At 38.3% G+C, this 69370-nt stretch overlaps 7 protein-coding genes and 6 non-coding genes across 17 annotated transcripts in view; 8 read left to right on the forward strand and 5 right to left on the reverse strand.

Annotated features, from left to right (window-relative positions):
* Window positions 1–7754: 7754 nt before the first annotated feature.
* trnal-uaa (transfer RNA leucine (anticodon UAA)) lies at window positions 7755–7837 on the reverse strand. The gene has a single exon. It is a non-coding gene; the product is annotated as a tRNA-Leu (tRNA).
* Window positions 7838–23262: 15425 nt separating this feature from the next.
* Window positions 23263–28108, reverse strand: trim2b (tripartite motif containing 2b). Its single transcript, XM_068308165.1, has 13 exons — window positions 28010–28108; window positions 27420–27568; window positions 27027–27207; window positions 26641–26900; window positions 26427–26565; window positions 26160–26345; window positions 24972–25167; window positions 24651–24754; window positions 24398–24565; window positions 24137–24305; window positions 23793–23863; window positions 23534–23674; window positions 23263–23449 (listed from the first exon to the last, which is right to left on the reverse strand). The coding sequence occupies exons 1-13, from the start codon at window positions 28106–28108 to the stop codon at window positions 23297–23299; spliced, it is 2016 nt and encodes a 671-aa protein (XP_068164266.1). The 3' UTR covers window positions 23263–23296.
* Window positions 28109–35557: 7449 nt separating this feature from the next.
* On the forward strand, window positions 35558–41134 carry LOC137590700 (piggyBac transposable element-derived protein 4-like). Of its 4 annotated transcripts, XM_068308424.1 has the most exons (11): window positions 35576–35599; window positions 36280–36393; window positions 36505–37765; window positions 37852–38485; window positions 38716–38802; window positions 39127–39191; window positions 39404–39458; window positions 39663–39744; window positions 39957–40011; window positions 40231–40310; window positions 40521–41134. In XM_068308424.1, the coding sequence occupies exons 3-4, from the start codon at window positions 36518–36520 to the stop codon at window positions 38299–38301; spliced, it is 1698 nt and encodes a 565-aa protein (XP_068164525.1). In that variant the 5' UTR covers window positions 35576–35599; window positions 36280–36393; window positions 36505–36517; the 3' UTR covers window positions 38302–38485; window positions 38716–38802; window positions 39127–39191; window positions 39404–39458; window positions 39663–39744; window positions 39957–40011; window positions 40231–40310; window positions 40521–41134. The 4 variants fall into 4 exon arrangements, with proteins under 4 accessions (XP_068164524.1, XP_068164522.1, XP_068164523.1 ...); XM_068308423.1 differs by having other exon boundaries at window positions 35558–35599; window positions 36280–37765; window positions 39634–39744; XM_068308421.1 differs by having other exon boundaries at window positions 35558–35599; window positions 36280–37765.
* LOC137591022 (small nucleolar RNA SNORD14) lies at window positions 38528–38620 on the forward strand. The gene has a single exon (XR_011034574.1). It is a non-coding gene; the product is annotated as a small nucleolar RNA SNORD14 (small nucleolar RNA).
* Window positions 38961–39053, forward strand: LOC137591021 (small nucleolar RNA SNORD14). Its single transcript, XR_011034573.1, has one exon. It is a non-coding gene; the product is annotated as a small nucleolar RNA SNORD14 (small nucleolar RNA).
* Window positions 39244–39336, forward strand: LOC137591035 (small nucleolar RNA SNORD14). The gene has a single exon (XR_011034588.1). It is a non-coding gene; the product is annotated as a small nucleolar RNA SNORD14 (small nucleolar RNA).
* On the forward strand, window positions 39795–39887 carry LOC137591036 (small nucleolar RNA SNORD14). The gene has a single exon (XR_011034589.1). It is a non-coding gene; the product is annotated as a small nucleolar RNA SNORD14 (small nucleolar RNA).
* Window positions 40361–40453, forward strand: LOC137591020 (small nucleolar RNA SNORD14). The gene has a single exon (XR_011034572.1). It is a non-coding gene; the product is annotated as a small nucleolar RNA SNORD14 (small nucleolar RNA).
* Window positions 41135–41486: 352 nt separating the features above from the next.
* Window positions 41487–46740, forward strand: rnf175 (ring finger protein 175). Its single transcript, XM_068308158.1, has 9 exons — window positions 41487–41582; window positions 41896–41933; window positions 42053–42194; window positions 42854–43008; window positions 43344–43451; window positions 44031–44151; window positions 44537–44670; window positions 44974–45075; window positions 45643–46740. The coding sequence occupies exons 1-9, from the start codon at window positions 41562–41564 to the stop codon at window positions 45761–45763; spliced, it is 942 nt and encodes a 313-aa protein (XP_068164259.1). The 5' UTR covers window positions 41487–41561; the 3' UTR covers window positions 45764–46740.
* A 4684-nt stretch (window positions 46741–51424) lies between these two features.
* fgb (fibrinogen beta chain) lies at window positions 51425–56217 on the forward strand. The gene is made up of 13 exons (XM_068308097.1): window positions 51425–51582; window positions 51717–51749; window positions 51848–51939; window positions 52143–52245; window positions 52462–52530; window positions 52654–52768; window positions 53096–53202; window positions 53321–53435; window positions 53770–53889; window positions 53998–54120; window positions 54225–54319; window positions 54741–54931; window positions 55601–56217. Exons 1-13 carry the CDS (start codon window positions 51502–51504, stop codon window positions 55830–55832), a joined length of 1476 nt encoding a protein of 491 aa, XP_068164198.1. The 5' UTR covers window positions 51425–51501; the 3' UTR covers window positions 55833–56217.
* An 822-nt stretch (window positions 56218–57039) lies between these two features.
* Window positions 57040–59426, reverse strand: LOC137590912 (fibrinogen alpha chain). The gene is made up of 4 exons (XM_068308762.1): window positions 59283–59426; window positions 58940–59123; window positions 57895–58040; window positions 57040–57443 (listed from the first exon to the last, which is right to left on the reverse strand). Exons 1-4 carry the CDS (start codon window positions 59334–59336, stop codon window positions 57138–57140), a joined length of 690 nt encoding a protein of 229 aa, XP_068164863.1. The 5' UTR covers window positions 59337–59426; the 3' UTR covers window positions 57040–57137.
* A 913-nt stretch (window positions 59427–60339) lies between these two features.
* Window positions 60340–66157, reverse strand: fga (fibrinogen alpha chain). The gene is made up of 8 exons (XM_068308871.1): window positions 66022–66157; window positions 64986–65090; window positions 64532–64715; window positions 63804–63949; window positions 63448–63546; window positions 62750–62899; window positions 61906–62491; window positions 60340–61323 (listed from the first exon to the last, which is right to left on the reverse strand). Exons 1-8 carry the CDS (start codon window positions 66079–66081, stop codon window positions 60626–60628), a joined length of 2028 nt encoding a protein of 675 aa, XP_068164972.1. The 5' UTR covers window positions 66082–66157; the 3' UTR covers window positions 60340–60625.
* A 2663-nt stretch (window positions 66158–68820) lies between these two features.
* The window catches only part of LOC137590728 (zinc finger protein ZFP2-like), a 4628-nt gene continuing 4078 nt past the window's right edge, over window positions 68821–69370 (reverse strand). For both annotated transcript variants that reach the window (XM_068308458.1, XM_068308457.1), the window contains one exon: window positions 68821–69370. This exon is cut by the window's right edge. In XM_068308458.1, coding sequence (XP_068164559.1) covers window positions 68996–69370 — 375 coding nt within the window. In that variant the 3' untranslated portion in view covers window positions 68821–68995.

The following is a 69370-nucleotide window of genomic DNA, read 5'->3' on the forward strand; positions in this document are numbered from 1 at the left end:
ACCACAGCCATGTAGCCATAAGTCATGTAAGACTCATATCAAAATATTGAATTGAATTAATTAGATGGATAATAAAATAACACAAATGTCAAGTTCAAACATATTTCCAAAGAAATATCAAAAATAAATTTATTGATCTCTGTAAATAATATGTCCTATCCTTTCAATTCTCCCAATCCCAATTTGGTGATCACTCTGACAACTCTTGTAGATGTTAGTCATTTTTCACTTTTTCACTCCCAGTTTGTTTTTCTATTCAAATGACATGTATTTGAATTCAAATTTAAATTAGACAGCATGTGAGTGACAAGAATGAGAGTATGTGTTCATGCCATATCCTGCACACACTTTACAGAACATATCTGAAACAGCTACCCAGGAACACACGGATCCAGCGAGAGGAATCAAAGGTGAAAATCAGAAAAAATATTGATAAGGTTTGTGGTTTTGTTATTTTTACATTCGTCATATCATAAAAATTAGTGATCACAATGTCAGAAAAGAAACAAGAAGAACATGTTGATGTACCAATGGCTTTTGAGCGTTTTGACCAATCCACAGAATATTGTGTTCTATGACTGTAAGCAGCATTACTACCAAAAGAATTACTGGACTCTTCTTTCATCAAGAAAGAGGTTGTTTCTACCTTCTTCGATTCTTTAGTTCTAGACAATGAAACACAAAGTTTGAAACATTTGAAAAGACTTTTTTTAGTATTGGGACAGCTTCACGGAAGACAGGGTTCAGGGTTGCAGTGAAGGTAATGTGAATCAAAGCTCCATCCATTCATCCTCTCCATGATCTCCTTCATCTTTTCTCACGATCGTGAAACTTTTTTTCCCTGAATTGCAACATATTCCCTGCAGTGTGTGAGCTTCTTCAAATTGATCTCATCTGTTATCCAAAAACATCACTGCTGCCAACTACAGTGGATCAGTTCCAGTTCATTAGTACACTACCGTAAAGTCTATAGATATCAATGTCAGTCAATAAGTTAAAGAAAACTTGACACGTAATGTCTACATTTTCATCATTTTTCTATGTATTCTCTTCCAGATATGTCACTAAACAATTCTTCAAACTCCTCCTATGACTCCCTTCTTCATCCTGACCTTTCCTCCAATAATGCCGAATTCATGATGGAGTGCTTATTCAGCCGGCCATTCTCCTCAATCTTTGTAGTCGTCAGTTTCATTTGCACTGTCCTCCTGCTCCCGCTCTGGATCTTTATCATCTACCTGGGTCTCCAGCGATGGCTTTCCAACTCTACTTCAGAAACGTTGAGCCATTCAGATGCTTTCACCTATCACATGGTTACCATGGAGCTGTCAACTGTCCTAGGCTCCATTATCAGTTGCTGTGGTATATACAAAGCTGATGCTGTTTTAACAGACCTTGGGAAATGTCTTACCTATTTCTGCTGGTATGGTGAGACGTGCTTTCATGTCCTGGCCTGTTTGGAGCCCTACTTGGCTGCCGTCCATCCCATCACCTATCGGAGCCTCAAAGGACAGAGGGGGATTGGAATCAGAAACATCATGAGTGGTTGTGTTTGGATTTATTGCTGTGTAGGAACAATTATCGCAAGATTTACACCTCTTGTTTTTTTTGGAATTCAATTATTCATTTTGAATTGCTTCTTGATTGTCATCTCCTTCTGCAGCCTTTCTGTGATCTGCCTCCTGATTCGTCCAGGGCCAGGGGAAAAAGGTGGAGACAGGGAAAGGGCTACTCAGTCAAAGAAAAGGGTCTCTTACACCATTGCAGTTATGATGGGAGTGTTGTGGTTGAGGTGTGTTTCCAATATTGTTTGGTTTCTTCTTTTTGTGACATCAGTAGATTTTATTTGTGAGGTAATGTTTAGTGGAATATTTATGAATCTCCCTGCCACTCTGATGTTACCTCTGATGTTTTTGCAGAGAGCAGCAGTATTCCCATGTTGTAACACCAAATGAATTAAACAGATTTTTGTCAATGAAATACATTCAGTGATTATTGAATCATTACTCAACTGTTGATCTCAAAAGGTCTTGATTCTCTGTTTTGCTCACCAATGACTTTGGACCTATTGTCAATAAAATTTGGTTCAGTCAATCTTTACCCTATTTATCTTCTGTTCATCTTCTACCTCTTATTATGGGCCTCGTCTGAGCAGGGATATCCATACTTCGCTCTCCCCAGACACCCTCATTAGCTATTATGTAAATGGGAATTCTGTGTCTTCCCCATTCCAGCTGAGAAACACAGTCTCTCCAGCATGTCATGGGCCTTCACCAAGGCCTCCCCCTGGTGGAACATGCCCAGAACATTACCCCAGTTGGAGACAGTTGGCATTAATTTGATTTGAGGAGACATTTATGAATGTAAACAGGTATAAAAGTAGTCGTTCATATTGTCAATATCTGGTGTGTTTGTTTTGATTTGTAAAAGTTGGAATGGTTCTTCTTCTTCTTCTTTTCCTTTCGGCTTTTCCCTTCAGGGGTCGCCAAAGCAAATCAATTGCCTCCATCTAACCCTGTCTTCTTCATCCTCTTCTCTCACACCAACTACCTTCATGTCCTCTTTCACTACATCCATAAACCTCCTCTTTGGTCTTCCTCTAGGCCTCCTGCCTGGCAGTTCAAAACTCAGCATCCGTCTACCAATATATTCACTATCTCTTGGAATGGTTAGTTTTACAATATATGTTTCAAACTTGTTGGAATATTATTAAGTGAATGACACTTAGCTGCCTCCAAAGAGTATTTACACTATGCGGTAATGACTTATGTATTCATACAGAAAGCATTTTGGTGGGAAATGTCCTTAATGATGTATCCAAATAAAGAGGAAACGTGGGACACAATTACAGTACTGGATTGTTTGTGTGTGTGTGTGTGTGTGTGTGTGCGTGCGTGCGTGCGTGCGTGCGTATGTGTGTGTGTGTGTGTGTGTGTGACTGTGTGTGTGTTTCGTCTTTGTAAAAAAAAATTCATAAAAAATTTCAGTTGTGACTACTTTTCCCTCTAAGCAATTGCGCACTGCTCGTACATTCTTAGTGCACAAGATAATTTATGCAGCGCACAAAATAAAATTGGATACAAATTTGATATTAGACCTAATCTAATTCATTAGATCATTACTATTGTTTTCTGTACCATTTTGCGTTGTAACTCAGCGAGTGACAGGTGTCCAGTAAATGAATGATACGATCAGGTCCACTGACGTTACCCAGCCAATCATAGCATTGACGGTGCTGCATGTGCACCCTGCTATACGCGCCGTGCAGGTTACCTAGTTAACAAATGGAAAAGAACGGGCAGCGACATACCCACTCACCAAGCCAAAGTAAAAAAGAAATGCGGTTCCTTTAAGATGGAATGGTTGTTGTATTTGCAAATACAACAACAAACATACAAATACAACAATACAACAACAAACGGTGAAACTGGGTGATCTTTTTTTCTTTTTGAGAAAGTTCAAAGCAAGAAGCAGACAGGACCATTTACCTGGACAAAGTACGACCACGTGAAAAAAAGGGTAACATTTAAGTAAGATTTGTGCATATGTGATTGACAGAGTATTTCCACCAGACTAGCTGGATCTGGTGATCCCCAATGCCCAGACAGGAATTTTATGGCTGGCTACATTCTGGGCAGCTGGGATACGTTCAAAACTCTGTATCTGGACCCACTGGATATGGAAGACGTTGAGGATGTGTACGTCTTCACCTTCATGACAATCGGAATCACAGCACTGGGGTTTGGAGTTTTCGTGCTGCGTCGCAAGCCGAGAAAAGTGGCAACACAACAGAACCAGAGTAAAAGAGGATTCGACCCAAGCTGTGGAAGCAATGGCCAGAATGCAAGACGCAAGCAAGGACACCATGGCTCTGATGACGAATGATGCCATGGCCAGGATGAGTGACAGGCAGGACGATGCCAATCTCAGTTGAAGGAAGACATCACTGAAAAGCTGGAGAGATTGGGAAAACATGGAGGCTGTGGCCAGGAACCGCAATTCTGACACCATTGACTAAAAGAGATGGCAGGCACAGAGTTCAACATCATCTCAGCCACACAAATCAAGTAATTAAATCGGCACCGACACCATAAACTTTTCCAGAAACATCATACGGAATGGACTAATGGCTTCTACTCGTCAACCCTTTATTTTATTTTCAGACTTTTTTGTCGATGTTTGAGAACTGATGAAAGTGGCATCTGCTGTAATGTATGGAAAGAAAAAAATAAACTGAATAAATAAAACTAAAAAATCATGGTTTAAACGCAGAAAAAACAGCTGAATATTATCAATGCGTAACTTAGTTTATTTACATTTATTATTTATTGTCCATCCAGAAGTGATCGTTATGATGTAAATGATACACTTTTTTGTGGTTAGGGGTCAGCTGAAGAAAATAAAACACATAAATGGGGAGACTTTACATGCAAAGAATGGATCTGATTATTTTGCTAACATATTTAGGGAAAAATCACATTCTTTCTTCAAGATTCTGACCTGCATTTACCATACGAATAACTATTTGTATTTACGCCATAAAACTCAAGTGTTTTGCAAGAAAGCTTTTATGCAAGGGTTAACCCATTTTAACCCAAGTGAACAATTTTTAGATTTTTGTAATGATTTTCATAATCATTGCATAAAATGGGAATACAAACATGTTGGAACTTCCAAAACTCCTTTATATCAAGTAAGAAAAGAAATACAGGCTGTCCTCAAATGAGGACACTGGGTTGATATGTATACATTCTGGCCAAATAAAAGAATATTTCCATTTTCAGAAAACAATAAATATAAATGGTTTCTACTTAATAAAAAATGACAAATGAACAAAAAACACTTCTTTACCATGTTCAGAAGCAGCTCATTCCTTAGAATGATATGGAAGAAACAGTCAACACCTAAGGTTACAGTACAATTTTTACAATATGTTCTTTGGTTGAGGACATTTCCTATTGACTTAAATTCTTGCCGCCAAAGCTATACATTCTTTATTGGTTGTACTTTGTCATGATTTGTACCAATTGTAACACATTCGTTGTCCACCCATTTCACAATGGGAATTTCTTCATTGTGATCAAACCTGTAATCATATGTTCCTCTCAGTTCTTTTTTCATTGCATTTAATTCCTTCAATGGACACTTGCTAATCCTGTTTTCCCTCATTGTTCCCGTGGCATTGAATCCCAAATTCTTCAAATGACTATATTTTCAAAGTATACATTATAAGAGAGGCGACACGGTGGCGCAATCAAATCAATATTTGATGGTTATGATTAGAGGTGACAATAGCTGACGTGAAAATGGAAAACAAGACGTTTTGGCACTTTTTGGAAGTGAAGTGGAAGAACGCTTATTAGCCTTTATGAAGTGACGCACAAACGTTTAAACAAGGTATTTTCTCTGCTCTGTGCAGGAACAGCAGTGGCAGAATGTAACTGCTGGGTAGACAGAACCAGATTCCCGACATCTGTACCACACAGCGGACACTGTAACTCAAAATGGGTGAAGAGACCAGAGCCATGCAAACCAGATTCCCGCCAAACCTCAGCAGCAGCACTGCCATTATGGCCGTGATGGTGATGAAGGCCCTGTGTTTTAAATTGTCGCCCCTCTTTGTGTTTCTGCCCTCATCGCCTGGTCCAGGAGCGACAAGGACACGAAGAACAGAAAGGCTGCAGAAGGAGATGATGATCAATGATGAAACCAAATTACAGAAAAACAAAATCACGGTGAAATTTCGTTCTGTCAGAATTCTTAAAGCAGCCAGTCCTGCACACAGAAACCAAACACACCCAATGCTGATATTTCTGATCATAACTCCACCGGTCTTGCTCATGTGTAGATATGTGATTGGGTGAACCACAGCCATGTAGCGCTCAACGCAGGTGAGAACGTGAAAGCTCATCTTGACACATGAGATAATGGCAAACATGTTACACCCCACTCGAATCATCTGGGGGTGATCCAGGAAGGCACCACCACAGCAGACAATGGACCCGCTGATGCCAAGCATTTCCATGGCGACCATGTGGTAAGTAAAGATGTCTATGGGATTCATTGCTTCACCATGCTGCTTTCTCCAGTGCTGCAAACCACAGAAGAGGATGAAGGTGGAAAGAGGGAGGAGGAGGAGGATGTTGGTGATGGTAAAGATGGAGAAGATAGAAGAACCAGGTGTGGAATTGAAGCAGCTGTCAAGGTAGGGGGTAGTGGAGGAGTTGGAGGGAGAGTGGGGTGGGGGGAGGGAAGGGAGTGAAACATTTGAGGAGGAAGATGTGTTGCTACACATTACACCAGGCCTGATGAGAGGTGGAACACAAGGGAAGGAGAGAAGGGTTGATGTCTTAATCATCAAAACTGGATAAACTGGAAGTTTAAAAATAGAAGGTAATTTTTGAACCATCTTTAAATTCTAATTAAAAGCAATATATCTGGTTGAAACACAATTTCCTTTGCTACAGCAGACCAAGTTGTAAATGTACTGCATTCACGTTCATTGTTAAAGTTTATTGTCATATCAAGTAATTCCCAACTGCTATTGAAAATTTTAAAAATAATTTTCTATAATGCTGCATTATGGCCACAATAAGTGTTACTAATTTATTAATACGAGTATCCATTAAAAAATGTATATTGTGATTTTGAATGTTCAATTAAGAACTACATAGTTCTCACATTTTTAGATGGTAGGAACTTAATTAAAGTATTTTTTAACAATAAAATCAATTCATGAAACAAGCCTTTGTCATTTGAAATTTACCATTTTACACCATGTATTATTCATATTGGCTTTATTATATAAATAACAAAAATTTACTTCAAAAATTAATGTAATATTTGTCAGATTTCAAGTCTATAAACACTGAAATACTAAAAATTAAAAAAAATAAACATTTATGCTCTTTACTCCTGATATTATTGGAGATGCTGACCTTGTTGGGAGCACTCGTCTCTCGTCTTCAGTATCCCTGATGACTGATCAGTGGTTGCAGACTTTTATCACAATGTGTGTGCAACCATTCTGTGATTTCTTTTTATAAGTCAGGTCAGTGCAGGACGTTGAGCTTTTTGCATGTTGACAAATTAATGCAATGTTTAATCTGTTTACATTTCGAAGGCAAATGTCCTCAGAGTTCAGGACATTTAGAACACTGGTAGTGATGCTGTATCTTAGTTGATGATTCCAGCAGGGATTGGCGCATGTATTTGTATATATTTGTAAATCCATGTTTAACCGCACCAAAATCAAATTAGGCAATGCAATTCCACAGACGGGATTAAATTAAACAATCAAATTAATGTAATTAACTACCCAAACCAGGCAGTGAATGCTGAAAAAAAAAGAAAGTGTGTTTCATTACAAAAAAATGACCATAAAATGAAAAAAATCATATAAAAAAATATAAATATATGAAATCGTATAATATAATCTTTAATAATATAATATAATTGCATCTTTAATTCAAATTTTTTAAGATATTATATCACAAATGTATTGATATAGCAAGGCCAGTAGTGATAAACAATAGGAGTTCATTTTAAATAAATAAAAATAAATAAGTCCTTTTCCACTCCAAAAATTGCATATACAGTATATATACAGTACATATATATAGCACAGTGCAGTGGTTAGGCAGTGAACTGACTACTACTACTGCCAGTTCACAGTCCAAATATTTTGGCCAACCCGGCTTTCGGCCCCTTGTCGAAGGCTTGTTGGACTGAGCTACTGCCTCACTAAAATTATCTACCAGGAGTGGGGTTCGAACCCACGCGGACAAACATCCATTGGATCTTAAGTCCAACGCCTTAACCACTCGGCCATCCTGGTACTTGTTAAACACACAAAGTCATTAACACCTGAACTCCTATGTGAGCACTACTGTTTTCACACCTGAACAATCTGAAACTCAGACATAAAAGTCAAAGAATCCTTTTATTAACACGTGACTGACTGCAGTTCGAGAAAGATTTGACTTTTGTTTTTAAAAATTCTTCTCTTGTGGTCATGAAGGCAAACCACACATCATCGCTGTAGCTGGAAGGACCAACACTCCATCTGGCCTTTGAAATTTCGTTGTACCGTCTGTGTATGTGTATAATGACAATATAGAAAGTTTGACTTGACTTTTGACTACTTTGTCAGGATTTAGTCTTGTGTTGTTGTTTTCTCTGTCTGTTTAAATACAGGAATGCAATGTATTATTTACACAACTTAAATATGGTTTACAGTAAATGTTGGTGGAACTTGTGGATAAACCTTTTTCACATCATGTTTTTGACATGTTTGTCATTGGCTCCTTTGTGTATGGATTGGGTTTTTTTTATTTTTTTTAATGTTGTTGCTGTTTTTTTAGGGGGTCAGGGGTGGATTATGTTGTCATTTCAGTTATGTATAGCACACATGAACTTTTGTATATATGATGTAATTTTTCATAAAGAGTAAAAGCAAAACAAAAAGAAACAAGTTACAAATCCCATTTTGAACATTTATTTGACATTAATCTGCAATCAAATATCAGTCTGATTCAAGAAACAATTCAATTTTCACAATCACAAACTTTGTTCCTTCAGACTAAAGGATCTTTTCCTACATTGCTCAAGTATATCTAACAGAAAACTCCTTTTGCGTCATTACTTGTAAAAAAAAAAAAAAAAGAAGAAGGGAGGAATTAGAAGAGGCGTGTATTGACATTACTATGGATGCAGGGCAGAGACAGAAAACTAAAAAGATGGAGAGAAAAACAAGAAATAAAAATGTTTAATGAATGTTCAAATTCGTGGACACAGTGGTGAGGTAGCTTTGGAGTGACACTGTGATTACCTTTATAACACACACTCAACTTTGAAGCCCAGGCATCAAATGTCAGTTCAGCCTCTGACTAAACTCCTCTCAGCACACTCATGAAGTAGATTATGGCGCATTAGCAGTCAACGAGAGCTCAGTCTTTGACCTTCTGAGTGAAAGCAAAGTTACAGTAAATCCACTTTTTCATGCCAGAACAAAACCCCAGTTATTCCTCCAGAGTGTTTCCCCGTTATACTGAAGTTTGCTAGGCCGGTTCTGTCACGCTTGCAGAGCCCCGTGATACACACACATTTGGACTAAAGTTCAGTATTTTCAATCCACAAGTTGACCCAAATAAACCAAATCCACTGCTGCGGACAACAAGTAGGCAGAAATGTTCCCTTTTCATCAACTTGCTTGTTTTGTCACTGAACTCGATGTGAGATTATTGTTAGCTGGGAGCAACATGCAGACAGGGCTGCGAAAATCTGGAAAACCATCTGTGACTTTAGTACATCCCCACAGTTTTGAACATTACAGTGTCAGGACAAAACTATGGTGGCTTTGGAAACAACTTAAAAAAACAAAATAGTCATGAAAAAAAAAAAATCACTGTGTAGTGTGATTGAAAACTAACATCCAAACCACAAATACTGATGCCATCTATCATAATAAAATCCTTCAAATAAACTCACCTTGTCTGCAGTCTACAATTTCTGATCTTTTTAATTTTCTGTCAGCTGTGTGTCTAGACTGTAAAAACTGAGCTGCTGACCATATACATATTAATTCATGTTTGTATACCGGCACAATTGCTGGTGACTTGTTTTGCATGTTGTATATCTAGTATACACAACTTCAAATCCATTTGCATTGTGTTTTCATTTATAGTTTTCTTTTGCGATGTGTCACTCATTCTACAAGATACACCTGAGGATATAAGTTCATGCACACGGATCAAAATATCCTTAAAAAGTCTCCAAATGAATCATATCAAAAAGTGTATTTTTTGAACAGTTTTTATCAAAACTAGCTTGTGAAATTTCCTGACTCCTTATCAAACTCCTGATTGGCATTGCATTGCCTCAACACGGCAGCCAGATGTGAAAATAATGTTGCTGAACCAGATGTATATTTTTTTTTATTTGCCATGGATCTTATTTAACCATGGCATAACTAACATCTTTTATTTTGGACATGACAACTGAAGAAGAGATACCACAGCAGGTGTGAACCCCAAGATACTCAACAACTTTGCAACAACTATGTGGTAGGCTAGGATGAAGTTGCAGGGAGGGAGGATGGAGATATTGGTGATAGTGAAGGCTGTGGTAGTGAAAGTGCAAGTTTTCATGTCAGTTTAAACTCACCATTTCTGTAGACCATTGACTGTGATCAGTCTTAGCCTCCATTGTGTGTCAGAACTGTGACATTTCTATATTTATTGACTCTTATGCTTTATGTGCGTGTGTGTGTGTGTGTGTGTGTGTGTGTGTGTGTGTGTGTGTGTGTGTGTGTGTGTGTGTGTGTGTGTGTGTGTGTGTCCGTGTGCGTGCATGTGTGTTGGTATAATTCTATGTTCTTTGCATACTGTTTATCTAGTAAAGATTACGTATTCACTTTACTTTGCATTGTGGTATTTGTCACTGACAGAGAATGGGATTCTCTCCATAAGCACAATGTAACCTGTCGTCGCAACTGTCTATATAAATACATCTGAGTCATCATACATAAGATTTATTTAATCATTTAAAGCTACACATAAACTATACTTGTTTTTGACTGATCGGTGTACAGTATTCATAAAAAGAATGAAGAACATTTTCATGATTACAATTTTGTATTACAGGTAGTCCTCAACATAGGAAACCTAATTGGTTCATAGAGGTTGTTGATTTCTCGGAAACAATGACTGAACATAACATATAACAAAATAATGAAATTATATACAGTGACAGGTCCTTTCAAGTTATGTCCTTCTTGATTCCATGTTTGTTTGTTTTTTTAAAATGCAAAAAAATTGAAATCAGGTTTGCGTCCTTTCACTCGACGTCTATCCGCCCCAAATATTGGAATTGTATAATCACTACAAAACCATTAAAAGCATAAAATATCATATTACTGTACAAAAATAAGAATAAAAACTTATAATATACTAAATAGGTCTAAGGTACATGGAAATTTCCCCTGCTCTAACTGTGGTCTACCACATTATGTTGCTCGTTTGTTTAATGTGTGAATTAAATAATCTTCAGCAGCAAAGATTAGGAGGGCATCACACAGTAACCATGGTGATAGATGATAAGTTAACAGGGAGACATTGACAACTTTGTCTTGAGGCTCAACATAACTAAATTTTAAGTCTTAGGTGGGACTCACATCTGAGAGATTTACCATCTGCTGCTCTTACAGCACACTAGCTTTCCAGCTCTCTGCAAAAAGAGTAAAGGTAACACCAAACTGCTGGGCAGACCCAACCAGATCGTAGACCACCACAAGCCACATTTTTCCCATTCATCCAGCTGTTGTAAGGAATACAGAGAAGTGCTGAGAATGCTACCCATGAACCTGAACATCAACACTCCTAGTATGGCCATGATGGTGTAGAAGACCCTTAAATTTATCTGACCCACTTGCTTTCTACCCCCACCTCCATCCCCTGGCCCCGGACGAATCAGAACACAGACAACAGAAAGGCTGCAGAAAGAGATTAAAAATATGGTGAGGGAACTGGAAAAAAAGACCAAGGTGACTATGAAAACACGGTCACTGATGCACAGTTGAGCTGTCCCAGCCAGGGATAACAGCCACGCACAGCCGATGGTGATGTTTCTGATTCGGATCCCTTTTTTCTCTCGCAGGCGCCGGTAGCTGATGGGGTGAACTACAGCCAGGTAGCGCTCCACACAGGTCAGTACATGAAATGTTTTCTGCCCGGTTAAGTTTACAGAGAGAAAGTAGACTCCAACTGCCACCATTTGTGGGATGCTGAGGTGGAGACCTAAGCAGATTATTAAGGAACCGAACACACTCATCAGTTCAATGATGACCATGTGGTAGGTGAAAAGGTCAGAGTGGCTAATTTTCACGTTGTTGCACTGTTGGCGCCATCTCTGGTGACCAACATGGAGAATGAAGATGTACAGAGGGAGTAAGAGGAGGAAGCTGCTTATGGTGAAGCTGGTGATCATGCAAGTACCCGTTGTGGTGCTGGAGCAGCTGTACATTATAGAATAGATGCTCACAGATGAAAGGAGAGGGAGGGAGGGAGGTACGGAGGTGTAGGGGGAAGATGAGTTGAATGACATATTTGTGGGTAGCCTGAGAAAAAAACATGGAAAGACAAACAAAATTATATAAAACTGAATTTGATTGGATTGTCATAAACTTACCTTGATGGAGCTTGCGGTCACTGCGTTATGTGCACCACAGAACCCTTAGTAATTATGTCACATTCTAGTTTGTAAAGTTTACACTATGATAATTCATTGCAAACTTGCCTGTGCCTGATGTGAGTGAGCAACTTTGGAGGCAGGATGCTGGTCACCCAGTCAGAAACCAAGAATGGCACTAATATATTTCATACTACTATTCCATTTAATGAAAAAAAAATTTTTTAATTCTTTTTTGTTGAGTGGTAAAGAAACAAATCTGGGTGGACTGAGTCCAACTCTCACACTAGCGACCAATGACCTTCAAGCTCTGGCCCTCAACCACTGACATCTTGTTGGAATTGAGGCCAGGGAAGTTCAGATGCCCTGCAAAATCAACTCATTTTGTGACCCATAAATTAAAGTAATATAAATATAAACTAATATAATATAAACTAGGTCAATGTCGAGTTAACACTTTTGTACCTTTTAGGGTGCAAAAAGGCAAAATTTTGAATTCAGGGGTGTCGCAGGATGTTGCAGTCTCTGACTGCCTTGATTTATCTGCAACGGCTGTGAAGATATTGGTGGACAGACACATAAACACTGACAAATACAACACATCACTGCTTCTCAGGATGTAATAATGCACAGGAAGAGTTTGTATGTCTATTAATTGATAAAAAATTTGTTTATGTCTTTTTTTCTCTCCAAAATTTAAGGGTTTGGGATTTTTTAATAGAGTGGAACATGTTAAAATCAATTTAAATTAGAAATATTAATTTGAAATACCAGCAGAACAAGTTAAATCTATAATAGTTCCAGTTTTCCTCCTGTCCTCTGTATCCTGATTTGACTCCCACTCAATCCACACATTCTTGTTACCTGTTTTGCTGCAGCCATCTGTTTTCCATCTCCAGTCAGGCTCCATCTACATAAACTCTGCTCAGACCTCAGTTATCTCCTAAATTGTCATTGATACGTTCTAATCTTCGACATTCTTGGTCTTTCTTTTGATTTTACTTTTTTGGCTGTGCCATTTTCGATCTTCTGATGACCTGTATAGGATTTTATTTGAATTAAATTATGAATGTGGACTTCTTCCCTGGTATACTGCATCATGGGGGTCCTACCCCACCTGTGACAAAGTCACAGAACATATTAAACTTGTATCTTAAGGTTGAAAAATGACATTGAAAAATGCATTTAAAAAGCAGAAATAATGTCTTTTAATACAGTACGACTGCTCTGACCCTGGACACCCTCTGAAAATTGAGCTGAGAATTATCAGACTGGTTTGGGAAAAAGTTGCTAAACTTGCAAAAGCTATATTTTTTATGAACTAAAACTAGAAAAATTAAAACTTTATTTTGTATAAAACACTGAAGTTATCTCACCTTGTCTGCAGTATTTTGACTGGAATCGATCTGATGGTCGGCTATTTGTGTGTTGGGACTGTGAACTGCTCCGTTCATAAATATATTCATCCATCTCTTTATGTCTCTGCGTCATTGTCTGATTAATTGTTTGTGGCTTTTTTGCATTCTGTATAGCTACCGAGAATCACTCATGTACTTTGCATTGCATATATTCAGTTTGCACCAGCAGCTGATGAAACACTAACTTTATAATTGTCAGTGTAATATTCTGTTATCAAACAAGCAAACATTTTACATGTATTTAAAGCATTAAGCTATTTATGGCATCTGTGTCACACAGCCATCCTGATTACTGTCAAAGTACATTTTTACATTTATATCAAGGAACTAAAATGTTCATGCCACAAAGTGAAATATTTTCCCACTAGAGGGTTTAGTAGTTAAAATTCTTTTTTCCTTTCTTGCTGGAAATGTTATCAGAAATAATAATAGTACTTTAAATGTTTACACAAATTCTGGCAAACCTCAATATGATTGATATTGCTCGATCAATGCATATTTAAACACTGGACTTTAAATTTAAAAACCATGCTTATTCATGCTTGTACCAATGAAAGAACGAACTAGAAACCATTTTGATTCTTCTTACATTTTAATAGTAGTGTTTGAAAAAAAATGTCCAGAAAACAAATTATGTGTTCCCCAAAGATTTATTGTCATTTTTAAACTTGGGAAGATTTGACATCACACTGAATGATGTCTTGATTCACTGCTGCTCTTATGACACACCAGTTTTCCAGCTCTGTGCAGAAAGAGCAGAGGTAACAACAGGCTGCTGGGCAGAGCCAACCAGACTGCAGACACCCAAAAATGACATCTCTGCATGTCGTCCAGCTATGGTGCCACATACACAGCAGTCATAGTTAGAAACCCCCCAAGCCTGAACAGGAGCACTCCCATTATGATCATGATGGTATAGAAAGCCTTCTGCTTTGTCTGATCCACCTGCTGCTTACCCCCAACCCTGTCTCCCGGCCCTGGACTAATCAGAACATAGAGAACGGAAAGGCCGCAGAAAGAGATGACAAGTACGACAAAGACAATGATGAAGTGGGTTGTGATGAAGATGAATGAATGATTGTCCACATATGTATAACCTGCCCCTACCAAGGTGAGAGGCCAACTGCAGCCAATGATGATGTTTCTGATTCTGATTCCCTTCCCCGTCTTCAGGTTCACATAGGTGATGGGGTGAATGACTGCCAGATAGCGCTCCAGACAGGTCAGAGTCTGAAAGACCAGCTGTCCAGCTACATGAATGATTGCAAAAAGGATACCCACCATCACCATCTGTTGGACATCAGTGTGGGTGCCACAACAGATCAGGCTGAGCCCCAAAACGTTAAACAGCTCTGAGATGAGTGTGGAGAAAGTGATCAGGTCGGAAAGGCTCGTTATCCGGTTGGGATGCCGCTGGCAGCTTCGCTGGAGGCCCAGGCAGAGGACGAGGATACAGAGAGGGAGGAGGATGATGATGTTGACAATGGAAAAGGAGATGACGTGAACAGAGCCAACTTTGGAGTACAAGCAGCTAAGCAGGATATAATATATGTTGATGGGGTTAGACTTTGATGGAGGAGGAAGAGAGACATTGGATGAGGAAGAGGAGATGACTAACATGACTATAGGAAAGTGGCAAGGATGGGGTAAAAAAGAAGGAAAGATGAAAAGAAAGAGAAATTATAATCACCAAATATGGAAAAGTGAAATGAAATGACACATTGAGAGGCTAAAATTTTATTTTATCTGAAAATAGTAAACATTTTCCTGCCAGAAAAATAAGAAACAATAAAGATTTGTCTTAGAATGTTCTCAATCTCACTGTTTGAACCAAACTGAACTTTTACGAGATGGAGTTAGACAGAAGTCAGACAGTGAAAAATAAAATCTGATAGTAGAACAGTTGAGTTTTTATTTGAATAAAAATTGAATTTGAAGTGATTTATGTGGTAACCAAACTTTTTTTCCTTTTATTATTGGATTACCCAAATATTAATTCTTGAATTATGTAAAATAAACTCACCTTGTTTGTAGCTTCAGATATTGAAGTCTCTGATCTTGTGTACCTTTGTGTCTGGACTATGTATAAGCGTGTTGTCTTTTATACTTAACAACCATAATGTGTGTATTATCTTTTGCATGTTGTTTCATCCTGCATTCATTTTGTGTTGAGCAACTACACATACAGATTCACAGAGACAAAATCAATTGTAGCTGTATTTATCAGTTCTGGAATGTGATAGAAATATTTTAAAAATAAAATTTTAATATTTTCAGTTGCATTTAAAAAAAATTGTTTTACCTTCAGGCTGTCAGAGCTGCCAATCAATACAATGAAAACTGTCTAGATAATATGCAAAACAGGCTATTTTTTCTTTTTACACACACACACACGCACACACACACGCACACGCACACGCACACTCACACACACACACACACACACACACACACACACACACACACACACATCAATATAAAATGTACTACTCACCATTCCGTAGTCCAGACGCACAGGCGATCAGACAAGGTGAGTTTACTTTCATGTAAGATTTTCTTTCATCTTTCCTGTCGATTTAAAGTGATTAAATGATGATTGGTCAAAAACAAGTCTATTTCATTTTTTTGTTTAAAAATTGATTAATAAATATATATTAATTATGAGACTTTACCATGGATTCAAGGTTTGCTTTTGAAAGAAAATTACAAACCAGCTCTCACATCTTATATTTTGTATTTAAAATTATTACCAGCCATCAATATAAATGTGGCAGGGTTTCCTTTTTTCTATACTTTATATTTTGATAGCATTATTCTTTCTAACAATGGAAATGAATTATACTAATGTGTGTAATGTCCTCCTTTTTGTCTCCAACATCATCATCTGTCTTCTTATTGCCCTTAGTTATGCCACTCTGTAATTTTTCCTCCCACAACGCCTCTTTTCCTTCTAACCTCCTTTATTCTGAGAGATATTTTTCTTTCATGTACGAATGCTTATCTTCTTCAGATATGTTATTGTCCCTCCTTATCTACATCTTGGTCAACATCTTCTTCTTCATCCCTTTATACATCTCTGTCCTCTTCCTGGGCCTCCAGCGATGGCGGCAGCAGCGCCGCAGCATGTCGATGAACCACTCTGACAACTTCACATACCACATGATCTTCATGGAGTTGTTCAGCATCTTAGCATTCATTATCATCTACTGTGCTGCCCTTATTTGTGACAAGAATATGGCGTATGTGGGCCTCTTTGTGGTCATCTTTAACTCAGGTGGACAGATTGCATTTCACATCCTCACCTGTGCGGAGCGCTATTTGGCAGTCGTTCACCCTATTGCTTTCATGAAAACTAAGAAGTCCAGAAGGGTCTGGATCACAAACATCAGTGTTGGCTGTGTTTGGCTGATGTGTATTTTAATAACATGTTCATTTTTTGCACATATTTCCATGGAAATTGTAGCATATTTTGTCATATCCTCAAACTTAATTGTCATTTCATTCTGCAGCCTAGCTGTTGTCAATGTTCTGGTTCGTCCGGGGCCAGGAGACAGGGATGGGCGTGAACACCAGGGTGACCAATCAAAGCTTAGGGCTTTCTACACCATTGTGGCCATACTGGGAGTGTTGGTGTTGCGTTTTGCAGGGTTGCTATTCAGTACTATAATATATGCCTTGGTAAATCTGCGTGAGACTGACAAATGCCTTGTATGGTTTACCACAAACTGGTTCAATCTGCCCAGTAGTCTGGTGTTGCCCCTGCTCTTCCTGCAGAGAGCAGGGAAACTACCCTGCTGTCAAAATAACAAGTCAGGGGACAGATCTCAGTAAAAGAACAAAATGTAATAAAAATTAAAACAGAAAACTATCCTGAAGGAGACCATAACTGGGTAGCATCTGAAAAAGGTAAACTCTGACTTGAATAAGATTCAAGTCAGACTTTGAGCAGTTCATTACCACAGGTGGAGGATAGAGTCGAGAAAAGGCCCCATTCAGACTGCATGCATATCAGATTTCATTCCATATCCGATTTTTAGGATGACTGTTCACACTTTTTTTTTTAGCAAATGTCCAAATGCGTTCTGGCTCTATTCCCTGCCACATTATCAGCCAATCTTACAGGTTGCTGGATGGGCTAAAAATTGGATATAGGCAAGTAGTCTGGACAACGCCAAAGGGCTACTAGGGTTTTCTCCATTAAAATTGTGACAAACACCTTTTATGTATCTTAAACCTGTTTTCATTTGAATGTGATTGCATTTTGTTGTAAGCATTTTCCATTTATGGTTTTATTGTACTCTAATATCTTTTTTCCTACTCTTACTATCTTATTCTGAAGATGTGTCAGTGCTTTGAATTACCTTCTGCTTTCTGCATTGAAACTTTTCTAAATTCTAAATAAAAAGCATCACTTGTCTTTCTCGCCCAGTCTATTATTTCTGCTATCACCTTGCCATATCTGCACAGGTGGTAGTTAAAATCTTCAACAGCACACCTTGCTGTTGACAGACAAATAACTTTGAAATTAGATATAAATGACTAGAAAAAAGAAAACTTGACTTCACAGTACTTAGAATCACCAACAAGAATGCAGCAGACCAACACACACTCTGGACTATGGAACAGTATGATGCCAACACATTATATTACTGTACATCACAATGCATATCCCATACATGTCAAATAATACTACTACCATAACATGAAAGCATTCTCTTGGATTTATTTTTAGTTACGTGGTGTACAATAGTTTTGTTCTGTCATTATTTTGACCAAAACATTAATGCTCTGTGACTGAAGGTTTCGATTTTGAAAATCTCAAATAACAGTGCACTGGCGTCGTGCCCGGAGTTTACCCCGCCTGACGGCCTCAGTCAGCTGTGTTGTCCGTTAGTCCACCAAATATCTTCACAGATAGAAAAATTAAACAAAACGCACATTACTTGGACAGCAAAGGGGATGAAAATGAGATGATGACCTTGACAAAACTAGGTCAAGGTCAAAGTTCAGCTTTTGTATACTCAGGAACTGGATAAGATAGAAACACAAAAAGGAAGACCAGAGTTAGTAAGACCATAGATCAAAGTTGGTGTTTTGATGTTACGAGATGTCGCAGTCTCTGACTGCCATGGTTCTAGTTTTGTCTGCAAATGAAGCTCCATTTGTGAATTGAAAGTACGTAAAAGGTTTTTTAGACAGAACATCAATTTTCCTAACATTTGCCTGTCACATTTCCAGAGATGTGTTAATTTAAAAGTCTCTTTATTTATAAAACTCCCATAAGAAAACAAAAAAAACAGGTCAAGGTCATTTCTCTGCTTCCTATTGGTCGTTGTGAATCACATAAAATCATATGACAGTAAGAGGAGAGTCAACATTCTATTCACATTTTTATAGTATTTTTTCATTAAGATAATGAACACATATCTGATGTAAGAAATATTGTATAAAACATAAAGTGATGAATTCATTATCTGAAGTTTAGTTAGTGTAGCCAGATGTAATCCTGCAAATCCAGAGTCTACCAGAGATTACACGACAGTTCTGGGCTGTGGGACAATTCGACATGTTTTGATTGCATGTTTGACAGGATTCAAATGGCCTGTAAACCAACTGCTCCTTATTCAAATTAGAACACCTGTGTTTCCTTATTTGGGCTTTGTATGCACGCTGTTGTTTTATAGAAAGCTTAATAGCATACATGATAATCTGTTGTTGTACAAAACTGACTAAGGAATCGCTTGTGTGATCACCCGCATTTGTTTGTTGTGAATAGTTTGGCAGTGGATTCATGAGCAGGATATTTACATTTAAGTCAGATCTGTGTACAGCTTCCTTTAAGTTTTCTTCTTTAGTCTAACAACTAATCACGTTCCACCACTTGGTGCATGTGTGTCCAGACAAAAGCATTTTTCCTGTCACTAAGAGTTGTGGGGTTTTCTTGTTATTCCATGCAGTAGTACAGTAGTACGGTAATACAGTAGTAGGCGCGGTGGATAGCCCTGTTGTCTCACAGCAAGATTCCAGGTTTGAGTCCTTTTCAGAGTTTGCAGAGTTTGTATGTTTTCCCCGTGTCTGCATGGGTTTTCCAGTTTTCTGAAAACATGTAATTTAGATTAATTGATTGGTTCCAATTTTTACATACGTGTCCTTGAGTTGTTGTTGGTCTATTGTGTGGTTCCACGATGCGCTGGCAACATGTCGAGTGTTTCCCCACTTCCTGCCGGTAAGTGTGCTGAGATAGGCTCCAGCAAACCCTCTGACCTGCAAAAGCGGAAGCAGTGGACAAGAAGATGAATGAATGAATGAATGAATGAATGAATGAATGAATGAATGAATGAATGAATGAATGAATGAATGATCGTAAAACCAAACTCCAACCAATGAGTGTCATTTTGGAATCAATGCTTTATTTTATTGTTGTGTGTGTGTGAATATTGAAGAAGACAGTCCGTACCAGTGAACAGACAGGACAATAAATGCACGGAGAGAAAGAACACGTACAATTGACAACTGATCTGTTTTATAAGACTGTGTCCCAAACTGCTGCACATCCCTTTGAGAAAATAATAATAATAATAATAACAATAATAATAATAATAATTATAGTAAAGACTCACACCTAAGCCACAAGTTATAGTTAAAAATGTTTTACTGTAGGATTTTTCTGCTATTGACCAACACATTTAACTTTTTCATTTATGGAAATTGAATTTCGAATCCCGTGGAACGGATGGTCTGTTTGAAACAGTGAGCTTCCATATTTTTTAAAACAGAAATTACAAGGCATTTCCATCATATTAACTTTGAAACAACATTCATTATACATTACTGACATTAAGGCTGAATCTACTGCAAACAAGGCCCAGTTTTTGGTGGAACAATCAGTGTCAAATCCAGCAGTATCCAGGTCGCCGTTTACAACTTAGAACTGTGACTGGCTGCTTAAATAAAACGTGTTCACTATGACAACATTTTGAATTTTGAACTAGAAATTCGTCAAAATCTTGGCAATGAAAACTACAGCCAAACGCAAAAAGTAACCAAAAATTATTAAGTGTGCACATAGTTGAACCAACTGTTACAAATGGTTATAACTAACACTTGAAATAGAGCTACATAAGTTTGAGGGGTTAACTTTAGTTGTCGTAAAATACTGTATTGTCAGACACAGCAAACAGATGAGTTTTCTGTTAAGAAAATAACACAAAAAACAGTAAATTAATTTTAAAAAATTGAATCTAAAAAAATTGATTTCAATTGTAAAGTTGGTGCTAACAATTTTTTATTCTAGCTGGCTAACTTGATTTTGACCACTTAGCAATGTTCATTTAACCAAAAATGATTAAAATAAAACTACAAATTCACTCATGACAGTATGAAATGTCTTAAATACAATCATATTTTCAGACAAAATGTACAAAATAAACCGACATAATGGGCACTTAAGAATTTCAATGCACATGGTTAAAAACAATTAAGTAACCATACAAAATCAAATAAATAAAAATAGATGCTCGTGTTGCAGTTTAATAGAATTGCTAGATCAGCTCTGATCATAATATATGGTTTGTTATTGGGCGTTTTTTCTTTCCTGCTTCAATAGACTCAGACAACATCATGCAATATTAAAATAATGGGACACAACTTGCGTCTCTTCAAGCATCTGTAATGGTGTGTTCAAACTGTACGCTAAGTAAATTTTTAACATGATACAAACACATACAAAGTCAATGCAAAGCTCTAAGTTTTAAAAACTTGTGCCAAGTGAAATGTCACAAATATGGGATAATTTGCAGTACTTGCATTTTCCTAGATGAGAATGTTCAACAAAGGTGTAATACCCAAAGCGGAAAATGGAAGTGTTGTGTATCACATACCAAAAAACCTACAGAAAAATGCTCCTTTCATATGAGTGAAAGGAGCGTTTATGTTCAATGTGAACACACCATTAACTGAGATTAATGGGGAATAAAACTTCATGTTTATGCTGGAATATTTATGCTATCATAATTGATGTAAATGTGTACGATTATTATTAGGCCCACACAGCATATTTCCAAAACTAATTTGTAAATTAGTTGCATTATCCCTTACTTTTTTCTTTGCAAATCTCAGGGCAGGGAAATTTTTGAAAATGGGAGCTTACTGTTGAAATCCATAGTGTTATCTTTGATGTCAGTAGTCACATATTACAGAGGCATGCTTCTAGAACACAGACATGTTGAGTAATGGATGATGACATGTAGATTTGTACAAGCAATGTTAAGTAAATAATTTAAAATTCAGAGATTTCCTCCCCCAGCCCCACCAGGCAGAGGTGTCCCATCCTATGCTGTGATTAGCTGGTATGACTTCACTGACTTGAACTTGTAAGATTACCAGAAAGACTGTCTGAAATGTCACTAACTGTGATTGGTCTGTTTCAATGAAATCTTCTCCAATCCAATGTTAAGGGCACATGATTACTAGCCAATCACAGCAGAGTAATACATACAGAAACAACTGTGTAAAAACATTACTGATTCCAAATCTGTTATTGATTTGAGCACTTTAAATAATATTAAACGTTTTCTCACAAATATATAGCATAGATTTGTACTCTTTTCTCCTTGCACCATGTTTCTCAGGAAAAATATATTTACAATCCAACACAAAATAGACAGACAATGCTGTTATCGAGGCAATCAATCAAATGAGTAAATCAATTCTGATTGAATAATCAGAATTAGAATCAAGTAATCATTTCAACTAATCACTCTTTTTCCTAAGACTTGTAAAGAATATTAGCATTGGGCAAGAACTGAAGAAACATTCCATATTCAGACAATCATAATGTACAAACAACAGAAAACAGACTAAAATTGGTCCGCATCTTTGTCTCATAATGTTTTTCATGCCCATTGCAGTAAATAGTCAACAGTATGGTCAATGGACATTTGTCCACTATATATCAGGTTTCTCTGTTGACTGCTCTACTTTTGGCATCTCATGTTAGAACTGATATTGTTGTACACATGTAAACTATGTTACAGAAGCCGTAGGGTACGTCTGTGGTACAGACCTGGAGCAACAGATAAGGATATAGACCTCTTGTAGCACGTTGGCCATTATTTTCTGAGTAAAATAAAACAAAAATAATATTTTTTATTTTTTCTAAAACATCTTTTATGAATTTATTTATACCATTAACACCTCCTGATCCTTCTATTCATGATTCATTCCACTCTTTATTCCCTTCAACAATATTTTTTTTTTCTTTCCCTTTTGGAAGCCCAAATTTATCCAATTTTTCTCGTATTGGTAATTCCAAACCTGAATAAAAGGGACTTGTAGAATTTGTCATGAATTAGTCATTGCATAAATGTTTTTCCAATTTTTTTTTCTTTCTTGGATCCATCATGTCACCGTTTGTCTTTTTTGTGGTGCTCATTCTTCATCCTTCTTGCATCTGATTATCTTATTTTCGTCAGATATGAGACCATAGTTCTATTGTTGAATAATATAATAATTGCTCATCTTTCTTTGCATCCTTCACTTCCTTTTCATTTTCCAGCTTTCATTCCTTCTTTACAGGCAGTGGGTCATCCAAAATTCCAATAGTTTGACACAGTTGTGTCACATCTCTCTAGTTTAACATGCGCTGTCCTCGTCTGTTCTGCCACTGCTTCATGTCTCTGTCCATGCCTCCATCACTGTAGGTAGCGGTAAACTTTGAAGCAGTGGTTGCCTGAGTCAGCCACAACCACATGTCCATCTGAGGTCAGAGCCAGACCTTGGGGTCCATATAGAGGGTCCGCTGATGTGTTGATGTAGGAGAGGAAGGAGCCGCTTCCATCAAACACCTGGAAATGTTTGAACAAAGATGTTCAATTCCAAAAACACTCTTTTCCACCCAATGCCTAGTTCTACACAACACAGCTAGATACCTGTATTCTGCTGTTGCCCCAATCTGCCACGATGATATTCCCATTGATGTCCACAGCAACACCAGTGGGAGCATTGAACTGCCCATTTCCCTCACCATTAGACCCAAATTTCAACACCAACTCTCCCTCAATGGTGAATACCTGACCATGACAGAGATTCACATTAATTATTGGTCCCTTGAAAGTCTACCAATGTCAGAGATTAGAGATCTCAATAGATCAAATTAATATATTACAGTGATGTTCAATGAAGCCTTACCTTAACAGAGTGATTGTGGAAGTCTGTTACAATAATCTCGTTGTTCTTGTTCACTGCTGCAAAGTGTGGACCTTCAGGACAGGACAACAGGGTTCAGTGTTGCTGATTTTGGCAATAGATTGCTGCAACTTACAGGCCCAGGTTGCAAGCAAAGTAATGTCTCTCAAACAATAAGTAATTCCTTTGAATTTTCCCCCATAATTCATTTTTAATGTCACTGCACAAGGGACAATTACGATGATAATATGTGTGTGTTTTAAATGGAGAGATTATATTATGACATGTCATTGTCAAATCAGTGCCATTCTTGTGACTTCTGTTTTTTCTTTTAATGAGCAAAGTACCTGCAAATTGCTTGTCACCATTGCCTCGACTACCAAACTTGCTGATGAGCTTGCCAGTCAGCTGGAAGATAAAGACAGTGCATGCCTTGTTGTCAACCACGATCACATGCCCATTCTGGTCCACGGAAACACCCTTGGGGCCCATAAGTCTGCCAGAGCCAAGCTTAGCCTGAAAAAAACAGCCAAGACTATGGATGTGCAAGTTAAACACACAACAAACCTTCATCCTTTTGATGCCAAAACCTACAGTGTTGCACATACCTTAAACTTGCCCTCACATGTGAAGATGCTGACCCACTTGTTATCATAGTCAGCAATGATGATATCCCCACTGGGGTGCACAGCCACACCTGTGGGGCGCTGCAGTTGCCCCGGAGACCGTCCACGCACCCCAAAACGATTCTTGAATTCTCCATCATTGGAGAAAACCTGGAGTTGGAAGGGACTTGTGAAGACCATTATAGTTACAGTGCATGCCTTTGCTTCTAGCTCTCTTCCTAAATGTGTGGTATACCTGGACACATTGATTGTTGCTGTCAGCAATTAGAATTCTGCCGCAGGACGAAGCCGCCACGCCTTGAAGGTTAGTGAACTCTCCTTTATTCCTGCCCTTGGTTCCTGAATAGACCGGGGCATTTTAAACATCTGCTCTCAGATTGTTAAATACATTACATCTTAGGTATACAGTAGTATAGGTTTAATCTGTAAAACTATCTCCAACTTTCGAATTACGTACAATCTGCCGATTATCAAACTATGTCAGTCTCTTGAAATCATTGTAGGATAACCTTATCAAGTAGGGCACCAACAATCTTGTTGTTGAAGTACAACTCACCAATCCTGAAGATGAGGTCATCTTCGATAGGATTCTGGTTTTTACGCCGTGGAGTGCCCAGGGCACTGCTGGCTCTCTTGGAGCCCTTTTTCTTTTGGCCGGGGGACTTCCCTCGTCTCTTTGCCCCCTCAGACGAGCCTGTGGATGTGGTGCCGTAGGCTGCTGAGTTGGTTGCTGTGGTGGTGGAAGGGGAAACCTGCACACAGTGATGGAAGGAAATAAATCTTCCTTTCACGTGTGAATGTCATTTGATACAACCTACACTGTGGGTTCGGCCACCATGTGGGGTGAACTCATTTACAGTATATCAAACTACGTAAAGGCTTGTTGAAATAGACCAAACCATACCTCTAACCTTATCTCTCTAATTCTCAAGCGTTTATTACCTTAATTATCTTGACTTTCATGAGTGCTAACCTTCAAAAGACTATGTTTTGATATAACACATGGCAGTTAGTGCATTAGTAAAGGAGATGAGTGTATCTGTGACATGGGGTAAGCTACCCTAGGTTACACTGATATGAAGCAAGAGGGGTTAGTAAGAGGTCTTCAACACAGTACCAGTCGATGTTAGAACTTTTCCCTTTTAAAAAAACGGTTTTGCCCACAAGAAAATCCTTCGGATCTGAAATCATTGTACAACAATTCCGTGTTGTGGAATGACAATCATGTTAACTAATTAAAAAGATAAGTATTCTGAAATAAAATACTTGATGCATCGATGAATAACTAGGGACGGCACAATGTGTGTTCCCTGTTGCCTCGCACAAGAGGGTGCCAGGTTCAATTTCTTTTGTGTGGATTTTGTATGTTCTCCCTGATTGCAGTTGTCTTGTCTACAATTTGAATGTCTATAAGATAGATGGATGAAAAACTTCTGGAAAATTCTCTCAAAACATCTTTCTGATGTTCAAGAGTTGGGGCTACTTAGTCCAGGTTTGTGTCTTGTGGCCTTTTTTTTTCCCACAAGATGACCTCTGTCTTAGATGTGATGTAACGTGGCAGTTGACCTCATCCTACTTGGTAGTGGACGATTTATTGGACCTCATATTGTTACCCAAATTGGAAGACATTGCCAGTCATTGTCCTTCTTCCCTTAATTAACTGTAAACTACTACTACCTGCATTAGTCTCCACCCTTGTCAAAATGTCACTCCCTTCTCTGGTTTACATGCAAGCTCCACCCACCTCAACTTCTGCCTCCGACACCCTGCTGACAGTCAGTCTGAAAGGGCTTCCTTTAATGTGTTGATCATATAGACGGAGAGCCAACGAGAAGTCCCCCTCCTTCGGCACTGTATACACAAACTCATAAGTCCCATTCTTGTGGTCCACAATTTCACCATCCACTATGCTACCATCTGGAGTGAACACCTGGATTAACAAAGATAAATAATGTTTAGAAATGTTTTGTTAGTGTGTCCATAGAATCATGAATTTTTGTGGGAAACAAACCTCAGCAGAAAGGATTGCATTTCCGCTCTTGCAGGCTCCCCCTGACTTGTCTCTTGTGACTATAGTAACTGATGCAGGATGTCCCACAATGCACTGCTCTAGACCCCTGCCCATTGCCTCACTCTGGCTGGCCACGGCACTGAAGAAGATGCAGACAATGTTAATGCATAAATGCTTCTCTAGTGTTTTCTTGGATATGTACTGTTAGCCTCACCTGGTCGTGACGATGGTTCCTAGGTTGTGTATTGACTTCCTCAGCCCATCTGTCTCCATCACCAGATCCAGCTGGTCATTCTCATCTGGCTGACATTGTAGGCCAAGGCTGGCTAAATCCCCAAGCCTCTCCTGCAGCTCCTGCTCCACCAGCAGACTTCCTACACATGACTCCCCAGCCAGAGCCTCCTCAGTCTGAGTACATGAAGCTGTGATGTCCCCTTCTCTCCGTATAAGGTTATCCACCTGAGCCTGGAGGACCTGGAGACATAACAGATATGTTTTTACATTTTATGAGATTTTTTTTCTCTTTTATAAAATTTCCCAGGAGCAGACCAGCCTGTATTTTCACATGAATAGTTATAAAGTGCTGAAAATAGAGTGCACCTTCTGCTTGAGTCCATACGTGACCTCCAGCTCCATCAGTAGAACACTCTTGCGAACATCCAGCTGCTTGTGAAGATCCTCAAAACTCGATTGGATGTCTTCTTCAATAGAAGCTCTCTGATTGGTCAACTGTTGGAGGATTTCCTTGACAAGGGACAGAGTGTCGGAAATCTGAGGCAATCTGAGGAGATGAAAATTGAGGGAAATTCACTGGTGACGCTTAAATGTTGAATGATTTTCTACAGTTGTCACTGTCGTGACTTTTAATGTATACCCCCCCCCTCGCCGTATGATTGTAAGACTGTTAAAGAGTTTAAAAAGAAACGGTAATAATGAGAAACATAACAATAAAGAAACATACAGTTAAGTGTGTGTTAATGTTATCGCTCCTACCTGTTCTGGACCTTCTCCAGCTTCTCCTGCAGCCTGCAGCGGTGATGCTCCAGACCCTGGATGAGGGGCACCTTAGGGTGGTCTTCATGGTCCGGCATGCAGTCCTCACACAGTGCACATTCACAGGCTGAACAGAAAAGGTCTGCCACCTGCAGGGGAAATGGTTGTCATGGAGACAGAAAAAGGGGGAAAAGGATCAAATTTGAATAAAGATTAGGAAAAAAACTTATGAGACTATTTTGATTTTATTAATATTTGAATTATCATTGATTTTTTTCTTTTTAAATAATCATGCAGCCACACTTCATTTACTTGTTTATGAAAACATTTCACTTAGATATTACTGTAGTTTTAAGGAAATCAATAATTTTCTTCAAAAATTAAAAACCAAATTTACCCTGTAAAGCCTGATTCATAAAATATTTGATAGCTATATAACTTTTAACTTATCATTCTCGCCACAGCCAACATTTTGTGCATGCAAACTGCTTAAAGCATGTGTATGTGATTGCATGCATCATTTTTTTTTAAAAGGGAGGGTCTCAAAAACTCAGATTGAATATTACTCATGAGTTTTGATCCATTCTCACCTTCCCTGCATGCTGTGGGCAGGTGTTTTTGCCAGGGGGAGCCTCTAGGACGGTGCACTCTTCACTACTGCTATCTGGGGAGTGTTGGTGGGCCTCCATCTGCGAGTAGCAGCCTGGTGGGGGGGAAACTCCAAACACACCCCTGATTCCACTCTGCAGCCAGGGAAAAGTGCTGGATGTCCAGGTACAGGTGTTCCTTCTGTCTGCTTGTCTTGTTCGCTTTGATCAACTCAAAATTTATTCCATTTTGTATTAAAGAGGAAGAGAAAATATTCAAATATTTGAGTAGTTGAAGTTTGAATATCTGCCTCTGCAACCCAGAAGAGGGATTTAACATTTAGGCTCCACCCTTTTTGGAGCCTGAAGTCACATCTGAGGGATTAAACATCCATTTCCTTCTGCACGACTTTTCCACACCCAGAGAAGAGAGCAGAGAGATCAGATGTGGGCTTTGTTTTTCTGTCAGTTCTCTGCACAATCACACAATTCCTTAATTTTTGTGAATGACACCAACATTTCACACATACCCTTGAACTGAGAATCATTCAGTGAAACTTTTCTCTTTTATTACATTCCTGTTGGGTAAAAAGAAGTCCAGATATACAAAGTTTTATCAGAAACCTTCTATTTCCATGTGTTTTTATTCCCAAATCAAAAACCAAAAACTTCAATCCTGTTTGAAATTGCTTTGGGTGAAAACAGCAGATCTTGGTGTTGACTTAATTCACAGAGGTTCAAACAGAGGACAGCATCCACTGTTTCCTGGGGAGAAAAGAGACATATTGATTTAGCGGAAAAGAATGGATGCAAAAGAAAAATTGTGTTTCTTTTTTCTGTCAAGTGTAAATCAGTTTATGATTAGGTCCCCCAAGACTGCAAAAACAATGACGTTTCATTAAACATACATAAGGTAATTTGTCTCAAATTATAACAGTTTGTCCATGTATACCAATGAAGAACGGGTGCCATAATCAATATGAAATGAAAACTAGAGAACATTCATGTAGTTCTCCCGTGAAGTTTAGGTCTTAATGTGTTTAATAATGTGTTTTATGACTCAGCACATTACCCTCCCTGTTGCACAACTTTTCAAAACAAATACAGTATATAATGGAGCGCTTCTCCACAGGAGCCTGGTCCTCTCTCTCTGCAGAAGATTTCATCGAAATACATTCATAGCTTTCTGAGTAAACCATCTAAAAGACAGAGAAATCAAATCTATGACAGAGACAATCAACCTTCTTAGCCAAGATTATTTTGTCCCCGCCAAAATTTAAATCCTAGGTCCACATCTGGGTCAGACTACATTACAGTATGTCTTCTCAGATAGGTGAATGCATAAATGTTATTACCCTAAATCCTCAGCTGACAAACACAACTGAGTGCATTGAACCGTGCACCCCCCATTGGTACACTCCATCAGGAATCCATATTGGAATGGATCCATATATGAATAAAGAGCATAAACCGGTAACATGCAGCAATGTAGGTCACAGAAATGTCTTCAAAGTGATGTGCCGTCTCCCTCTTCTTAGGCAGTGGTTTCCATGGTAACACAGCGCATGAAGATGGGTGAGGTAGACAAAAAGTGAGAGTCCCTTTAATCCTCAAATCCCAAATTTAACTGTCCCGTTTTGTCAGTGCAGACAGTTCATCAAACGAACAGATGTGATGATGTCAACCCACTAAGTCTGTTAATTCCGGAGGCCATGACAACTTAATAAACACTACACACTGACCTGACGTATTTTAATTACATTTGAATTTCTATTTATTGTATCTGTATTATATATTCAGCTATGAAACACACAGATACGTGTTCATCAAAGGTTCACAGCTCCCACAATGATGTTGCTTAAATATGTGTGTAAGATGAATAATAATAATAATAATAATGAATAATAGTGAATAATTCATGAAGGACTATGGATATGGGAAGCCTTTGATCTTGTGCAGAAACCACTTTTACAATATTCCGATTGGAACACACACCCTTTGTGCCATGAAAGCAGATGCACACACAGTGACACACACCTTACCGTACATCTCTAAAACACACATAAACAGTCTTTTATTGATTATATCTCATTTTATTTTATCCATTATGGCAGTCACATTTAATTTGACAGTTATATTCACCACAGACCTACAAATGCAATGGCTGCACCCCCATGCTTTCAGTCAAGGATTCTCTGCAGCACAAAGCTGCAAAGGATTATGGGGCGACAGTGAGGATCTATTTACAGAGTGTGTGTCTAGTCCTTGTGATACCGTGGTGACTGTCACTGACTTGCAGTGTGACAGACAATTGAACACTTTCTTTCTTTGTTAGACAAGAGGCCACAGAGGATGAAGGAGCACATTTTCTAAAGAGTTTCCCTCTTTGCTCCTTTCCTTTTGGTGTGTCTGCCAGGTTTGTTACCAGTGAATGCGACATGGCAAAATTTTATAAAATACAAAAACCAAACAATAACATCACTTGGTGAAAGGAGACTCAGAGAGCAGGTTCATTCATTTAAATACAAGTGTCACATCCTATGGAAACAACTATAAAATCCTTATAAAAAATATGTTTTATCTATTTAATGTTGTTGTGGCATCCTCAGAAATAGCTGCTAAGCTTTAACTGAGGGAGTTTCATGGTAATACATTATTTCACAAAGTTAAAGATACTCAGAATTCATTTCAGCAAAAAACATAACTGACAGAGTTTTTAAAAAAAAGTGACATCACACCAAAAAAAAATGATACAACTGATGTGTAAATTACAGAGGTAGTAGTAGTAATACTATTAATAGTAGTAGTACTAGTAGTTGCAGTATTATTATTATTATTATTATTATTATTATTATTATTATTATTAATATTATTATTATTATTATTATTAATAGTAGTACTAGTAATTGTTGTAGTAGTAGTAACATTTGTTGTTGTAGTACAAGTATTATTATTATGATTATTTATTATTATTAGTAGTAGTAGTAGTAATAGTTGTAGTAGCAGTAGTAGTAGTTGTAATTGTATTATTATTATTATTATTATTATTATTATTATTAAAGTTATTATTATTATCATTATTATTAGTAGTAGTAGTAGTAGTAGCAGTAGTAGCAGTAGTAGTGGTAGTAATAGTTGTAGTAGTAGTACAAGTATTACTCTTATTTTTATTTTTTTTCTTATTATTATTATTAGTAGTAATAGTTGTAGTTGTAATGTAGTAGTAGTAGTAATAGTAGTAGAATATATCTATGATAGATAGATAGATAGATAGATAGATAGATAGATAGATAGATAGATAGATAGATAGATAGATAGATAGATAGATAGATAGATAGATAGATAGATAGATAGATAGATAGATAGATAGATAGATAGATACATAAAAGAAGCATAAGAGAAAGTAAAGAAAAAGAACAGAGACGGCAACATCCCGCGACCCCCTGAACTACTCTTTTTTGGGAGTTAAAAGGTGCTAATTTGGTGAAAAAAAGTGATAGGTTTTAATTTTGAGATTATTCCCCATGCACAGTTGACATATTGTTTTTGCTTCCTTGACCTATGATTATTTTCAAAGTTTTCATTGTCTGTCTCCAGAATTTTGCACCCTAAAAGATACAAAAGTGTTAAATTGACATTGACCTAGTTTTCCAAAGGTCAAGGTCATCATCACTTTTTTGTGCCTCTGGCTTCCTGAAAAGGTTGCTTTTTGTTTTGTGATTATATCTCATCAGGTTTCAGAGATGTACTTAAAAAGGTGTAAAAGTGAAAATTTGACCTTGACCTAGTTTTTCAAGGTCAAGGTTATGATCTAATTTTCCATCCCCTTGTTTCACTGAATATAACGCCTTTTGTTTTGTCTTTCTATCTTATCCGGTTCCTGAGAAGTTGAAATTGAAATTTGACCTTGACCTAGTTTTCTCAAGTTTAAGGTTATCATCTCATTTTCTTCCCCTTTGCCGCCGAGTAATGTGCTTTTTCTTTCATCTTTCTATCTGCAATGGTTGTGAAGATATTTGGTGGATGAACGGACGGACAGATGGACGGACGAACACACAAACATTGACAATTACAATAGATTACGGCTTCGCGGGATGTAAAAAGTGGATCAACAGAACTATGGACTGACACCATGAGTTGAAGTAGTAGTAGTAATAGTTGTAGTAGTGGTAGCAGTAGTAGTAGTTGTTGTTGTAGTAGTAGAATTAGTAGCAGATGCAATAGCAGAGGCAGCAGTAGGAGTATCGTGCATACTGGTGGTGGAGAGAGTCCAGTACCAAGAATCATCAAATCAAAGGATTTTTTAACTTTCGACACCATTTTCCACGTGAACAAGATAACAAACATCAGTTGTAGTTGTTTGTGGACTTGCTGCATCATAGTTATTGATTTTCATTTTTGAATGTCTTCATGTCTGTGTTGAATGGAGTTATATGAAATCCTTAAGCTGCTCAGAATTTAAGAAGCCTCTTGGATGAGAGGTTTGTCCTACGGGTCGTTTGACTAAATTCAACACAGAGGTCCACCATGACTACCATGGCTGAGAATCCCCACAGACGTCGTACTTTGTGTCTCATTGTAGTTGATTTTAACTCTCACTATTTCTTTCTGTTCCTGTTTCTTTGTGTCTGTAGTCTTTTCATGTTCTTTTACATTTCTTTTTAGTCTTGGTTTTATCTGTCTGTTGTTCTTTCTGTCTGTGGACATTTAGCATCTTTGCAGGATAGTTTCTGGTAAATCTGTTATAGATTATTTACATTATTTACAAGTCTTGTAACCAGTTTTATCTCTATGTGGTGACTTGCCTAATTCCATAGTGGTTTTATGTATCTTTGTGGTCATTTTGTGCCTTTTTGGTCATTTTACATCTGCTCTTTTTTCCTGCCTCTCTCTGTGGCCATTCTTTTTGTCTTCAATAAATAAAGATGTTTTTGAAAGACACACCTAGCTCCAAAAATCAGAGTGAATGATTCCAGTTTCTATTCACACAAGTGACGTACCTGCTGTTACTGTTAGCACTCTGGTTGCTATTGTTGCAGTATCAGCAGGCCTGACAGCACACAGACACACACCCACACACACATGCATTTTGCTCTAAAGCTTAGACGCATCAGTACGTTCCCTACATTTATTTGTCCTCCACTCTTATTCTTCCTACGCTCTGTCCATTCTTATTTCCTCAATCCTTCAATGTCTGCACTCTTCCATCCCATCCTCGCTCATCCCATTCTCTCAGAAAATCACACCAAGCCACAGATGCTGCTGTCATCTCCATCCATTCCTCCACCCTTCCTGCCACCCATATCTCCATCCTTCTGTCCTCTCACCCCTCCACCCCTAAATCAAACATGCAGTACTCACCATGTTGTTCTAAGACGCAGGCAATGAGTGTGTCTGTTTTCCAGCCTGAAGCCATCGCGTCATGATAGTGTCTTGTTTTCTCCCACTCCTCTCTGCTGTGTGTGTTTGTGTGTGCGCATGTGTGTGTGTGTGTGTGTGGGAGGGAGGGGGGAGGATATCATCGTCACAGCAACACCAGCAGCTTGCATCAGCAGCAACACCAGACTGAGGAGGGGGAGAAGTGGACAACGATGGAGGAAGGAGGAGGGGGCATCCACCAATGGGATGCAAGAGCAGGCAGAAAGCAAGGGAGTTGATTGGTTCATCTGTCTATCAGTTAAATAATGGTGTGGGTGTATGAGTCTTTTTATATTTGTCTTTCTCTCCCCTCTGAGTTCATTATGTCAACTTGATGTAATTATCTTTTCAATGTGTTAATAAAAATATTTTGAAACAAGTCAGACATGACCTAAAAAGAAGATAATCTAATTTAAATATTTACAATAATTTGATAATAATTTGATTTCATATTTAATATAACTATTGCACCTTTTAACGTTCCATGTCTTTTTACATATTCTACATTTATTGCATTATCATTTATCCCTTATCCTATTAATCAACATGAGAAGTGTGATTTGATTACTAGACTACGAACCATTGGACTTAGAACAACTACCTCTTTCATAATGGAAATACGTAAATTTGCCACCCTGCAATATTTACACCCTAAATGTTTGAAAAAAAAAGTACTAAAGTTCTTTTATCACATTTCACAAGAAAGAAAAGCAGAGTGCAAAAAGCCAAAAAAACAAACACACTTAATAAACAGAAAGCCAGCACTTACACCAAAATATACAATAAACAGATTTGTACAATATAAAAAGTTATATGCAATGGTGTAATAAATAAGATATCAAAACCCCTTCAGCATTATGTGTGTTAGTATGAAAGGCGTAAAAGTGCAATCATACAGTGTAAGCATAAATAGTGTAAACATAAACAATAAACATAAATAATAATTAAATACTAATATAAATACACTGTTTATGTTGAATAATAACTCTAAACCTAGTTAGTTCAAAACCTAATTAATTAAAACATAGTTAGTGAGTGAGTGAGTGAGTGAGTGAGTGAGTGAGTGAGTGAGTGAGTGAGTGAGTGAGTGAGTGAGTGAGTTAGATAGTTAGTTAGTTAGTTAGTTAGTTAGTTAGTTAGTTAGTTAGTTAGTTAGTTAGTTAGTTAGTTAGTTAGTTTGAAAGCAAGTTACTTTAAAACTTAGTTCAAAACCTAGTGAGCTAGTTTAAAACTTAGAACTTAGTTTGTTCAAAACCTGGTGGATTAGTTAGGTAGTTCAAAAGCTAGTTAGTTTAAAAACCTAGTTACTTCAAAACCCATTTAATTTAAAACCTAGTTAGTTAGTTTAAAACCTAGTTAGTTCAAAACCGAGTTAACATAATAATTATTTAACATGAACAGTGTAAGCATAAACAGTATGAATATGATATAAATAATGATTAAATAATAACATAAATAGGTATTATTATTATTATGTTTAAGTATAATGTCACAATAATGATGAGACATTGTCTTAAATATGTGAAACGTTGCATGACGTCACTATTGTAACGATTATGTCACAACCGTAACGTCACAACCGTACTTAGTATCTTCTTTCTCTTCTTACAAACGCACTTTCCACTTCTCCTTCTTCGATAAACATTAGTCCAATTTCCACCGGCACCCTGTAGGTGAACAGCACCGATGGGGTCGTTGTTAACCCGGACCTCGACCGATCTGGTATGGAAGTCATAGATTTGATTAGCATGTTTGATTTAGCAAAAGTTTTATGTTGTATGCCCTTCCTGATACAACCCTTTGTATTAATCCGGGTTTGGGACCAGCACAATAAAACGCTGGCTTGTGCCCTCTTGCGGCTACATTAACTAGATCACAACATAATCTTTGTATATATTGAAAGTCTGAATTCTTAATTGTTTCGTTAAGTACTTTTTTTATTGTGGGATAGCAATTTGCACGAATTTTGTAGAATGACCCATATCTGTACGAAACGTTATGGGGGATTAGTTCTTCTTGAATGCACGGCGGAGTGTTCGTTAGTTCACCCTCCAGTCCACTAGGTGGCAGTAAGTCTATATCATCACCGTCACCGTCCGCCATGACGGCATAAATAGAAGCAGCGATTCTTCTCGACTCATTTGATCCTGCGGAAAGGTCCAGAGCAGAAGCATGGTAAGACGTCTGCGTAGTTTTAAGAAAAACTGGTTTAAATCACATTTAAAGCTCGAAATGGAAAACTATTTGAGTCAGTAAAGACATGTAGTAACACAACTTGACGAAAGTCAGCGAGGAAATGTGGTTTGTTCAGTGGATGGCTTTAGATTGGAGGCAAAGGAAATCCTCGTGTTCCGAGTTAATGTTGTGTAATAGTTTTCACTATAGTTGTGCAGCTAGTGTGCGTTACTTTATTTTTTTTTGTTAATCATTGATTAAAAATGTGTGAGCACATGTGGGTAATTAATTACATGTTACGTTTGAACGCAGCCAGTAGGTAAACGTGCTCAGTAGAACCCTTTCTAACATACGCATGTTTCGTTACATGGAAAGTAATATTATTGAAATCATATGAAAAATGTTATTTGATCAAATGATTCACGTTGACTAATTACCTTGATGAGTCTTCAGTATTGGAACTCTGCTTTTCAGCAACTTTATCTGTACAATGGTGGACATGGAATAGATGGCCACATGTGTCATAATTCTATTATCATTATATAGTTAAGAGTAATTTAAATTTTTTTAATCCAATTTATTCCCTCAGGTGTTTTTGTGTGACCGATATAGGTGCAAATAAACAGAAATAATGCATGGTTATCTTGTCTAAATGCTTGTATTCTCTTTTCTCCTTCCAGGTTTTCCTTCCTGTGGTGTTAGGGTCAAATATGAACAATTTACAACTTAAAACACTGATAAATGTTGTTTTACCTCCGATTACTTCAAGGCCTTATATCGTCCAAACTATAAATGTGAGTATAAAAGTGATGATCACCGCTTTTTTGTTGAATTTTGGGTGTTTTAATCAACCTTACACCTAATGATGATCCTGGTCAAAACTGACCGCCATTGGAAATGAATAGATATCCAGATTATATGCGTCCTGCCGAAGAGCTTCTGGTCCAGGATTTTGGACATGATGAAGAGGGCACTGAAATTGAACCAGAGATTGAGGAGGATGTCTCGGAAGTAGAAGACGACATAGATTTTCATGCATGTTTTGAGGAGACTGATCAGTCAACAGATGGAGAGGAAGAAGCACATGAGGAGACATTCTGGTCCAAAACTGGCCACTTGCTCTGGTCTTCATCCCCACAAAACGGTTTAAGTAGAGCGAAAATGAAAAGCATAAAGATGACGCCAGGGCCAACGCATTATGCAATATCGCGTGTGGATGACATCAAGTCCAGCTTCTTACTCTTTTTACCAGATACCATTGAGGGCATTATACTGGAGATGACAAACCTGGAAGGGAAGCGCGTGTTTGGGGACACCTGGAAAGAAATCGACCAGGTAGAACTCCAGGCCTACGTAGGTCTGTTGATTTTAGCAGGAGTGTATTGCGCAAAGAATGAATCTCCAAACAGTCTGTGGGATGCAGAGTCTGGCAGGCCTATATTCCGTGCAACTATGTCCTACCAACAATTTTGTGTCCTCTCAAGTGTTATTCGATTTGATAAGAAAGATACACGACCCGGCCGCTCGCGGAGTGACAAGCTGGCTCCCATCAGGAGCATTTGGGACAAGTGGGTGGAGCTTCTACCGTTAATGTACAATCCAGGCCCTGAGGTGACCGTTGATGAGCACCTGGTTCCTTTCAGAGGTCGCTGTCCCTTCAAGGTTTTCACGGCAAACAAACCATGTAAATATGGGATAAAGATGTGGGCAGTGTGCGACGCACGGAGCAGCTATGCCTGGAATCTGCAGATATACACGGGGAAATCCACTTATAGAAGATCTGAAGAAAACCAGGATATGTATGCAGTGTTGGACATGACGGCCGGTCTGAAAGGACATAATATCACATGTAACGGCTTCTTTGCATCGTATGCTCTCAGTCAGGAGCTCCTGAAAAGAAAGCTCACCATGGTGGGGGCGGTGAGGAAGAAGGAGCCTGAACTTCCCCCTGCGCTGTTATCGCTCAAAGGAAGAGGGATACATTCGTCAAAATTTGCTTTCACTGACACACACACGGTTGTGTCGTATGTTCCCCAGAAGAGCACAAATGTCATCCTGATGAGCACGCTACACACAAATGCCGCTGTCAGCACTGCAGAGGGGGGGAAGCCCGTAGTGATGCAGGACTACGACATGAACAAGGGAGGCGTCGCCTGCCTTGATAAGGTAATGTCAAGTTTCATCCATCTTTTATTTTTATTTGTGAATCATAACGTGTATAACGGATTCTTTTAATGTCTCTATTACTGCAGCTTATTGATTCGTACACCTGCAGGCGAATAACTGCCCGCTGGCCAATGGTACTCTTCTACAACATCCTTGATGTGTCTGCTTTCAATGCATATGTGGTGTGGACAGTCATCGACCCAACCTGGAACCGAGGGAAGAGTTTCAAGAGGAGACTTTTCTTAGCAGAGCTGGGGAAAGCTTTGGTGACTCCTCTTATTCAACAGCGCCGGCATATTCCCCGCACACCGGCTTCTGCCAGTCTGGTTCGGAGTATGCAAGCCCCAGCGTCTGAAATGGCTGCTGTCTCTGAACAAGGACAGAAGAGGAAGCGCTGTGGGTTCTGTGCCCCTAAGGACAACAAAACACGACTGAGATGCTGCGAATGTGAGGCCTATGTTTGCAGAACCCATTCTGACCTGAGGGTCACATGCCTTCCGTGCATGAATTCACATACAGACACATCTACATGTTGACTTGGGGCTTCTGGTTTTTTTGCTTTTTTTACATTACATGATCATTTTGTAATACATCTTCAGTGCCTGTTGGTGTTAAACACTACTTTGAGGCATTGTTCTCAGCGGAGGAGGGTTTTGAATGTCGCTTCGTGTTCCACTCACGTCTGCTGAGGATGCCGGCGTCTCCTGTCCTGTCACGAAGGTTTGTTGATAATGTTTCTCCTGCTTTCTATCACATCTGTCTGTGCTGTGATGACATGATTTCCTGCCATTCGTAGTTTCCACCAGAGGTCTTCGGACCAAAGATGGCTCAAACCTTCCTTGGATGTCTGAGCGCAATATTACGCCACCCACTCCCAAAGGGGGACTTGTTGTTGGCATATCACTTTTATCTTTTTATTGTATTTTCTAATGATGATGTCCTTACATAAGGCACAAAAGATGAGGATCTTCAGGGACACCGTGTAGAAGTCATTGCTCCATTATGATGTGAATTGGCGCTGCGCTCCCTCTGGACAGGTGAGCTGGTTGGTTTGAGTTTAATTTAAACCAATTGTTTAAAAAATACAGTATCATTCATGTGTGAGAAATACTTGAGTATTCGGTATCAAAATTTCCGTGTCAAATTCAGGAATGTACTGTATTTTATCTAAATGGTCCAACCTGTTGACACGGTCTCGCTGTGATGACATGATTTCCTGCCATTCGTAGTTTCCACCAGAGGTCTACGGACCGAAGACGGTTCAAACCTTCCTTGGATGTCTGAGCGAAAAAGTTTTATTTATTTATTCTATGTCATCATGCCTTCACCTTCAGATCTTACAGCATATGTCTGACTTTCAGGGTGATCATCTCCATGGAGACCGTTGCCCATCATCACTGCCGCTGATGAATGACTTCTGTAGCCCGTATGTATCGTTTGTTTGTTCTAATGGCTGTTGTTCATCTGCTAGCTTTGGGTCGCTGTGATGACATGATTTCCTGCCATTCGTAGTTTCCACCGGAGGTCTGCAGACCGAAGACGGTTTAAACCTTCCTTGGATGTCTGAGCGACCAATGAATAGTGACTGTTGTTGTATTAAGAACTTGATATGACTAACGACGTCTGTCCTGCTTTCAGGGAGATGTGAAGTGCCTCTTCGGTGTTCTGATTGCTGTTGTCTGGAGTCCAGAAGGTGTGTAACTATTACTGTCTTTTATTTTATTTGAAATTTCAGTTTGAAACAAATTTTGGAATTTTTTTTTTTTAATGATCACCTGAATTCCTAAATTTAGACTGAAATAACAGCTGACAGTTGTTACATTTATTGAATGAACAGAAACCTGTTGACATTTTATGACTTTCCGTAGCTTCTCGTGAACCGATGAATGTTTTACAGGTCTAGAAGTCTCCACTGGTGTTGTCAATCATAACTTGGTCCAATCAACAGAAGGGCCATGGCATTGCATCAGGTTCTTTCGGTACGTCATTATTGCATCTGATTCAAAAATACAGACTGACCACCTACAGTTCGCTGTGATGATGATTTTTCCTGCCATTCGTAGTTTCCACCTGAGGTCTGTTGACCAAAGACGGCTCAAACCTTCCTTGGATGTCTGAGCGAGCCATGAGAGCAGTAACTGTTGATGTGTTAATAACTATATGTGACTAACTACGTCTGTCTTGCTTTCAGGGAGATGTAAAGTGCCTCTTCGGTGTTCTGATTGCCGTTGTCTGGAATCCATAAGGTGTGTAAATATTACGGTATTAACTTTATTAGAATATAAATTTCAGTTTGAAACAGAAAATGTCAATTTTTTTCAGAATTTTTTAAAATGATCACATGAGTTCCTACATTTAGACTGAAGTAAAAGCTGACAATCGGTACATTTATTGAATGAACAGAAACCTGTTGACATCATATATTTTTCTGTAGCTTCTCATGAACCGATGAATGTCTCTTCCAGGTCTAGAAGTGTTCGCTGGTGTTGCCATCATAACTTGGTAAATCAACAGAAGGGCCATGGCATTGCATCAGGTTCTTTCGGTACGTCCTTATTACATCCGGTTCAAAAATACAGACTGACCACCTACAGTTCGCTGTGATGATGATTTTTCCTGCCATTCGTAGTTTCCACCTGAGGTCTGTTGACCAAAGACGGCTCAAACCTTCCTTGGATGTCTGAGCGAAATTTATTACAGATGTGAGGATGAGATCGAGTGTTTTCTGTTGGCTAATGTTTCTGTTCTCTCGCAGGTCAACTATGCGAATGGAGCCACAAGGATATTCAGAGGGATGAGTCCTTAAATAAAAAGCATTGACTGAAAAGACAGTTGGTGTCTGTTTGTTTACATATGATATGCAATTTATTTTTGATTATTAATAGATGATGAAAGTCAGTGAATTTTTTCAATGCTGCCGTTTTCTTATTTATTTTTTAAAAAGTATTAGTGTAATGCTCTACAGTGATGTTGTGAATTGCTGAGGGAGTGGAGGTTCAGAAGGAGGAAATAAGGCTACATTCACATCCTTGACCTACAGCTGGAACCATGGCCAACTTGAGCTGAAAGTTCTTCCTTGTCTGGAATGGATGGTAGCATCAAATAATTCATGTGATGCACCCCAAGGCTGTGAAATTTCACTCATCACCACTTGAGTCTGGTTGTGTAGAGGCAGATTTTCAAATTTTCGGTTCTAATCGTGATCAGCTGAGAGTCATCCAGGAGTACAAATGAGGACATTGATGAAAACCTGCAGAATGCAGGTAATGAATTATTCTGTGGTTTTGATTTGACCATTTTCACCCTCTAAATGATGTTGGAAAGTCATTCTGTAAGCTGTTTACTTTCAATAAAATGCATGAAAATGTTCCTCTAAGAATTTTAAATTTTGTTGTTTCATATTAATTGTTATCAAGCATTTCAGTAGCAATATCAATTACATTTGGATGCATAAAGTTAGATTTCTCTGGAGGTAAAATAAAGTTGCTGCACGGTTCATGTAAAAATATCCAAATCAAACATCCTTGGTCTGTCTAGATTTTTAAATCTTACTTTTTCATGGAAATACTTCGGTTGAAGATTCATCATCGCCATATATACAATATGTCGTACACGGGTGATGCCTTCAAGTGGTCAACAGACAATTATTTTAATAGGAATTTCCCTTCGTCCCGAATCACCTGAACGCACCATTACTAGTCTTCCGGGTGACGTCACACAGAAGCTTCTGTCAGAGCAAACCTAAGCTAGACTAGCCGCAGTTTGCCGGCTAGCTCGGCAGGCTGGAGAGTAAACAATGGCGGGCGTTCATGCTCAGGTACGTAATCTCGCGTTGATGGCAGCCAACTATTAACTCGCTATTAATAAATAGATTCTTACTACGCTTATGACGTGGGATCGGTTATCGGGGACTAATGTCTGTCACCTCCGAGCTGTCAGTTATTCATCTGATGGTGAGACGTGGCAATCAGAGAAGTCATTTAATATCATCCGTACCGTTATATGTACTGAGTTTGTGACATATGGAACGATATTCTACGTGTTATTACGCGCAGTGAGTTGTGTTAACCTACATTAAACTGACCCTTGAGACCCCACAGATGCTATTTATGTCCTCACCTCTATTCTAGGACGACCTGCTGAAAATGACACACAGAGAAAACTGGAAGTGAGTAGATGCAGCTTTACACCAGCGACAGACACCGTGTCGTTCCGAATACTGGGATATTCTAACATTTGTCCATCCTTTTTTTTTTTTTTTTTTTTTATTGGTGTGTGTTCTGTCAGGGTGCAGCATGAGCGTCTGCATGTGAAACACAGAGGTCACGAAGCCATGCATGCAGAGATGGTTCTGATCCTCATCGCCACACTCGTGGTGGCCCAGATCGTGCTGGTGCAGTGGAAGCAGCGGCATCACCGCTCCTACAATGTGAGTGGGAAGAGCGGACACGTGGATACGGCGGCCGCGTACTTCCATGTGTCCTCAATGTTGGCACTGATGCGTCCATAGGAGGGCAGTAAAGAGTCAACAACATCTAAGTACCGTATTTTCCGCACTAGAAGGCGCACCTAAAATTTTCTCATAAACTCGTAGTGCGCCTTATAATCCGGTGTGTCTTATATATGGATTAATATTCATTTTAATATTGGTTAAAAACATGATCTCTGAAAAAAAGCTGGCAGTCTGGCCGCCAGTCATGCCGCACTCCGCCACCAGAGGAGCCCCCTCACAAGGCACTTGGGCCCACGCCCCCTAACAATGGTAGTCAAGGGTCACCGAAGTCCCAGCTCTAACACCTTATATATGAAATAAATTATAAAACAAACAATTTATTGAGGGTGCACCTTATTGTCCAGTGCGCTTTATAGTGCGGAAAATACTGTACCCGTAGTGTATTGTAGAGGAGGTTGTGATAATGCACTCAGTAAATTTACAGCAGGTCCATGAATGCATCGCTAAATGTTAAATGACAGAAACAACACTGCCCCCAGTGGTTTCCAGTGGTACTGTTGTACTTTCCATCAGCTGACAGAAAATGTGTCCAACCGATAGACACGAAAAACATTAAAACTGTCTCATCTCCTCAGTTGGTGACTCTGGTCCAGATGTGGGTGGTTCCTCTTTATTTTACCATTAAACTCTATTGGTGGAGATTCCTGTCCATGTGGGGCATGTTCTCCGTCATCACCAGCTACGTCATCTTCAGAGCCACCCGCAAGCCGCTCTCCTGCAGAACGCCCAGGTGAGATGAACATGCAAGTCCTGATGCTCATGCCATGTCAGATTAACTGATGTTGAAAGGAGTTGCTGGACGGAGCCCTAGTTCTTCTGGATTATAGAAAAGAGCTGTGTTGATAATCAATGAAATACTGCTTTGACAAATGATTACAGTATTTTCCGCACTATAAGGCGCACCTAAAAGTCTTTAATTGCACCAAAAATCAACATTGCGCCTTATAATGCAGTGCGTTTTATATATGAAAAAAGCTTTAAAATAGGCCATTCATTGAAGGTGCGCTTTATTGTCCAGTGCGCCTAACATTGTGGAAAATACTGTTATCTGTCTGTGCTCTTCAGGATGGTTTACAAGTGGTTCCTGTTGATCTACAAGCTGAGCTACGCAGTGGGTGTGCTGGGCTACCTGGCCATCATGTTCACCATGTTCGGCTTCAACATCTTCTTCAGGTCAGTGACTGCCAAACAGTTACTCAAACCCCAAACTGAACTCTCCTCACTGTGTAATAACAGGACACGTCTACCTTTAGGGGAGCCTCGCAGATTTTTGTATGCAGCTGTTTTGAAGGAATTTGGTCAAAATTTCCTCTGCTGAGAGAAAGTCAGGTGATGGTCTAGTCCAAAAAAACTTTCATTTCTGTTGAAGGCTTGTGGGAATAACTTGTGTTCAAACATTTTTGACAATATCACCTCCAACTGTCGTGGCGTAGAAAATAAGTGAAAAAGAAACAGTCGATCAAATACTTGGTTTGACCACTAGAATTGTCTGTTGAACAAATCAGAGAAACACTACAAGCCTTTAGCAGAGTCACTGAAATAAAAACAATTCAAATGTGAATTGTAATGATTTTTTCATTGCACCAGTTAAATGAATGTCTGCCTTCCTGAGCATTAGATGTGTATAACTAATAGACTGGAATGTCTGGATGCCAGGCCTTGCAGAGATTGGAAACTCAGTGAAAGTCGATTTGAATGTCTCTCAGTCCAGTTGTAAAGACACATCCTTTTATGAGGTGTCTGTTGGTGCAGGATCAAGGCGGAGGACTCCATGGACGTTGGTGTCATCATGCTGTTTTATGGACTGTACTATGGCGTCATGGGCAGAGACTTTGCTGAAATCTGTTCCGACTACATGGCTTCTACTATTGGGGTAGGACATAATTTTTGTTGCTGATCTTTCAGTGATGGTGTAGATGACTATAATACGAGTTTTAAATGTAGAGCATGGGCTGTGGTTTGAGCTGTTTTGACAGTGTACTGAAGCATCATGGGTAATGAGTATTCCAAGTCTGGAGCACTAATGTTAGCTACATGGCTAACAATACAAGTGTCTATATCACCAATCAGAGGACATTTTTTTTTCATTCGTCCATTTCCCTGATGCCCATCATGAATAAAGATCAAGAAATCTCTAGAGCAATCGTGTAACAGTAAGACGACGCATTTTTAATTTTGCTCAGTATCAGAGCCTGTGCTAGTTTCTTGTGCGTACACTGGTGCATTGCTGCTGCTAACATCTCATTGCTGACATTCAGTACTACAACAAGGGAGGCATTCCCAGCAGGAGCCTGAACAACGACATCTGTGCCGTGTGTGGTCAGAGGATCCTGGTGGAAGTGGAGGAGGAAGGATTCATAGAAGACACTTACCAGCTGTCCTGTGGACACATGTATCCTAAAAGGCATCAGCTTCCTGGGTTCATTCATGTCTTTAAATTAGTCCTTTAAATTAGCGATTAAGAAAATTAATCTAATAGTTCAATATCAGTATGGGGAGGGTCATAAACATTTCAATTACCGTAAATAATAAGATAAATAGTTTGTTGCTGTATCGCATTAACCGCAAGGAACGAGGGCACGCTGTATTCTGCCCATAAATTTCACAGATAACGTAACAAGACTGGTCTTTTCCACTGCATAAACACATGTAATCTGATGTAGCATGACTGCCTTAACTCAGCCAACCCCTCCAGATTCCACGAGTTCTGCATCCGCGGCTGGTGCATTGTGGGTAAGAAGCAGACGTGTCCATACTGCAACGAGAAGGTTGACTTGAAGAGGATGATGAGTAACCCGTATCCTTTGTTGCTGCGTTTTTGGCTCAGTCATGGCAGCTCACTCCTCACCCACGTAGGGAAAGTTTTTGTGTTAAACATTTATTTGATTTATTTTTTTAAAAGATAAATTTTTTCAGATATGCAGTTAACAAAATTTGCAATCCCCAGCAATAAAAAATGAGGGGTGTGCCTCCTGTTTAACTTTGCTGATGTACTTGGTGTTTCATAACTTGTCAACCCTTTTATAGGAAAGTTATTGAAATACTTTGAAATTCATAAATTCAGACTTACAGTGTTATTAGAGGTTATAATGTCTTATAGAAACCCAAAATACAAATGATCACTTGCCCAATAAAATTTATATATGAATAAAACTACAGATATTCCATGTGTATGAAATGGAACACACAGAATGGAACACATGTACAGATATGTACATAAGTGTGTTTCACTTGGAGGTCATGTTAAAGACATTGACTGATTTTTCTCCATTCTGCTTTGTAACTAGATTTTGCCCAGTTGATCATGTTGTGGTCGTGTCTCAATCGTCTTGATACTCTCCTTGATTCCTTCATCTTCTACCAGCTGGGAGAAGACACACGTCCTGTATGGGCAGCTGCTTGATTGGCTCAGATACCTAGTTGCCTGGCAACCCATCATCATCGGTATTGTCCATGGGATAAACTTCTCCCTGGGACTGGAGTAGATCCCTGTGGAACACCTCTGTGAATGCTTCCAGGAGTTGTGCAAAAGTGTCACTGCTTTAAAAAACTGGTTGCGCCTGCTTTTTGAAGTTTCTGTTTCAGTGCGTTTGATTGAACTCTTGCACGGTGGAGCGCTCACTGGCGGGTGGCGTCTCTTTGCGCTCAGGACAAGGACACCAAAACTGCTGCCGACCCCGGCAAAAGTGCAGATGGAGTTTGACTCAGTGTATGACATGAAATCAACTTTAATGATCCCCGTAGGGAAATTATTTGTCCACTCTAGTTATGATCTGTTACATGTGTATGTGTACAGGCCTGTACCACACACACACACACACACAAGGGGTCTGTAAGCATGCAGATGTAAGCATGGGGGTGGCACCACAACTCGGGAGCTTCTTTGTGGTGCCGCCCCCACTGAGCAAATTATAAAGGGGACGGTGCCTTGCTCAAGGGCACCTTGACAGTGATCAGGAGGTGAACTGGAACCTCTACACTGCCAGTTCACACTCGGAAGTTTTTTGTGCCACCCTCCGGTACCGGTTCAAGACCTAGTGGACTGAACTACTGCCGACCTAAAAATGTTGCAGTCATGCTGTATTGTAATTGTGATCAATTTATCGTTTACTTTCTGAACAGTTTTAAAGTTGATTTGCACACTCCTCATTTACGCAAATGTCCTTTTAAAAGAGTAAAAGGACTGTTCTATCCATAATCCGTTGACTTTTAATGTAACTTCATTCATTTAAGACAATTTATTGTGTTTTAATTTGCGCAAAGCTAAAGCTGACGGTTATTCGCTCACATATCCCATTCTTCCCACACGGCTGTGACAGAAGTCTGGGTTTGCCAAATCCTAGAGGATTTTTTCTTCCTCTGCACAAGTGCTGTTAAGAAAATAAACCTTTCTTCCAGTCCATCTGTTACTACTTTGTTAAAACCACTGCTAATATGATCTTTTTATTTATTAAATATTTACAAAACCTGATCTCAGTGTCAGGATGTGTTTTCATTTAACTGACATTGTCACACACACTAGGAGTTTATATCTCTAATGATTCAGTACAATTCTAAATAGTAAATAGCAAGAGGAAAGTAGGAAACTTTCTGTCGTGCCCCTCCTCCAGACAATCAGAGAATACTTGGACAACAACTAAATAAACCGCTTGCTGCTTTCCCTCAAATTTTAACCCTGAAGCATTTGCCTGGTGATGTTTCCCTCCCCGCAGACGCGGCCTAAAGATGTCTAATCCTACACATTTACAAAGAACTTTTAAGACAAGACTCACAGCTTTACTTGATTGTTAAAGACTACGTGCAAAAGTAAACCTCAACTTGTTCCATCTACAGCAAAAGCGCACGTACCACTGCAGTATATATCCTAAATACTTGTGTAAACCGGATAGATGATACACATTTTTGTAGCTGAGCTCCAACCTCCCCATAGTTTTGGAGGATTTGCTTCTGTTTAATGTTTCTAACTATCAAACTTGGGGTAGAATGGTGGTGCATTTGGTGGCACTGCTGCATCACAGTCAGAAGGTCCTGGGTTCCTGCCTCCCCTTTTAGCGCTCAAGCTTTGTCTTCAAAACCTTCTGTCTCAAAATTCCTCTTCTTCTCTTAGTGAGGCCGAACAAATAGAAACAACTGAAAAGGTCTAAATTAAGTCCATGTTGTAGTATTTTGTTCTGAATTTCTAGTACCGTTATTATACTTGAGCCACAGATAAAACGATTGTTTCAGTAGAGCTGATAATAATATATGGACAGAATATAATATATGGGATGCATGCAGAGCAATAGCCAGCGTCACACACGTTATTCCATATAGCTGTTTGATTGTAAAATTGGCTTTGAAAAGTTTCAAATATTCCGGTACTGTACATTGACAATATTACATTAATTCCCACCTCTTTCAGGTTCATCTATGAAGACAAAAAAAAAGAATAAGAGTATTTCTGTGTCACCCCCCCACCCCCACCCCAGTTGTCTCTCTAAGAGGCAGAACTGATTGATTCCCAATCAGATGGAGGTCATCTAGAATTTTGGATCTAGAGACAGGCTCTAGATGAAAAAATGAAAAAGCTCAAACATTCTGAGAAGAAACATATGGTCTAAATCTGCTTTGATATCATCCACTGGTTCGTTAGCAACTGCTATGAAACCAGATTTGATACGTACCAGCATCAATGGAATGGTCATTAGAAAGAATTTGGGAGGAAAAAGATAAGATAAATGTTGATCTGTGAAGGGAGGAAATTCTCTGCTACAGCAGCTCCAGAGACAGTGAGGAAGTACACAGAAGCAGTAGTATCAGCAGAAATAGAATCTCAATAGAAGTACAGTATAAATAAAAATTTTAAAATGGAAGCATGAAAAAACAAAGCCCATGTACAGAAACCTCAGTCCCCTCATGATTGTGGTGGGCTTGATTCCCATTAATGTCCCTTTGCCCCTACTCTCTCTCTGTATTTTCTTTCAAATTTCTTTCAGGCATTTTTGCCTATTTAGGCAAAAATGCTAAAATCATTTATTTTTAAGTAAAAATGAAGGAAACATACACATCTTATTCAGTCAATGGTTAAGTATGTGTAATTTATTCTATGAAATGTAAGTGATCAATACCACCAGAAACCACAAATAATCTATTAGACATGAAGTAGCTACAACGTCAATGCCATGTTGTGCCATATGTCACTGTTACACTTGATACCACCACTAGAGGGCACTACAGACTTCAAACCTGAGCCACCTTTTTCACACAGACCTCTTCAGGTTGCTGGTTGTTGAGCAAATTGAGCTCCTGTAGGGCTCCTAGCTTGCTGAACCACTTGGGGTTGAGTATAGTCAGCAGATTGTCTGACAGGTTGAACTTTTCCAGATTCCAGAATGAGTCAAAGGCTGATGACTGGATCAGTTATTCTGTTCTCCTAGAGGACAACAACGTGCATGCAGTGCTGTGAAAAAATATTTGTTCCTGTTACAGAGTTCTTATGTTTTTGCTTGTTTCTTACAATTAAAATATCAAATCACTTTTCATTTAGGAAAAGACAATGTGTGAACATAAAATGCAGCTCTCTCAGAAAATAAAAAAATCCTAACTCCACCGTTTTAAACAGATCAAGACTCACATTCAGTGGGTTTTATGGTGACTACATTCCCAACAAGATAATCTGAGCAGTTTTTACATAACCGCTGTGATAAACTAAAGCACAAGTGCCTGCAGGTGGAGATAATGAAGATCATTCATTATAATCATAGCATAGAAGCTACCGCTCACCTGAAATCAGAGGGATGACAGGGATGAGGAGGAAGATGAGGATGAGGTATATATTTGATGGTCATCCCATAGTTCAGGGAAATCCAGAAAAATCTGTAAAAGGAAAAAGTGTGACCAAAAGAGAGACACAGACACAAATATGAACATAACCTAGGGAGGGAGCTGTTAACTTTTTTTCATCCAAAATAAAATATAGTTGCCTGTGAAAAAGAACTCTTGATAGTGTAAAGTTACGCTTAAAAAAACAAACATAAAAGTAATCACATAAAAATCTAGACGTCTGTGGAGGTTGTATAAAATACCTGTCTAAAAATAAATTCTTTATTTGTTTTTATTTGTTCTTTATTCTTTATGTTTAGTCGAAAAACTTTGGGTCAACCTAAACACACTGACGATGTGAGGAAGCCAGGCGGTTAATGCATTGTAGCATCAGTTGATCTTGGTTACCTTACCTGACTTGATGTAGAGCGGAAACTTGACAAAAAAGCCGTGATGCTAATGATTCAAACTGAGACAGAATAATGTGTTTCTGAAGAGGTTCTGCAAATATTCTTGCAGAGGAAGTAAAAACTCTGACAGCTCAAACCAGTCTTGAAAAGAAGCAGTATGCATGAAAATTCACTTTCAGGACAAAACCTGTTGAGGAGTGAAAAAAAATGACAGTTTAAGTAGATTCAGTAGATCGCTAAAATACTTTGAAACTCTACAGTATTTCAAGGAAAACTCACTGCAAAAAGTGTCCAAGTAAGTAAAGTATTAGTGCAGTAAGATAATCAGACACGTGACTTCTTAAGGAAAATGTGAGATGTGAAAAGTGAGAGATGTTTAAAACAAGAGACAAACTACTAACTTCAATTACATTTCATGCCACATAAATTCAGAATATGCTCGTGATATATTTCACTACTACTATTATCTTCCTAATTTTAACCTAGAGCCAGAGATAAAGGGGATTATATCGATGCTGGGGTCAAATCCAAATTAAAACTGATGCATCAGCTGTCGCCTTAAAATACAACTACACCATGGAATCATTTAAATACAATCTAATTTTACACAATTGAACTGAGCTCATAATAATAACTGATGTTCATTATGGATTATATAAATATGCGATAGCACTAGAAAGTAGATAGTTAATTGAAGAGAAAGAATTGAATCTCAGGCAATGAAATGGAAATTTCAAGACACTTGTTATAAACAAATGAACACAGAATATTTGTCAGAATGCTCTAAAATGTGACTAATTCTACATTAAAGAAGTGCCAACAGTTAGTGTATTAAGGAGAATACAAAAATCAATTGTTTTCTTTGATATTTCGTCTTGTATTTACTTTAAATTAATGGATCGTTGCAAGAGAAACACCATTCTTGGCTAAAATGCTGTTAATTTATTTAAGATCATGGAGGGTTGACATGGTGCTGAAATAACACTGTGTACATATTATATTTTCTTGTTTGTGATTTTATCGAACGTGTTGGACACAGACACGTCTGTGCTCTCACTGACTTCCTGACTCTGAGCATCACTTCATTGTGAGGCAAACAAAAGCCCCAAACAGGAACAGGAACTAAATAGCAAAGCTTTTGGTAGGAGTGGGCGTACGAGTTTGTTCAAAAGTCTGTCATTTCATAACATAGCACAACATACCCTTTTGGACTCAAACAAACTACAGTTGCTCAAACATTCAAATATCTTTCACAAGTAAATTGTGAATTGAGAATTTATTCTGTAGGTTTAGTATATTGGAACTGAAAATATTTCAAACACCATTTAAAGTCTCTCCATTTTCTGCCACTTTTTCCACAAAATAAATCCAGAACTCATTAACACTAATCATGCATGTACAGATGAACTGTAGGATGAATTGCATGGAGGTTAAGACAAATTCAAATCAACAAAATGTTTTAAGCAAAAACTGGATTTGTGAAACCATACCCTGACAAATATCTTAACCTTTTCTTTTCAGAACATTTTGGAGATGTCAGGTGACAAAAAAAACTATACTTTATCATTCGTATAAAAAATTTTCAAGTCTGTAATGAAAAAAGAAAACTTTGGATTTTGACACAAACTCCAATTGTGTGACATAAAAACACAATCTCAATCTTCGAGGATTGAGAGGTCACAGGGGGAAGAACAGCAGGCAAAGATTTTTTTAGTTCAGTGAAATGACGAATGAAAACATCTTCATGATGTTCAGAAAATTATGAGTCATCAGTAAACTCAGTCCTTTTGGCCTTTTGTTCCTTTGTAAACTCCAGACTGAGCGGTGACTCGGTTCGGGTAAACTGTCCCAGCAGTTACTGACCGATTTTACAAGATCAATAAAAGAGTGGGAGGATGTTGACACACAGACAACAGATAAATACGAGGTCAAAGTAGATTTCAGGGACAGAAAGGGGAGTCAGGGCAGGAGGACAGAGAATTTGACAAGAACTAGTTCACTGAGAGGCGAAGATGAAGGCGCTGCTGCTTCTGTATCTGTGTGCGTACGCGGCCTGGGCCGAAGATTATGAGGACTATGACGAATACGACACGGTGAGAGTCTGAGGGCCTCGATCAGTTTGTTTATATCTGTGAAGTCAGATAGAAGACACAAATGAACAGTTTTTACTTTACACTGTTTAACATATTGCTAAAATTTAACTTTATTCAATTTCTGTCCCCCACAGGACACACAGGTCACCTCAGAAAAGAACAGCACTGTATGTAGAAACGATTCCATTTATTTCAAAGATTTTCCATATTTTGACATTTGCTCAATATGTCTTTTATTACTACTTGTGTTTTTTTCCCCTAACAGACCTTAGGCGTTCGTGGTCACCGTCCAACAACTGGCAGGGACCGATACAACCCAAGCCGATATGTTCCACCCCCTACTAGTGGCAGGGGCAGGTATGATTGAATAGAGCAAACGGAAATACCGACCCCATCCCAACAAGTTGAACTTGTTACTTTAAAAACATAATATTAAAGGAACACAATTAGAACCTCAAGTAAACTTTATTTTTCAACTGATCTTAAACATGCATGTTATTCCTAACTTTCCAAATGATCCAATCACTACCATAAGGATACATTTCTTGCTTGTCATTCAGATATCGCGGTCGCCCCGGTACAACATCACCTGAAAAGCCACAGGTGGTGGAGAAGGAGGAACAACCAGAGTCTGGAGGATGCACTCATGGCGCAGAGGAGATGGTAGGAGGACACCAACTATACTGATCGCTAAAGGGACAAGCCTCTGATTAACAAATACAAGCAGAAGTTAGAAGGTTAAATTTCAAATCTACAGTATCCTACCTAACAGAAGCTGTATTGGGATGTATTCAGGAAAAAAAAAAGTTCTGCTTGAACAATTAAAGGAAAGGACAGAAAATATGCATTTTGGCTGAAGCATGGTTTTCCATCCATCAGGGTGTTTTGTGTCCTAACGGCTGTGAGCTGAAGACGGCTCTGCTGAAGCAAGAGACAAATGTCAAGACGGTAAAAAAAATTAAAAAATCATCATTTTTGATGAAAACAAAATAAATGCATCAAATTAATTGGTCACATTGCTTTTATTTAGATCATGATTTGATTTTCTCTTGTGTTTCATTGCCTGTATAGAGTATTAATGAACTCAAGCCTCAGGTGGATGAACTGTCCAGATCCTCCAATAACGTCTATAGCTACATCACCAGTGTTTCTACCTCTCTGAGGGAGAGACAGCGAGTCATCAATGGTGAGAACAAAACCTCTTTAACTGTTTTTATGCATTGCGCACATCAGGAAGGAAAGAAGGTAGGAAGGAAGGAAGAAAAGAAAGAAAGAAAGAAAGAAAAGTTTTCTTAGCAAATGCATAAGTTACGTCATGTTGGGCCCAATGACCAACAAGTAAGGGGAGGAAACCTTTCTTTTACTTCTACAGAAATGCCCTCTTTTTTTTTTGTAAACACATTTCTGCTGCCACAGATCTGCAAAATAAAATAAAATAACCATGTTTTGCTTTACTTTTTTTACTTGAACCTCCCCCCCCCCAATAATTTCTCTTTTGTCTTTCTTCTTTCAGACAACAGCAGGGTGGTTGGCCAGTTTACAGATCTGGTAGAGGATCAACATGCCTACATCAAGCAGACGGTGGACACGGTTTTCCCCTCCAACATCAGACTGCTGCAGGTAACAGGGAGTCATCAATCAATCAATGAAAAGTAAATGTCACTTCCTGGAAGGGAAGGATTCTGTTAAACCTTAAAAGTTATAAATGTGTCTAATGTAAAGCGTGATGTACCTGCAGGGGGTCCTGGAGAGGATCAGGCAGAAGATCCAGAAGCTGGAAAAGGCCATCGAGAGTCAGACTGAGGAATGCAAGGAACCATGCAAGACCAGTTGTCCCATCCCAGTAGTGTCTGGTAAGTGTTACGCCTTCTAGAGGACGTGATACACATTACAATATGAATAAGTTATAAGAAACCAACAACAAACTGATGATTTATTTAAGTGTCATTGACTGAGCATGCTCAGAAATATGTGTGATAGATGCAATATGCTGACCTGAGGTAGAGCTAACGGCTCCCTCCCCGCTGCATAGTAATACACATTAGCCAACGCCACTGACTAACTCAGATATTCTGGGTTTTACGGCTTTGATTTAAATCCTTATTGGTCTGTCCTTGATAAAACAATGTGTTTGTGCATGTGCTTCTGCAGTATTGCTATGATTGATTGCTCTCATGTCTGATTTAGGTAAGGAGTGTGAGGACATCTTCCGTCGTGGAGGAGTAGACTCCCAAATGTACCTGATCCAGCCCGATGCCTTTTACCCTCCATACAAGGTCTACTGTGATCAGACTGTCCAGAAAGGAGGTCAGAATATAACTGTTTGAGCACCAATAGTTAATCTAAATGATGTTTTTTGTAGTTAATTTGATGTTTTGGTCTTTGTTAGAAGTGTCTCTGATGTTTTGTCCCCAGGCTGGCTTCTCGTCCAGAACAGACTCGATGGCAGTGTGGACTTCGGCCGGCGCTGGGATGAATATCGTCGTGGTTTCGGCAACATTGCCTTTGATACTGGCAAGGGTCACTGTCAGACCCCTGGTAAGACTTTCAAAATATGAAACCGGAGCTCTAACTCATGCTCATGACCAAAAACCATTTTGTGAAAGCATTTGACCTGTGTACCTCTCTTCATCGTGTGATAGGTGAATACTGGCTGGGTATTGATCGCATTAGTCAGATGACCAAGATGGGCCCAACCGAGGTTCTCATTGAGATGGAAGACTGGTCAGGGGCAAAGGTTGGTTGACTAACTGATAACATGTCCATGATTTTTTTTCTTCATCAAACAAACCATCTAGCCCACTTTGGAGTCAGTCAAAAAAAAAAAAGTAAGCTAGGTGCCATTTCATTGGTTTGTTTTTCTGTCTGTTTTTTAATGAGAATAGCTAAAGACATAATTAAAGTAATACATGATCACAGACTTTTAAACCAATTTGCATTTTATTGTCATTTCAATGTTAACCTGGGGTTGTGGTGCCAGTCTCTGTGACACTAGTGGTTAGCACGTTCAGCTGTTAACTGAAAGGTTGGTGGTTTGAGCCCACACAGGGATGAGTCTTTATGGGGATTTTCTGGTTTGGGATCATTAAAGTACATCTATCTATATGTCTATGTTAAGAACCTTCTCAATTTAACAGTCACGTCTGGTCACCATTTAGGTCTCAGCCCAGTATTCCCAGTTCACCGTCCAAGGAGAGGCATCCAACTATGTGATGTCGGCTGACGGTTACTCTGGTACTGCTGGCAACTGTTTCCTACAGGGATCATCGGAACTGTTTGGTGAAAATCGCACCATGACTATTCATAATGGCATGATGTTCAGTACCTATGACAGAGACAATGATAACTGGTAGGTGCTCTTTTGTGTTGTGTTCAAATATTTCTATACTACAATGGTGACAAAAAGACATTTATTGTGTAAAATATGAATGGAGTTTCCAAGACAGGCAAGTTTAAATCACAGAAGTTCTAAATTGCTTTAAGTCCAAAGGCCAGCAGGGGGCAATGTCACTGCTTGAAAAAAGTCTTTATGTGAGCCTATAGGAAAATTACTTTATTTCCCTCTTGATTTCTTACCCCAAAATACACTTTCCTTCAACTCTTCTTCAATACACAACATGATGCTCTTTATGTAAATTATCACTTAAATAGTGGCAGAGGTGTTAATTCATATCCTCAGGTTTGTGAGTCAGATCGAATCAGGATACAAAAAAGTAGTACACAAACGAAAATGTGATGTCAATGTAGGTTACACATCACAATATTTTGAGTATACAATATGTAGTTCAACAAGTTCATTTAAAGTCACAGGACACATAATGAGGTACTTAATTGCTTACCTAGCATTAAGACTATAAAAAACTGCTAAGGAAGCAGGTCTAAGCAGTTTTTTTTAAATATGAGATTGACTTCAAATGCTAGAGTGACTGTGATTTTAATGTGAACTATAAGTGGCTCATCTATGATGGAACAATGAAATATCATAACAAATTTCTCCATCCCTTTTTCCTGGAACCAGGAACCCAGGTGATCCCACAAAACAGTGCTCTAGAGAGGATGGAGGCGGCTGGTGGTATAACCGCTGCCACTCAGCCAATCCCAATGGCCGATACTACATGGGCGGAGCCTACACAAGGAAAATGGCCAAGCATGGCACAGATGATGGTGTGGTGTGGATGAACTGGAAGGGGAGCTGGTATTCATTAAAGGCCATCAGCATGAAGATAAGGCCTTTCTTTGCCTCCAGATAATGTGGATGCATGCGCACACACACATATAACACATTAAGGAACCCGCCAAAATAAAAGACACTTTAATGACACAACATGGGTTGTAGTCAGACATTTATTTAATGTAGAATTTTATGTCACATTTTCACACAATTCAGTCTGGATGCCAATGTACTGTAAGAGGAAATCTGATCACACAGCATTAGACTCATTAAAGTTTAAATAAAGAGAAATGAGAAATGTCAGACGAAGTTATGTTGAGAGATAAAAAAAAATTCTGAATGTTTGAGTGAAAATGTACTAAAATCTGCCGTTTCTTGTTATATGTGACGTCATCAGTGTGCTTCTCCAGGATGTGTTGATGCCAACCATCCTCAGCTACTCAATAAATACATTGAGGAACATACACTGTTGTCTGGTTGATTTACTGCTTAAAATAAAATGTTTTTCCCCAAAGTTCTTGTTAAAAAAAAATTCACTGCGAATAAATAGGAAACAGATCATGGAGAAAAAATAAACCATATGACTAAGAAATAACCATTACCCTAATAAAAGGTAAGGATCATCTACTTGAAGGTTTTGAAGGAAAAACTAATAATAGAATAAAACCAGTGTTGAGGAACTGAAAAAGAACAAAAATGATGCTCAGGCTATCACAGGAAACAGTTTTGTCACAACTGCCTTTTATTAAGTGAACACACATGAAAAGTATGCAGCATATCTACTGTGTGCTACAGCAATTCTGATTTTATCAAAATAAGGTGGCACAAATAAATAATCACAAATAATGAAACACTTAAAAGGAGTAGATTATCAGTGCACTAAGCAGTTGACATTCTATTGTTATTGAAAAGAGTAATAAAAACGTTTTTTTAAAGTCATAGAACCGGAACAGTCACAACTAGTTATTATGCAAACTCTTCGGTTGGGTCACATCCACTCAGCTTAAAAAATCAGAATGTTTTTACATATATATATATATACTGTATATGTATGTTTATACGTGTGTGTGTGTATCTGTGTATATATGGAAAATGCATATACAGTATACAGTATATACATATGCATACACACACACAAATATATATATATATATATATATATATATATATATATATACACATATATATATATATACACTGAGTATATACTGTGTATATATATATACTCAGTGTATATAAAATAATTAATTTTATAAAATAAAATTATTTATAAAATAAAATTAATGAACAACAATGTTTATTCATATGAAACCTTTCAAGTTACAAAGTGAATTATTCTCCTCCTGACTTCTGTTTCTTTGCAAACCATCCTCATTCAAACATTTTAATTTTCAGTCTCCTCCAAAACAATTCTGTTCTGACCAATGTCTTCAAACTGAGTCAACAGTTCTTTCTTGACCATGGGGATGCTTTTATATTCTGCGTGTGGTGCTGGGCCCACATCTACCGGCTTCAGTCTGATATGTGGAATGTCTTCATGAGGCGTGACTGTCCTCCATTTCTGAAAAAGAGTGTTCTCCATCTGGTCCATGTCAGTTTGAAGCAATTGGTAGCTGTGATGATCAACACTGAAAGGTAAGGTCAAATGGCACGACCCACGGCAGGCTCGTAGCTTCATGTCGATATCCACCTGGTGATGTCAGCATTACATCAGCAACAAGCTCCATACAAAAAGTTAACAAATTGCTCCAGTATAAATTTGAATATATAATAAGACTAGTTTGTGTGCAGCTATCTGTTTAATAATCAGTAGCCATAATCCCAGTGGAATTGTTTTAGCCTCACTGGATGAAGTCCAGCATTGCACCAGACAACTGTAACCCACTTAGAATTATCTGGTTCAGGATTATTAGTGTCAGCAAACAGATTGTCCAAGCCTGACGGCCCTTGTGTGTTATGATGTTTGTACACTGTGTATTCAGTCAAAGGTTTTTGCATAATGACTCATGACTGCAGATTTGTAAGTGAATAAATAGGTTAAAAACCCCAACCCTACCATTCAGTGGGATTTTTGTTGAAGTTCTTGACCCAACTATTGATAAGGGTATCTTTAATAACAAGGAGCATTAATATGGTGTCACCTCTGTTCTATACAATTCCTCCACTTGTTTCTGGACTCTCTGGCTCAGCTTGATGAGTTGCTGTGACAGCTTGGATGATCGTTCCCGTAGAGACGTGACGTTTCTGGCCAATCCTTCAGCATATTCCACAAACTTAAGCTCCGACACTGGAGGTCAATAAAGCATTAATTAACATGCATTAGTTTCTGTTTGGTACATGGTAACAAAAAAAAACCCAGCCAAGTAGAAGGTGGGACTGTTGATGCTTTGAGGCTCAACAAAGATGGGGTTAAGGGGTTAAGGATTAAGGGTTAGGAACGGCGTTAGGGTTATGGATACAGTTACAATTAGGGTTAGGGTTAGGATATTCATTTCATTATATTTCATACACTTGATCTTTCAAGATTTCGTTACTTCTACATCATAAATTTGACAATATTTCCCTGAAGGATCAGATGTATACAATCAGGCACAATGCATCTGCATTTTCCATACATAAAAATTCTGGATTTACCCATAATTATTCAAATTATAGCTCATAAAGCTGTATATAGTGTGCCCTTGTGCCTTTGCGCATCAACGCTCGCAATTTCACCTAATCGCAAATTTTAGTAGGCAGTCACTTGATACCGTACGCACATTCTATTGGCTGACGGCATCCGGAAGTGCGCTCCGTTCTGTGAGTCTCGGACTTACGTGACACAAAAGTACATTAAACAGTCTATAAGAGTGTGGGAAAAGGTATTACAGATAGAAGGTGGTTTAATATCAGTATGGGGAGGGTTCATAAACGTTTAAATTACTGTAAATAATAAGATAAATAGTTTGTCGCTCTATCGCAGAAATCCATTAGATCTTATTTTCCAAAAGTGGATTTTTTTTTTAAATCTTAAATTTTAAAATTTAAAAGGTTAAAGGCAAGCCACAAGTTGACACTTGTTGCTCAGAACCTCCTGATCGTTGCCCCTAGTCTCTCTAGTATAATAGAACTGAGCTAAAGACAGGTAGTGTTGAGTGGTAGTGAGGGGAAGGATAGGAGGAGGGTCAGAGGTAAGACAGATCTAACCGTATCTGTTGACTAGAATTCTCCGGTTGTGGCTGTACATGTGTGTCATCGCAGTCATAGATTTCTCAGCTGCATCGTGGTTAATCTGTGCCATCTTGCACACGTTCCTCAGTTTCTTCTCCATATCAATGTCTGTTTGTGTGATCAAACCACGGAGTCTGCAGCCAGAGGGACATTTAGAAGCCTTTGGAGAAGATGAAGATTATCAGCGTAAAACCATTTCTCGATATATAATAACATCACAGTGTGGCTTCATTCACATGAGCGAACTTCAGGATCAATTATAATTATTTAATAGTTATACATTTGTGTTGAATTCAACATGTGGCTGTGTGTGTCTCACCCAGTCATCATCTGAACACAGAACATCTGCTGTTTTCATTGGACAGCTTTGCATCCGGGATGTTGAAGTGTGTCTTGAAGGCTGTTGGCCGTCTTTATTCTTCTGCTTCAGCCTCAAACACACTGCAGACAAACAAAGAAGCAGGCCTCCTGTCAGTTAACTAAAATTCACACATGTAACAAAAAATGTGTTTTGGCAGAGGTTTTCGTGTTGAAATAACATTTCAAAAACCATTCCAATAATCTGAAATTTCATCCAACATATTCTCATCAAAATGTCTGAATGTTTCTTATCTCGCTATTGGTTGATTTTATTTCTTGCATAAAGACAATAAATTGGGCACTCAAACAAGAATAACTTCTACTTTTTTAGAGTAGTTAAAGTGAAGTGCTGTGAGAATTTGATTTATGGGAAACTGTGTCAAATCAAATATTGTACATGTCTAAGTACTACAATAGTGTGAGTTTTACAAACGAAATATACGTCTCCTCCAGTATCTATTAGAAACAACATATCCTATTTAAATCTACTTTCACTTTTACTGCTTTTATACAATATTTGTTATTAGACTCTGATTCATTAAAACAACTTGTAATGCCATTTTTTTCCAGGAATTAAAAAAAAAAAAGTGCCTGGAACATTTTCTACTCCATATGGAGTTAAAGTCTTTTTTAAAGACTTTTCTTTTTAAAAGAATTTGTTCAATTTGTTCAATTTCAAAACCTTAAGAGTTAGGGTTAGGTTTCAGCTTACAGGTACTGAAATTAACTACAGACATAGGAATTTATGCTTCTATATTAAAGGGATTTTATTTACTAGTCAGTTTCAAATAAAGGCAAGAAATTTATGTATTTGTTTGTAAATTAAATAGCTGCATTAGACAAAGTTGTAGTAATGTAATTGTATATAATTGTATTTTTTTAATTCTAAAATTAAAATTAAAAAATTATATTGCCTTTTACTACAAAAATGTCCATGATAAATAAAATATGTTAAAAGTGCATTGTTTTGTGTGACTTCTTATGTTGTCAAAAATAAGAGAGCAAGCCACAGCAGCTGAAGTGAATATTAAATCTTTATTGATTGAGCAGAGTTCAGTCATTGAGCAACTGGGAAACACATCAGGTCATCAGATAACAGATCACTGACATTTACACATGTTTGACATGATTTTGAAATCTGAGAATGATTTACAAACAGGCCTTGAAACACTTTTGATTTTTGACCTGAAATAGTACGTTACTGTTTCTAGACATTTACATCTCCTTTTAATGCTCCTGCTTTCTCATGATAAATGATAAATGTGCTTTTACAGGTACTGATATTATTCTCTCTGTGTGTCATTAAAAATCAGATGGTCTAATCTTGATTTTGACTGTTTTTAGGCTATATTTGTCCGGTTTATATGTTGACCACACAACTCCATTTTCAATCTCATACGGTGTGTTTTTACTGGGGTCATACAGGCCTTTATAATAAATCCCATTTAAGTTAGATGTCTGGCAGTTATTATACCACCACCCACCCCCATAAATCTCTGCACAATTTTCCTCCCATTTGTCGTTATCTTTGTCATAGGTGCTGAATTTCATGCCATTGTGAGACAGGTATGTATTAACATTCTGCAGAGCGTCTCCGGCATCCCCGCTGTACTGGGACACGTACAGCGGGTAGCCCTCCTCCTCCGACCCGACCCTGACTGTGTATATAGCACTGGCTTTGCCCCCCTCCCAATCCTCCAGCTCTACCTGCATTGTGGTCTCACGTTGATTTGTCAGCAGGTGGAGATTCTGGTTGCCTAGCCAAAATTCCCCTTTGCCATTTGCATCAACTGAACCAAACCCATTGCGATACTCAGCCCACGTGCGATTAAAACTGACTGTACCATTTTCTCTTTGCTGAACTAATAGCCATCCGCCAATAAGCCCCTCCTGCTGGCAATAAACTTCCACTACCTTAGTAGAGTTTGTGCCACCAGGTTTGATCTTAAATAGGCCGTTCTTTTCTCCGTTCAGTTGTTGCTGGCGAACTTTGGCACAATCTGTAAACAGAGAGGTACACAGCGGGCCCCAAGTTAGCTTTGGCACTGCTATCTCATGTTGACTGCAGTGACAAAATGATTGCTAAATCTAATGAGAAAAAATTGCATGTGCTCTGAATCACTGATTGATTCTTGGGTGGGATTACATCTATATATCTTGCAACTATCTTTCTGCTGCTAGTATGAGCAGTGCCAAGATTTCAATTTTGGCTGGGATACCAATGTTAATTTTGTTCAGTTTTCTTAGATGGATTCTGATTGATCTTGTTTAATCAAAAATAGCTAGTCATTCTGTAGAAAGTCATACAGAATGAAAAAGAAGGAAAAACATTCTTTACTAATACTAAAAAAGGGATTTTTTTTTTTGCCTAATTGCCTGCTTAGATACTCAAAAAGTTAAAAAAAAATAAATCTCCAGTTGATCATATATCACAATGAAGTCTTAAACTCAAGCAAATGTGTATCTAACTCACTTCATTATTTTGTTACATAAGGCTAGCTAGTAAACTAGCGGATGCTAAAACCTGTCATTTAGCTGAATGTGTCCTTGCAAATTCTACTCCTGGTTTGATGTTGTGGTACCTCCTACATTATCAGTCGTGTGCACGACAGTCACGGTCTTCACACTCCGGGCCTGGATATCAGGAACATCATCATCTGCTGTGTTAGACTTGAAAGCGCCGATGTCATCACCAAATGGATTCAGGAAGTCAGTACCGGAAAGATCAAAAGGGAGTCCCTTGGTACCATCGGAGGAGGATGAATGCATGTTAATAGTAGGGAACAAGGAGGCCAGCCCACTTTTAGTAGTGTCTGTCATAGTGTAGCACTCAGGGCCTCCCCCGATCACTTCTTCCGTCTTTTCTACCGGCCCATCATCTGTTTGGACTATGGTTTTCCTAAGGGTCTTGGTGCAGCTGACGGATTTGGTGGACACGTGCGCTGTACTTGGTTGGCCCTCAAATCCTTGCAGATCGAACAAACCATCGCCACCTCCTTTGAGCTCAGTGATGGAATGGTGTTTTGTAGAGGTGGAGGAGGAGGAAGGGAGGATTGATGATGATGATGAGGAGGTAGAATGAGAGAAGGAAGTACCTGGCTCCTTGGAGATGCTTGCTGGGGATGTTTTGGAGCCATCCTGCACAAGGACCAATTTCATCGTATTCACCTGACAAAGAAAAAAATAACTTCAGCAAGGGTGTTAGCACAGCTCTGTAAAAGACTGAGAAGTATGTACTGAATTTTTCCATCATCTCAATATATATAAGACAAAGTAAAAACAAATCAGAAACTGCTTAAGATTGTTGGTTTTGATCTTTTTTAATGAGATTTCATGCCAATGACCTAGACAAAAAATAAAACCTGTTTCCTACAGAAACAGAAAAGATACTGATGCTTTTACAAGCCAAAATACTAAGTTTCTTACCCCAGAGAACATGACTTCGCTCTTCTGCGCGGCCACATCCTTAGACTTAAAGAGCGTTTCCCCGGTGGCTTCCATCGGCTGACTCTTCATCACAAAAAGCGTTCCCACAGACTCAATGCTCTGACCCATGTTGGCGTCCAGCTGGTTAATCTAGGAAAGAAAAAGACAAATAAAAATTGACGAATCTAATGATGCTGGTTTTGGGAAGGCAAACAAATTATTGTGTTTGCTGCTGATCTTTCAAAGTCAGGTTTGTGTCACTGTTTTTGAAATGACTGAGTAAGGATATATGAAAATAGTGTTACAGAATTATTGATGGTAACACAAAAAGTTCTCAGAACATTGTCCCAAAAAAAATCTTTTTAATGTGACACCTTTGAAGCGATGTGATGAGGCTGAATGCTCAATCTTAAACATAAACCAGTTGGATAAGAGGCATAATTTGAACAAAATGCTGACATATTCCTTGAATTCTGATTTTTCGTAACATCACCCCTTATGGTCTTCATTTAGCACAGCCGCTGAAGTTTAGCATTTATTTTTTTTACAGCTGAATTAGAACTAACTGTGCTTGGAAATATTTAAACAAGCCTAAACAAATCTGAATCATGACACATCATGACACAATTGAACATACATTTAAAATGCTAAGTCTGGATTTTTTCTTGTAGTTATGCTTGGTTCTGGTGGCTATTTACCTGCTTGTCCAGTGCAACATAACTCTCCTTGTCCACCTGGTACTCAGAATACTTTTTACAGGATCCTTTGCAGGAACGGAGTTTAATATCAATGTCCACCTGGGGGAAGAGACACCAAGAGAGTGTAGCGATTACTTTTACATGAAAGACTACTGCAGACATTATTCATGCGAGTAGTTGATTAATTAACTTGAACTCGAGGACTGAAAAAGTAATAATTTTCAACTTGTATCTTCTATATCCACTGCCTTTAGTTGCTATTCCTGCTTTGTGTATCATTCTGTGAGCTAAGGAGTGTAGTTGGAGGCCTTGTTGTCCAAACAATAGAAATAAATGCAAAATCTATTTGGTTTTACCTCCAGCTTCTGCATGTCATCGACCTGGTCTTTGACTCGATCTTTCAGGGCGCTCAGGATCCTCAGCTGTCTGTCTATCTTGATCTTCATATCTGTGATCCTCTGACGTAGATTTTGCGCCAAGTCATAGTAGGTGTTATCACTATCTGGTGGAAGAAGGAGGATGCATTTGGATGAATTGATGGATTCAGAGATAACAAGGAGGTCAAAATGATTGATCGTCCCTTCACTTGGCTAATGTGTTAGTGCTCCTTTTTTGTGACCGCCATAATTAGATTTACACACATTTGTGTAGCTCGGAGGATGTTGGACTTAAAATGAGGTGTGGTAAGGAACATTTTTAAAGATTTGCTATCTTGGGGAAACATAAAATTATTCAACCTTTGACCAAATAATATGGGGCTTCAAGTCAATGAATTTTAAATTGTTTTTTGTTACAACTGTTTTGATGTACCTACAATTGGCACCTGATGTTTTTTGTAGCACGTAAGAGTGTTTTGAAGACTTTTCACTCATGAACTAAACGCAAGCCAACAGTACAAACTGTTATAAAGATTAACATAAGCTGGTATCAGTCACTAGCAAATATAAAAATAAAAAATAAAACAAAACTGTTGGCGTTAACATAATGCGGGCTAGCTCCTGTGTCAGTCCATAAATTGTGATGAACTGGATCTAACAACTATGTCCCTTTAACAAAGCTGTTCTACAATTTAAGACACACTCACTACTATCAATGACCAGTTTTTCCTTCAGGTAGTCGTAGGTCTGTTTGGAAACTTGGTCAGCCTTGCGGTAGTTGGCGTTGTTCTGATCCAGGAGGCTGCGGATCTTCTCGATCTTCTTCAGCACGTCGTGATCATGTTTGTTCATCAGACCCTGAATCCTGCAGCCTGATGGGCATTTAGGGCCCTGATGGAAAGATTAAAGATGCATGGAAAGATATGGGCATGATGAAGAAGGGCAAGGAAATCACGTTATCACCAAATCAGATTATCAAAATCTCAGACAGGAACATCTCAGTTGGTTAACGTGAAATTATATCAAATATTTTTTTAAAATAAAAATTTTTAAATGTAAAATTCAGATTGTATTTCGACAACCAGAAAAGAAGTGAAGAGGATAAAATTTAAACACTTATGCACAATGTGAGAAACAAATACATGGAGGAACAGACTATACCCAATCATCACTTGTGCAGAACGGCCACTCCCTCTGTGTGTCACATTTTTCGGATCTGGTGCCGGGCTCCACTGGTCGAGCTCCTCTGGGATTTAGCAGTGTGGCCTGGACAAAAACAGTGAATGGATAACACACAAGTTCAATGGCAGCCCATGAATGGCACCAACAAGCAATAATGCATTGCTTATTTGCATTAAATGTTAATAAAACAAATAAATATCAAAACAATTCAAATGTATAGAGAAATGTTTGGAGATAATGTTTACATTTTCTGTGAAAAAAAAAATCAAATTTAGGTTGAATTTTAAGACTGCTTTGAGTTAATAACTGCTTTTAAACACATTTATTATTAGCAAAACAAACACATTACAAAAGGGAGGTTCAATTCTTAAGATTCCAGTTATTATTGTAGTATTTATTTACAATTATTTTATAGAAAGACAATAAAATGAGAATGTCTGTGATGATGATAATGTGATAATGCGACAATGATGATGATAATAATGATGATTATGATGATGATGATGATGATGATGGCATTTTATCAACCTGTCTTTTTCTTACCTGGCTTTTATTAACTGTGGGGATTTTGCAGATAAAACAGCTTTATATTTTGTCAGCATTCAATATACAATAACAGTATTTGTAGATTTTTCAGTATTTTTATTTCTCTTGAAATAAAATTATGTGTAAGCAAGGACAACAAATGATAAAATAGTATGTCAATAGAAGAACCACAAGCTCATCAGAACAACAACAACAACATATGAATATATTACAGGAAATGACCTCTCTAGTCCACATTAACACAGACTGGTACTCAGAAATTTAAAAATTAGATTTCACTAAAGTAAATTGTTTCTATTTTAATATTCTTCATTTTGTTGTCCAATTTAATTAGAATTAATTTAATTGAAAACAAACTATATTTTTCAACATTTCCTTGTTCAATGTGTTAGGAAAATGGAAAATTCAACTGTTTTAGCTTTTGAATTGTCATAATGTGATGAAGTGTTACTGTGACCATGAGACTCACCTCAGACAGCACACAAATCAGACCGAGGCAGATGAGTAAGTTCAGTCGTTCCATCTTCATTTCTTTGGACCCTCCTGTCTGTGAAGGCTGGTTGCTGAATGCTGATCCGATGCTGCTGTCACATCATTTCAAGCCTCCTGGTTTAGTTTGATGAACTATGACTCAAGAGTTCAGATGACAATTGCGTAACCTCAGCTGTTTGTTGTACTGTGAGTGGGACGTTTCTGCGAGAATGTAAACATTGAACATTAGTTCAGTGACTACAGAAGTTACTGGCAAAATCCAGTATGTTTTCTTACAGCAAACAGTGACAAACAGAAACTTTACTCAATCACTGGGAGAAGTAAATTTCAAAGAAAATTAGAACAAATATTACAGCAAAATATAAAGTCATTACTAACTTATTTTTAACAAATGAGCTTTATTTTATTCCAAATTACTTTACATAGTTCACTAACTGTATTCCATCTTGTGGTATTTAAAAGTTTTTTCTAAAATATTTGTATTTTTGTTGTATTTTAAACTGAAAACACGTTGGCCTGCTCTAAAATGTGAGCTAAATGTGAAAATTGAGCTAGAAGACAGCTATCCTAGTTAATCATATTTAAATCCATAGTTTAGGTGCAACATTAAAAGTCAAACACATGCCATAATCCAGAGTAATCTTGTATATGTCTGTTATTGCTTTAAGCAAAACAAAGTACTCTCACGATTGCGTGATTGTCCAGAATTGCTGGACTTTGGAGTGTTTAGACATGATGAGCCGGAGAAACAACGGCATCTGCTGGGAAAATGACTAATAGGGTCAGATTATTTAATGTTACGCACGAAACACTGATACATCTGTCAGGAACATTAGCTAATAATTAAAAAAAAGTAATGATTCAATTTCTGCGGTGCATAATTAGGTGCCAAAAACAGGAAATTATGTTATCACACTATTTTATTTAATATGCAAATGAATAAATACATCAAGAACAGCATCATGAAAGAAACAAACAAGTTTTCTTGTAGATGAGATGATTGCAATTGTCCCATCTATAGCCACTTATCTGCGCTGGGGGTCACAGGTCTACTGGAGCTTATCTGAGCAGGCCATGGATAAGAGGCAGGGTACACCCCAAATGAGATGCCAGCTCATCATAATGCAATAGGAAAGAAAAATTGTCATGCACGCTCCCAATCACACCTATGGACAATTTGGAGATCAATTTATCTAAGCTGCATGTATTTGGAGATGGGAGGATGCCAGAGAAACTGGAAAACAGATGCAGACATGACAACATGCAAACTCCACACAAAATATTATCATTTTAACCTGAACTTTACACAAAGCTGCAGGAAATAATTACCAGATAAATGCATTGAGGAAAGATGAATAGTCCATAGCACCAGTGTGATTTGTTGTCCTACAACTCATTTATAGAACAACAAATCACACTACAATTGCCTACATTTGTGGAACATATATTGTAGTTACCCGCGACCTGCGTTAGCGGATTAAGCGGGTTGGAAGATGAATGAATGAATGAATATTGTAGTTACAATTGTGTCTTCCTATAAATGTCCACACTGCTGTCAGTACTGTGTGGATCAAGAAACACATAAAAGGAACATACTGCCACCTACTGTATCCTGAACAACATGCTTCAACTGTTAAACCAATGAAAACAACTTTGCATTGGACAGAAAGTATTAAAAAAATTAAAGTTACTCATTGTTAATCAATATGCATCCTGCACCCCAAAACATGAACATTTAAAAAAAAAAAATTTTTTTTTTAGTACATAAGACAACTGAGCTTTGGGGGTTTACTGATTTTTTTTTTTTTTTTTTAACTTTTGGACGGAAACATGTATGATACTTTTAGTTCAAATAAACAGTGATTGTATCATACTATAAAGAAGCATTAATTTAACTATTTGCAAAATTTGAAGCATTTCATGAAAATGTTGTGATTTTTAATTTGGCTCTTGATTGTCATTGTTTTCCTCAAATTGTACCAACTAATCCACCTCCTGCTAAGGACATCAATTTAGGGGTTAAAGAGAAATGGGAACTGGAAGCTAAATTATAATAGCAGATAAACAATGGGAAGACACTTTTGAAGCGGGCTACAAGTTAACTAGTAGTCCAACACTTAGGGGATTTGACTACTCCGGTAGTGACGTCAAAGTATAACAATGTGTCTAATTTGTGGTAATTTGAGAGACCACAAACATATATTTTGGGACTGTCCCAAACTTTTAACATTCTGGAATGATATTCAAGAAGAAATTAAACATGTTTTGGGCATAAATATTGTTTCAAATCCAGCATTGGTCATTTTAGGGATACCATCAACTAATTTTAAAGATAAAGATATGATTTATCTGCTTAGAATATTACTCCTGGTAGCAAAAAAATGTGTGACAGCTGCTTGGCTGGACCAACATCCCTCCAGAATAACACAGTGGAGAGAGAGAATAAAAAATGTGTACTCTAAGGAGAAAATCACTGCAAAATTACAATTGAAAACAGAAATTTATGCCAAGATGGACACCAATTATGATGGCTACACAGCTTTATGTATGAATGTACAAGAATATGTTTAACTATATAAGAAAGGATAAGAGGGTATGTTTATATAAAAATAAATACATTTTCATTTATTTATGGGTTTTTTTGTTTGTTGTTTTGTGTGTTTTTTTCTTCTCTTTCTTTTAAACGATTATTTTTCATGCAATTTAATATATAACATTATGGAAATTGTTCTTTCAATTTGTATTATCATTTATGTGTACATTTCCCTGTCTTTGATTTAATTGTTGAATAAAAACTAAGTTAAAAAAAATAAAAAAATAAACAGTGATTGCATTACACTATAAAATGTGATTTTTAATTTGGCTCTTGATTGTCATTTTTTTCCACAAATTGTACCAACCAATCCATCTCCTGCACAGCAATAGTTCCAGAGGAAACAGTCTTGGATCATCTAAGTATTCTTGTGTGTTAGTCGATGGTGAGTGAGGTGCTGAAGAAGCCTGAAGCCTCTCTTACAGTGTTCACACTTAAAGGGCTTCTCTCCGGTGTGGATGCGCAAGTGCTTGCTGAGGTTACTCTTGTCGTTGAACTGCTTTCCACACGTCTTGCAGTCAAAGGGTTTCTCCCCTGTGTGGATCAGCTGGTGTTTCTTTAAGTTTACAGACTGTGAGAAACACTTTCCACACAGAGAGCAACGATGTGGTTTCTCTATTGTCTCGTGGCACTTGTGAGTCGCAAACTCACTCGGCTCAGCAAAACTCCTGCCACAAAGGGAGCAGCGAGGGGGTTTCTCCTCATGACTGGACAGGTGCATCTTCAGTCCTGA

This window comes from Antennarius striatus, chromosome 23 (assembly GCF_040054535.1).
Source record: "Antennarius striatus isolate MH-2024 chromosome 23, ASM4005453v1, whole genome shotgun sequence".
NCBI classification, from domain to species: domain Eukaryota; kingdom Metazoa; phylum Chordata; class Actinopteri; order Lophiiformes; family Antennariidae; genus Antennarius; species Antennarius striatus.

What these genes read in the sequence shown, in the direction of transcription:
- trim2b (XM_068308165.1), bottom strand. Translation starts at nt 28,108, where the DNA reads ATGGAGGCCCACCAACACTCCCCAGATAGCAGTAGTGAAGAGTGCACC. An exon ending in TGACCTCATCTTCAGGATTG is followed by an intron (nt 24,755 to 24,971) that starts GTGAGTTGTACT and finishes CGGTCTATTCAG; the next exon opens with GAACCAAGGGCAGGAATAAA. An exon ending in GGGGCAACAGCAGAATACAG is followed by an intron (nt 23,450 to 23,533) that starts GTATCTAGCTGT and finishes AAACATTTCCAG; the next exon opens with GTGTTTGATGGAAGCGGCTC.
- LOC137590700 (XM_068308423.1), top strand. Translation starts at nt 36,497, where the DNA reads ATGAATAGATATCCAGATTATATGCGTCCTGCCGAAGAGCTTCTGGTC. An exon ending in GCGTCGCCTGCCTTGATAAG is followed by an intron (nt 37,766 to 37,851) that starts GTAATGTCAAGT and finishes CTATTACTGCAG; the next exon opens with CTTATTGATTCGTACACCTG.
- rnf175 (XM_068308158.1), top strand. Translation starts at nt 41,562, where the DNA reads ATGGCGGGCGTTCATGCTCAG. An exon ending in GGCTTCAACATCTTCTTCAG is followed by an intron (nt 43,452 to 44,030) that starts GTCAGTGACTGC and finishes CTGTTGGTGCAG; the next exon opens with GATCAAGGCGGAGGACTCCA. An exon ending in CAGCTGTCCTGTGGACACAT is followed by an intron (nt 44,671 to 44,973) that starts GTATCCTAAAAG and finishes CAACCCCTCCAG; the next exon opens with ATTCCACGAGTTCTGCATCC.
- fgb (XM_068308097.1), top strand. Translation starts at nt 51,502, where the DNA reads ATGAAGGCGCTGCTGCTTCTGTATCTGTGTGCGTACGCGGCCTGGGCC. An exon ending in CCTCAGAAAAGAACAGCACT is followed by an intron (nt 51,750 to 51,847) that starts GTATGTAGAAAC and finishes TTCCCCTAACAG; the next exon opens with ACCTTAGGCGTTCGTGGTCA. An exon ending in CTCATGGCGCAGAGGAGATG is followed by an intron (nt 52,246 to 52,461) that starts GTAGGAGGACAC and finishes TCCATCCATCAG; the next exon opens with GGTGTTTTGTGTCCTAACGG.
- LOC137590912 (XM_068308762.1), bottom strand. Translation starts at nt 59,336, where the DNA reads ATGCAAAGCTGTCCAATGAAAACAGCAGATGTTCTGTGTTCAGATGAT. An exon ending in AATTCTAGTCAACAGATACG is followed by an intron (nt 58,041 to 58,939) that starts GTTAGATCTGTC and finishes ATTGACCTCCAG; the next exon opens with TGTCGGAGCTTAAGTTTGTG. An exon ending in AGGAATTGTATAGAACAGAG is followed by an intron (nt 57,444 to 57,894) that starts GTGACACCATAT and finishes TGACATCACCAG; the next exon opens with GTGGATATCGACATGAAGCT.
- fga (XM_068308871.1), bottom strand. Translation starts at nt 66,081, where the DNA reads ATGAAGATGGAACGACTGAACTTACTCATCTGCCTCGGTCTGATTTGT. An exon ending in AAAACTGGTCATTGATAGTA is followed by an intron (nt 63,950 to 64,531) that starts GTGAGTGTGTCT and finishes TTCTTCCACCAG; the next exon opens with ATAGTGATAACACCTACTAT. An exon ending in CACGACTGATAATGTAGGAG is followed by an intron (nt 61,324 to 61,905) that starts GTACCACAACAT and finishes CTCTGTTTACAG; the next exon opens with ATTGTGCCAAAGTTCGCCAG.